Source organism: Mesoplodon bidens (genome assembly GCF_964165515.1).
Source record: "Mesoplodon bidens genome assembly, chromosome: 3".
In the NCBI taxonomy this organism is placed as follows: Eukaryota; Metazoa; Chordata; class Mammalia; order Artiodactyla; family Ziphiidae; genus Mesoplodon; species Mesoplodon bidens.
Window position 1 is genome coordinate 84,658,741 of NC_138178.1, and position 65,308 is coordinate 84,724,048.

General features: G+C 42.1%; 1 protein-coding gene across 1 annotated transcript; it reads left to right on the forward strand.

The window, feature by feature from the left end:
- Window positions 1-18,312: 18,312 nt before the first annotated feature.
- CYP19A1 (cytochrome P450 family 19 subfamily A member 1) lies at window positions 18,313-51,543 on the forward strand (the record flags this gene model as incomplete). The annotated part of the gene is made up of 9 exons (XM_081228637.1): window positions 18,313-18,478; window positions 24,532-24,682; window positions 38,144-38,298; window positions 40,834-41,010; window positions 43,417-43,531; window positions 45,657-45,771; window positions 46,490-46,652; window positions 49,839-50,080; window positions 51,295-51,543. Exons 1-9 carry the CDS (start codon window positions 18,334-18,336, stop codon window positions 51,541-51,543), a joined length of 1,512 nt encoding a protein of 503 aa, XP_081084763.1. The 5' UTR covers window positions 18,313-18,333.
- Between the last annotated feature and the right edge of the window lie 13,765 nt (window positions 51,544-65,308).

A 65,308-nucleotide genomic window follows, 5' to 3' on the forward strand; every position in this document is an offset into this window, starting at 1 on the left:
ACATGCTTTAACTCATTTCCTCCTCATAGTTACCCCGTATCATGAAACACTTTTAGGGGCTTCCCTGGTGGCGCAGTGGTTGAGAGTCTGCCTGCTAATGCAGGGGACACGGGTTCGAGCCCTGGTCTGGGAGGATCCCACATGCTGCGGAGCACCTAGGCCCGTGAGCCACAACTACTGAGCCTGTGCGTCTGGAGCTTGTGCTCCACAGCAAGGGAGCCCGCGATAGTGAGAGGCCCGTGCACCGCGATGAAGAGTGGCCCCCGCTTGCCACAACTAGAGAAAGCCCTCGCACAGAAACGAAGACCCAACACAGCCAAAATAAATAAATAAATAAATTAATTAAAAAAAAAAAAAGAAACACTTTTAGTTTCACAATTTTTCTGATGAAGAAACTGAGGCAGAGACGTAGCAGTAAATGCACACAGTGATAGGGAGTCCATCTGAACCCAGGAAAGCAAATGGCATGGGCAAGCATGCAGAAGGGCCTTTGAGTTTCCCCTGTCAATTCTCTTCTCATTCTCTCAACCTCCAATGCCTTTCCCTCAACTTGATGTCTTGTAAAATAATACTCCTCCTTCAAGGCCTGTTCATTAGGCCATACCCAACCTTCCCAGGATAATAAATCAGTTTCTCCTCTGTCCTGTCATTGTTTATGCCTCTGTTTGAACACATGTAATCTGACTTATATTAATAGTAATATAGGTGACTCTGTCTGGTCCAAATTAACTCCTTGAGGGAAAGGGCCTCATTTTGTTCATTGCTATATTCCTAGAGCCTAGAACACTGGCTGGGTCACTGCAGATACTATATTTCGGGAGTGAATACAGTAGTCTGCACATGTACTTGCTCTCCATGAGATGGGCTCCTCCGTGGCAGAAGCCCAGAGATCCCACGAGGCTTGATGCCCACTGAGGCTAGGTGCAGCCATGGATAGTGCCAGTGTGAAGTGGGCCACAGATGGGATTTCAGGGATCAGACGTGTCCCCCATTCTCCCCGTAAATATTTCTCACTGGCTGCATAATCTACCACCATATCATCAAGGCTTCATCTGTAGATTTGGGGTCCAGGTGAAAAGTTAAATGCCCAAAGGAAAGTTCATTCACTTGCAACCTGGAAATCACACTCTACTGGTCAGTAAAGGTGGTTTTGATCTGGAAAGAGCCTCTGGGACATTGGGAACCTGAGGTGGAAGGTGGATGAAGGAACCTGACTTAGGAGTTGTTAATTTGAAGTCTGTGAATGGGCTGCAGTGGGTCCAGAACCCAGTATTGTATTCAAAGCATACTGATTACTGAGTGTGTTTCTCCACAGCTTTCATTAGATTCTCAGAATGGGTCTGGGGCTCTAAAGAGAATGCGAAGAGCTAGAGAAGATGGCCGTTTGCACCTCACGTTCCCTGACATCCCAGATCAGCTCAGGGCACCTGGGCCTACAGATGCCACTGGCTGGCCAAAGGCAGCGGTGCAGAAGGAAGGAACCAAGAAAGGTGAAGAGGGCAAAGGCATTGGGGAGGGCTATGAGAGGAAGCTAAGACAAAGGGTAGGAACATTGGCCATCAGATACACAGCTAGAAGAGGTCATGTGGCCCAATACCCTTGTTTTACAGATAAGGAAAGGAGTTCCAGAGAGGTTAAGTAACCCCAGCATTTGGGGTCAGCCGGTGGCTCCCTTGCCAAAGATTGGCCCTGCTCTAGGCCATCTCTGTGGCCTCACAGTTTGTTCATTAAACAACAGATAAGCTCACAAGGAGAGGCCAGTATTGCTGCTGTTATCTGGCTCTTTGGGTGGCAGCTGCGGGCCTTTTCATTGCTGGAATTTGGCATTTGAAATCAGAGATAGTGTAGGGAAAACATTCCTCTGGGTACATGTGAACAAACGCATTATTCTTTGATGACCTCAGGCCTAAAAAAGCTTAACTTGCCAACCACTCATTCATTCACTTCACCAACATTTACTGAGCACTTACTAGGTACAGGCACTCATGGTAGCCTTCTTGGGGGCCCCAGAGAGGAGTGAGATGTGAGGCTTTGCCTTGGAGGAACTTGTGCTGTGATAACTATGAAAGGACGTCCCAATGCAGAGGCAGCTGGGGCTTCTGTGCAGGAGGCGGGTTTGTTGCTGCCCTTAGAAGGACTTAATCACATCCAGGTAGGTGAGCCAAAGCAAGGACACTTGGGACCTCGGTGTGGTAAATCTTGGACACCAAAGCTCAGGTATGGCTCTGAGTCTCGCCGTAAGAAAGAGGTTCCGTGGCCTCTCTGACTGGTGGCATCAGGGCTGCCCTAAGTAGCCCCACTTGAGAACCTCCCACTGTTGCCCCCAGAGTCATGGAGTCACATAACTCCATGTGCCAGAGAGACTCTGAAGCCTGAAGAACAACTGGTGCCCAGTTCCAGAGGTTTCACTTTCACCCTCATCTCAGTGTCCTGAGGTAGAGAGAATTCACATCCTCAACCAGGGCTCAGGGAGGCTTTGGCAATGAACAAGGTCACAGGGCTGTTTAACCACAGGCCCATGACCCAAAATCCTGTTGCTGTGAAACTGTCACTTCTGCCTTTTCTCACCTAAGGTTAAAAGCCAAAACCGCACTGAAAAATCCCACTACTGATACCCTCTCATGCCAGGCAACATGTTAGATCTTGTACAAATGAGTTGAAAAGTGAAGTGGTAGGAAATCTCTTAGAGAAATGACTGCTGCTGTGGGAACGATACCCAGCCTGGGTGTCATTTCTGCCTCTCCACGAGACAGGCTCAGCCTGCTAGTGAGAAAAAGTATGGTTTGGATGTCAGGCAGCTCCTGTACAATAGGCTCGCTCTGAAGGCCCCATGGTGGGCCTCCGGTCTCTCAACATCCCCTCCCCTTGTCTCATGGCCTGAAAGGGCCATGATCTAGAAGGCTTTTCCAGTGGTCACTGCTGATTATACCTGAAAACAAACTCTCTTGGGACAGGATATCAGATACAGCCCATTGGGAAGACAACAGATTAGGTATCTGAGGGACAAGAGGGCACCCTCAGAGGGGCAAAGGTGAAAGCTGAAGTAAAAGGGCAGCCAAGGCCTGCTGGTGGTTGGCCAGTAAGCAATTGTGAAGAAAAGCTCATTTCCACAGACATGCATTGAAGTCATGGGACCTCAAAAATAAGTAAGAAAGCCCCAGTCCTGCCTGATGCCCAAGAGCTTTGGGCCTGTGTGCTCATGTGAAATGTGGATTTTGGCAGCCTGTGCATTTACCGGAGAGGGAAACTTGCCTTTCATGCACCATTAATAGTCTTCCCTATGTGTTTGGAAAGCTAGTGGCTGAGGTCTCCCACTGGTGCCCTAAAGGGGAGTCCAGGCCAACCACACAAAGTTTACCCCACCAGATTTCCCTTGTTGGTTTCTACAAGCTCTCCTGCTCCAGAATAAGAAATTCCCAGGGACTCACTTGGAAGTGTGATGGGAAAAATGACTAAACCACCAGTGTCATGACCCCAATGCCAGGGCATGGAAATCAGATAGCAGAATGTGCACACCATAAACCTTTCCCACTTTTAAGTGACCACTGGCATGTGACCTTACTTCCCCAGATCTCATGTGGTTGGTTCAGTTTTCAAGTGAGAGAACTGCACTACTGGAAGATCTTGGAGATTTTTTTCCACAATGTAGGAGTTCATGGGCAGTTCAGCCTGTCACCTCAGAGACCTGTGGTCCTCACATGATGTCCTGGCTTCCAGAACCTTCCTCGGAACTTTCCCTTCCAGGGAACTTTCCCTACATTCATGCCTGAATGTAGCACCTTGCTCAGACAGGGTCCTTAATAAATGTTTGTTTAATGAAAGTCTCCACGACTCTGAGTTATAGAGTGACTTGGCAGTCGAAAGCAAGAGTATCCCAGGACCCATGTCAAAGGGAAAGGAGGAGGGGTATTTACGCCAGGGAAGAGAAGGCTCAAGGAAAGCAAGGAAGAAGCAGACCTCTCCTGGGAGGCTTGCGGGGCAGAACCAGCAGAGCTGGGGTGACATGGGGGAGACATGAGAACTCCCAGATACGATACCTGTGGTTCAGTGAGGAGTCAGAGTGTGGGTAAATAGAGCCAAGAAATAAGGCTGACTAAGGATAAATCTGGAAGCCTTGCAGTAACTGGAAGCAAAAAAGGGTTTTTAACAGGGGATTGATGTAATGAAAACTGAGTTGGAAAACAATCTGGCAGCAGTGTGCAGGATGAACTAAAAGGGAAGGTCTGAGAGGAAGAACATCAGAGAGGTTACAATGGGGAATAAAATCTGGACAGAGGTGGAAACAGTACAAACTCAGGCAACAGGTTTGTAGCGAGCATATGCAAAGGCCTGGACACTGTTCTAGGAGCGGGAAACGGTTGTGAAGGAGGTCGACCCAGATCCCCAGCCTTGGGAAACTCATCTTCCAGGAGAGGAAAGAGGAGGAAGGAGATGACTTTTAAGAATTAATGCCTCATTTTATTAGGTAAGGGATTTGAGGAAACATACACATCCAACTCAGAAGGATGAATATAAATGATTTAATCTATTCTCTTTAACATCCCTTTAGATGAAACAATGAATTGTGTAGGGCTGATCCTATAAAGTCACTCATAGTCAGCTTAAGGCCTGGCACCAGAGCATAACTAGGCAAAGGCAGCTGCAGAAAGGACTCCCACACCAGGTCCAAGCGTGCAGCTCCTTGAAGTTTGTGGCACTTGATTCAGATAATTAGTAATGGCTGTGAATGGGCTGGAGTCTGGATTGGGCCCACGGAGAGGTGTTTTGTTTGGCATCATACCTGAAACTTTGAGAGGAGTCCTGGGCTCTATAACGTCTACCCATCTCCACAGCTGTGTCACCCGTGTAGCACTTAAAGTCATTAAACCTTGGGAATGCCAAGAGTGGAATGAGGGTCCACCAGGAATCCCCAATTTGGGGGGAGTTTTCCCAACAGGGGCTTTTGAAAACAATTGGGTATTAGAGATTTCGAGGTAAGTTTTGGAAAAAGTCTAGAAGGCAGATATGGATTTGTCTTCAACTGACCACTGAGAATAGTCTTTGATCATTAATGGAGCAGAGGGTAGGGTTAAGGTCCACTACAAAAATTAAGATATGGGCCTGAAGGCAAAGGAAAATCTTGTGTCAGAGACAAGACATTTTTAGGGAATATCCCTAGAACTTTGTGATGACATTTTTAAAAAATTTATTTATTTTATTTATATTTGGCTGCGTTTAGGTCTTCGTTGCTGTGTGTGGGCTCTTCTCTAGTTGTGAGTGGGGGCCACTCTTTGTTGCAGTGCACGGGCTTCTCATTGCGGTGGCTTCTCTTGTTGTGGAGCACAGGCTCTAGGCGCACGGGGTTTAGTAGTTGTGGCACACGGGCTTTAGGAGTTGTGGCACACGGGCTCAGTAGTTGTGGCGCACAGGCTTTGTTGCTCTGTGGCATGTGGGATCTTCCCGGACCAGGGCTCGAACCCGTGTCCCCTACATTGGCAGGCGGATTCTTAACCACTGCACCACCAGGGAAGTCCTGTGATGACATATTTAGGCTGGGACAGCGGGTGAATATTCTAGGGGGTCGGAAAGTAAGGGGAAGGAGTAAGCAAAACAACAACAACAACAACAACAACAAAAACCCCCAATATTTTGAAGTTGAATGACTGGGAAAATGATGCATGAGAAGGCTGGGGTGGGAGGAGGAGGTTAGGAGGAAGTCAATGGTTTTGGTTTTAACCATAAGTGTGGAGTGATGGTGAGGCATCTAAGTGCTTATCTTCATAGGCACTTGAGGCTTCAGATATGGAGTTAAAGAAAGAGGACTGGGCCAAGAAGGGAATTGGGGGTGGGGCACCCACACAGCAGCAAGAGCTGAAGACAGGAAAAGAAATGAGTTCTCAAAAGGAGTATGAAGCAGAGGGCTAAGCCCTTAGGCTGGGAAATGCTCAGGGTTCAGGGACTGCAGGGGAGCTAGGAACAGGTACAGAGGAATAAGAAGGAGCAATGGGAGAAAAGGAAAAGCCTATCACATCAGCCATGGGCAAACCGATACAAGAAGGAGAAATGGCCAAGTGGGTCCAAAGCCACAGACTGAGATCAGAAGAACAAAGATGGAGCTGGAAAAAGTATGGATTAAGAGGTGGGAAGGTTGTATGTAACCTCTGAGGGATTCGTATCATGAGTGTAGTTAAAGCAGAAGCCAGAAGTTAAGAGGCAATGGATATAAAGGAAATGGTAACAGTAGGCATGGGTTATTTATTTGGAAGAAAAAGAAGTTAACTTGCAAAGAGGAGAGGAGAAAGCCAGAGATACAGAAGGAAAATGAGGAGAGGCCTGTATCATGGCAGCCAGGAAAGGAACCAGGCATGTAGTGAGGGGAAGCAGAAAGTGGTTTGGGTTAAAAGAATGGGCTTTCAGCTCCCACAGATTGGTGCTCACCTCCCACTTTACCACTTGCTTTGAGATGCTGAGGCTCAGTTTCCTCATCTGTAAAATGGAGGTATAATGTATTGAACTCATTCCAGAAGATCGTTGTGATGACTGAGCCCTAATGCATGTAGAGCACTTGGTGAAACGTTCCAGGTGAGAGTGAAACTGATGCTACAGGCATCAGGTCTTGGCCACACTCTTCAAGGGACTGTTGACACCACATCCAGGTTGTTTGTTCCCCTTGTAAAACAGCAGTAACGGTTGTCATAATATTTTTTAAAAAAGAAAAAATTACTTTTTGGAGATTCGTGCCTTTTGGACATTCTCCAGCTTCTACCTTCCTCTCTGTCTCTATTATTGTAGCATCCCAGCCATGCCTCCTTGTTCATTACAGATGCTAGCACTTATCCATGATCAGCCTCTTCTGGTCTCCTGATAGCTCTTGGGCCAACCCTCCCCAGCTTTCTTTATAAACTCACCTTTTCTTACAAGATTTATCCTCCTCTATTCTGCCATCAAATTTTGGTGTCCCTTAAGACATCCTTCTCAGTCTATACAGTCTCCATAGCTCATATGTCAGCTCAGACACCTCCCCTGAGTTATAGACCGTATATCACCACTTGGATGTTCCAACAATTCCTTCAACTCAAAATTTCCAAAATCTAAAAGAATTCTCCACACCTCAAAACTACTCCAGGCTCAGAGAACGGCACACCACCCCTCTAGGTACACAGTCTGGAAACTCAGGAAACATACTTAACACTTTCCTCTCTCCTTATATCATTAGATTTAAATCATGAGAGTCATGCCAACTTAGTGAACCTGTCTATTTGTCTCTATTTCGACCTCCTAAGACCATGATGACTCCCTCTCTTACCTGAAAAACTATGGAAGCCTCCCAGCTGCTCTCCTTCACCCACTCCAATACCCCTCCCTCCATCATATTCTTCCCACTGCAGCCAAAGTGATTCAGATTTTTAAAATGCAGATATGACTTTGCTGATCCCCTGCTTAAAGCCCTTCACTGGCTTCTCATTTCTCTTAAGACAAATTCTAACATTTCTAATGCACCTGCAAAGCTCTGCAGAGGTGTCCCCTGTCGCCACTGCAAGCCCCAATACACCCCATACTGCCCCTGCTCTCTGGGGCCCAGGTCACCAGCTTTCTTCCTGTTCCTTGCTGACCCTTCTTTCTGCTTTGCATCATGCTCACCCTCCCCCTGCTCCCATCCGTCCCACAGCCCCTCCCTGGGACAGGACATTCTGCAGCCACAGGCCTCCCTGCCCCCAACTGGATGTTCTCACTCACTTGGGGAACCATTCAGTAAAGATCTGTAACTCCTCCTCCAAGACCCTGTCTGTTAGCCCCTGGGGGCTGATCACATCTGTCTTGTTCCTTGCGAGAGCCCCAGGAGGCAACCCCCTGTCTGTGGGGACCCAAATCAGAAACTGTGGCAGGGAGAACCAAGGTGGCTGGGTCACGTTCCTCTGGGAGTGGGGGGCAAGAAAGAGAGACGGAACAGGTGTACTGGAGAGAATGAGAAGGAGGGCAGGCTTGGCGCCCGGCCCTCAGACCCTGCTGGACAGGTCGCCTCCATGCTGCAAGGCAGGATTTGGTAGGGTCTGGCCAAGCCGGGCAGCACTTCTGCAAGGTGAGGGCCTGCCTTCCCACCCTGGCAGAGGGTCAGGGCTGTATCAGGGCATTTGGGAGCCCCTTTTGGTACTGCAAGGCCCAGAGTACATCCTGATCCCAAAGCACTGGGATACCCGGGTTCTGCTGTGCCCCCAGCGGACTTTGCCCTGGCTCAGACTGGGGACTCTGGCCTGGCATTTCCTTATCCTGAGGTTGTGGGGCATTAAGGTGTCAGGATATCTGTGGTCCACGTAGCATGGGAGCACAGGCCTGGTTCATCTGGAGGCCAAAGCCCCTGCTTAGGGCCAGGCGCCTAGCGTGGGATGCCCCAGTGAATGAGACCACTTTGCAAACAAATGCCTGGAAAGCCAGGTATTTGAGATGGCTTTTGAAGGCCTGTGGCACTTTAGGGCCACACGTGTGTATATGTGTGTTTGAGGGTGAGGGGAGGGTATTCCTGGCACAGGGGACATATAAGTAACCTCTCTGAAGTTCTAGGACCTTCCTCCATTCTTGTACCACACCTCAAAGGCCTATGTTCAACCTGTCTGTGTGGCCCATTGGAATGTTCTACTGGACAGGAAAACCAATGTGCAAGGAGCAGAGGCTCTTTAAGGATCTTTCCAGCTGTGCATTCAGAGATCTGAAAAGCTAACTCCTTTAAAGGGAGTCATTCTGAATAGCCTAGAAATGAACATAAATGACTGAAAGATCCCTGAATGTTGAGATCAAATGAATCCCATAACAGGCACCAAATGGCATGATTCAGAGCATGGGCTCTGGAGACAGACTCCGTGGATTCCAATCCCATCTCCACGACAAACAAGCTCGGTGCCCAAGGGCAAAATACATACCCACACTCCAGTTTCCTCATTTGTAAAATGGGTACCATCATACTTAGCTCACAGGGTTGTTGTGAGGATGAATGACTTAATATTTGTAAAGTGCTGGGAACAATGTCTGACACGCAGCAAATGCTATGTAAGCGTTAAAAAAAATTTTCTCATTCTTTTGGGTCTTTAAATAGTGCTCTTTTAGGCATCTTTATGACATACTTTTGAGCAACATGAGGAACCAGGCTTCTTTGCCCAATCAAACTTTTAGAAATACAGGCAGTGCTAACTTTGCACAGTAGTGCAGGACAGTAAAAATGACCATGCAAACTGAAACTATGCAAGGTAATCTTAAAAATCAAGAAAAAAAAAATACAACTGTACTGTGACCTTTAAAAATTTTGTTGAAACATGAAAAACTCTCTTAGTATAGGTTTTAAGTGTATGTGGAAGTGAAAAAAAATAGTAAAACCAATATTTTAATACACTGTAATTTAAAACATTAGAAACATTACAATTCTTAGTGTTTTTTTTTTCTTTGTAAAAAACACTCAGCAAGAGTATTTGAACAGTTCTTGCTGCCTTCTTTTTGTAGAACTTAGAACACTGAGGGAACATCTTTTCTATGCCTTGGTGAACTGTCATACTCCTTTATAAAGTTGCATCAGCTTCCAACATTTTATACTTTGTGCTTTCAACATTGTAACATCTCTCTGAGAGTTTGTTAAACGTGAAGTTTTTGCCCGCATCACTTCCTCTAGGACATCTTCCTCCTTTTTGTCACAACCACTTTCTTCACTTAACACTTTTAACACTGGTTTCAGGTTTCATCAATATAAACAGAAACAGTGAGGGTCCTGACTGGCAGAAAGTCACAAGGAGCTTACTCAGAATGACAGAAAATTCCACTCTGGAAATTAAAAACCTAAAAACTCAACCTGTTCAAAGAAGCTGTTCATTAACAAAGGAACCAGATGATAGCAGACACATTGCTGACGTTTCAGTCTCAACTTATATATATTTTAAAAAAGAAAAAAACTGTCCAACATATGTGTAGGCAGTTTTAGTGCCTTGCACTTAACTGTTAATGATTATTTAAATGGTAGAATAATAGGATTAATCAATAGAATGAATCAAGCAACTGAATGAATTCAACTATGTCATGAAATTTCTGTACTTGCCAGAAATGGATCTTTGATTGTGTATCTAAGATCTCATATAAATCAGAAGAGAAATGTAATTATATATTCTTCAGGAACCTGATGAAAGTTATGGCTTCTTTCCCCCATAAAAGTGCAGCTGAGCAGATACAACATTTTACGCAGCATTTCAGGGAGTTCACAGAGCCCCCGAAATCCACTTAGAAGTCCTGGTTAAGAATCTAGAGCTCTATTACTAGGTAAAACCCAGCCAAAGTCTGTTTCAGAGACATTACAAGTCTTGGGAACTTAGAGCACTTTCCAAGAGAAGGTAATTCTTGGAGTGGTCACCTGGCACCAGGAACTGAATGGAATGGCTGCTCTTTCCTTGTTACACAAGGCTATTCGATCTAAGTCTCTTCAACAAACCACCATCCCTGAAACTCTCTTCTGAGAGTATAGGTATTGGAAAACCTTACTGAAAATAAAGACTCAACATTCCGTTGTGGAAAAACACAGCAAAGGGGGGTGGCCAAGACTGATGGAGTAGGAAGACCCTGAGCTCACCTCCTTCCATGGGCACTCCAAAATTGTAAGGATTTACAGAGCAACTATCCATGAAAGTGATCTGAAGGCTAGTAGAAAAGATCTCTACAGCTAAAGATATAAAGAAGGAACTATAACAGGACAGGTAAGAGAGGCATATATGGAGTATAGTCAAGACCCATACCACCAGGTAGGTGACCCACCAACAGGATGATAATTACAATTGCAGAGGTGCCCCCCAATAACCAGTGGTCTGGGGCTCACACTGGACTCCCTAGCCTGGGGTGGGGGTGGGGGTCCTATGCTGGGAAGACAAGCCTCCAGAACATTTGGCTTTGAAGGCAAGTAGGGATTGCTTTCAGGAGACCCAGAGGGCTGTGGGAAATAGAGACTCCACTCTTAAATAGTGCACACAAAGCCTCACATGCTCTAGGACCAAGGGCAGAAGCAGTAATTTGAAAGGAGCTTGGGTCAGACCCAATGGCTGATCTTGGAGAGCCTCCTAGAAAGGCAGGAGGCAACTGAACCTCAACCTGGGGATGAAGACACCAGCAGCAGCCATTTTGGGGAGCGCATTCCACCACAAGGACGCTGGTGCTGGTAAGCACCATTTTGGAATCCTCCCTCTAGCTTATGAGCACCAGGACCTAGCCCATCCCCACTAGCGCATTGGCACTAGTCCTGGAACCTCCCAGGCTAGGAAGCTAGCTGGGTCGGGACACAGCCCCACCTACCAGCAGGCCAGCAGCCCTAGGAACCCCTGAGCCTCTAGCCACCCTGGGATCTGGCCCTACCCACAAATGGGCTGGCACTAGCTCTGGACCCAGCTTCATTCATCAGGGAGGCACCAGCCCTGGGATCCCTTGGGCCCCAGCCCTGCCCATCTACAGGCCAACATCAACTCTGGGACCCCTGAGGCCCTGCAGCTAGAGACCCCAGAACCCATCTCTGCCCACCAGTGAGCTGGCAGTAACTCAGGACCTGGCTTCACCCACCAGTGGGTGGACACCAGCATTAGGGCCCTCTGGGCCACAGCCCTGGGACCACCAAGGCCCTGAAGCCAGCTGTGTCAGGATCCAGTGTACTCACCAAGGGGCCAACACCAGCTATGGGACCCCTGGGCCTACAGCCAGAGAACCCAGGACCTGGCTCTGCCCATCAGTGGGATGGCAGTAGGTCCAGGACCTGGCCTCACTAGTGGGTGGGTACCAGCCCTGGGAAACCTTGTGCCTGAGCCCCACCCACCAGCTGGCAAAACAACAACTCCAGGATCACAGCAGCCCCACAGCCAGCCATGTCAAGACCCAGCCTACCCACCAGCAGGCAGGCACCACCTCAGGATGCCCCGGGCCCTGGCCCTGGCCAACAGGAGACCTACAGCAGCTCCAGGTCACCTTGAGCCCCTCAGCCAGCCATGTCAGGATTTGGCTATAAAATATATGTCAAAAACAATAAATGTTGAGGGGAGGGAGAAAATGCAGAGTTGTTAAAAGGCATTCAAGCCTTTAAAAAATCAGCAACTTAAAATGACCGTATATACATATATATATATATATATATATATATATATATATATATATATATATATATATATATTACCATATACAAACTTTTTCGTAACCACAAACTAAAAATCTATAACAGATACACACAGAAAAGAGAGGAAGGAATCCACACATAACACTAAAAATAGCCATTAAATCATAAGGGAATAGAGCAAAGAAGAAAGGAACCAAAAAAAACCAAAACCAAACCAAAACAAAAACACCTCAAAAAACAAGCCAAAGAGAATTAACAAAATAGCAATAAGTACATACCAATGAACAATTATTTTTTTATCTTTTTTTTGGCTGTGCTGCGCAGTATGTGGGATCTTAGTTCTCCAACCAGGGATCGAACCCTTGCCCCCAGCAGTGGAAGCATGGAGTCTTAACCACTGGACCGCCAGGGAAGTGCCCCCCCCCCCCTTTTTTAAATAATTACTTTAAATGTAAGTGGACTAACTGCTCCAATCAAAAGACACAGAATGGCTGAGTGGATATGAAAACAAGACCCATATATATGCTGCCTACAAGAAACTCATTTCAGATCTAAAGAAACACACAGACTGAAAGGGAGGGGATGGAAAAAGATATTTCATGCAAATGGGAAAGAAAAAGAAAGCGAGTGCTTATATCAGACAAAATAGACTTTAAAATAAAGACTGTTACAAGAGACAAAGAAGGACATTACATAATGATCAAGGAATCAATCCAACAGTAAGTCATAACAATTATAGATGTATATGTAACCAACATGGGAGCACCTAAATACATAAAGTGAAATATTAACAGACATAAAGGGAGAAATTGACAGCAATACAATAATAGTAGTGGACTTTAACACCCCACTTACATCAATGGACAGATCATCGAGACAGAAAATCAATAAGGAAACACTGGCCTTAAATGACACATTACACCAGAATAACTTAACAGATATATAGAACAGTCCATCAAAAAGCAGAACACACATTCTTTTCTAGCTCATGTGAATCATTCTCCAGGATAGATCACATCCTAGGCTACAAAACAAAGTCTCAGTAAATTTAAGAAGATTGAAATCAAATCATGTATCTTTTCCCACCACAAAGCTATGAGAATAGAAATCAACTACAAAGAAAAAACTACAAAAAACACAATATAGGGCTTCCCTGGTGGCGCACTGGTTGAGAGTCCACCTGCCGATGCAGGGGACATGGGTTCATGCCCCAGTCTGGGAGGATCCCACACGCCACGGAGTGGCTGGGCCTGTGAGCCATGGCCGCTGAGCCTGCGCATCTGGAGCCTGTGCTCCGCAACAGGAGAGGTCACAGCAGTGAGAGGCCTGCGTACCGCAAAACAAAACAAAACAAAACACAATATAGAGGCTAAACAATATCTTACTAAACAACCAATGGCTCACTGAAGAAATCAAAGAGGAAATTTTAAAAATACCTGGAAACAAAATGAAACCAGAAAGAAATCATGAAAGAAATAGAGACTAAAAAATAAAATAGAAAATATCAATAAAACTAAGAGCTGGTTCTTTGAAAAGATAAACAAAATTGGAAAACCTTTAGCCAGACTCATCAAGAACAAAGAGGGCCCAAATCAATAAATCATAAAAAGAAGTTACAACCAACACCACAGAAATACATAGGAACATAAGAGATTACTACCAACAATTATATGTCAGTAAGATAGACAACCTAGAAGAAATGAACAAATTCCTAGAAATGTACAATCTCCCAAGAGTGAATCAGGAAGAAATACAAAATATGAGCAGACAAATTACCATTAATGAAATTGAACCAGAAAAAAAAAAAACTCTCAACAAACAAAAGTCCAGGACCAGATGGCTTCATAGGTGAATTCTATCAAAGAGTTAGAAGATAGTTAACACTCATTCTTCTCAAATTATTCCAAAACTTTTCAGAGGAAGAAACACTTCCAAACTCATTCTACAAGGCCAGCATCACCCTGATAACAAAACCAGATAAAGATAATACACAAAAAGAATATTACAGGCCAAAATCACTGATGAACATAGATGTAAAAATCCTCAATAAAATATTGGCAAACCAAATTCAACAATACATTAAAAGGATCATACATCATGATCAATTGGGATTTATCCCAGGGATGTAAACATGGTTCCATATCTGCAGATCAATCCATTTGATTCACCACCTTACCAAACTGAAGAATAAAAATCATAAGATCATCTCCATAGAAGCAAAAAATCTTCTGACAGAATTCAACATCCATTTATAATAAAAACGCTCAACAAAGTGAAAATAGAGGGACCATAACTCAACATCATAGGCCATATATGACAAGCCCACAGCTAACAACATACTCAATGTTGAAAAGCTGAAATATTCTTCTCTAAGATCAGGAACAAGACAAGGATGCCCACTCTTACCACTTTTATTCAATATAGTTTTGGAAGTCCTAGCTACAGCAATCAGAGAAGAAAAAGAAATAAAAGGAATCCACATTAGAATGGGAGAAGTAAGACTGTCACCGTTTGCTGATGACCTGACACTACACATAGAAAATCCTAAAGACACCACCAAAAAACCAAAACAAAACAAAACAAAAAAACTAGGGCTCATCAATGAATTCAGTGAAGTTGCAGGAGACTTCTGCAAGAAATCTGCAGAAATCTGTTGCACATCTATACACTAAAAAGAAACTAACAGAAAGAGAAAATTTAAAAAGCAATCCCATTCACAATCACATAAAAAAGAATAAAATACCTGGGAATAAATCTGACTAAGGAGGTAAAAGACCTATACTTGGAAAAGTATAAGACACCAATGAAAGGAATTGAAGATGACACAAACAGATGGAAAGCTATATTGTGCTCATGGATTGGAAGAACTAATAATGTTAAAAGGATCATACTACCCAAGGCAATCTACAGATTCAATACCAGCTAGAAGGGTGGGATAGGGAGGGTGGGAGGGAGGGAGATGCAAGAGGGAAGAGATATGGGGATGTATGTATATGTATAACTGATTCACTTTGTTATAAAGCAGAAACTAACACACCATTGTAAAGCAATTATACTCCAATAAATTGTTAAAAATAAAATAATAAAAAATAAATTAAAAAACAAAAAAAACACACCCATAACATTCTTCAAAGAACAAGAACAAGTACTTCTAAAATTTGTATGGAAACAAAAAAGACCCAGAATAGCCAAGACTATCTATCTTAAGAAAGAAGAACAAAACAGGAGGTATCCCACTCCCTGATTTGAAACTATACTACAAAGCTATAGTCATAAAAGTAGTATGGTACTGGCACAAAAAACAGACACATAGATCAATGGAACAGAATGGAGAGTGCAGAAATGACTCGCACTCATATGGGCAATTAAGCTACAACAAAGAGCAAAGAATATACAATGGGGGAAAAGACAGCCCCTTCAATAAATGGTATTGAGAAAACCAGACAGCTACATGCAAAAGAATCAAACTGGACTACTTTCTCACACCATATACAAAAATAAATTAAGATGGATTAAAGACTTCAAAGTAAGACCTGAAACCATAAAACTTTTAGAAGAAAACACAGACAATAAACTCTTTGACATCAGTTTTAGCAGTATTTGGAGGGATATGTCTCCTCAGGCAAGGAAAACAAGAGCAAATATAAATAAATGGGACTACGGCAAAAAATCTTTGGTACAGCTAAGGAAACTATCAGCAAAATGACCACCTATTGAATGGGAGAAGATATTTTCAAATGACATATCCAACAAAGGTTAATCTTCAAAATATACAAAGAACACATATAATTCAACATCGAAAACACAAACAACCCAATTTAAAAATGGACAGAGGACCTGAATAGACATTTTTCCAAAGAAAACATACAGATGGCCAACAGGCACATGAAAAGATGCTCAACATCTCTAATCATCCAGGAAATACAAATCAAAATCACAATGAGATATCACCTCACACAAGTCAGAATGGCTATCATCAAAAAGAGAACAAATAAGTATTGGTGGGGATGCGGAGAAAAAGGAACCCTTGTGCACTGTTGGTGGGAATGTAAATTGTTGCAACCACTATGGACAAAAGTATGAGGATTCCTCAAAAAATTAAAAATAGAAATACCTGTGACCCAGCAATTCCACTTCTGGTTATTTATGGAAGAAAATGAAAACACTAATTCAAAAAGATATATGTACCCGTATGTTTATTGCTGAATTACTTACAATAGCCAAGATATGGAAGCAACCTAAGGGCTCATCAACAGATGAATGGATAAAGAAGATGTGGTGTGTGTGTGTGTGTGTGTGTGTGTGTGTGTGTGTCTAAAATGGAATATTACTCATCCATAAAGAAGAATGAACTATTACCATTGGTGACAACATAGATGGACCTAGAGGGTATTATGCTAAGTGAAATAAGTTTGACAGAGAAACACAAATACTATATGATTTCACTTATATGTGGAATTTAAAAACCAAAACAAATATAACTAAACAGAAAGAAAGTCATAGGTACAGAGAAAAAACAGGTGATTGCCAGGGGGGAGAGGTCTGGGGGAGGAAAAATATAGGTGAAGGAGATTAAAAGGTACAAACTTTTAGTCACAAAGTAAGTGAATTATGGGTATGAAATGTACAGTGTGGGAATATAGTCAATAATTATGCAATATCTTTCTATGGTGACAAATAACAACTAGATTTACCATGGTGATTATTTTGAAATGTATAAAAATATCAAATCACTATGTTGTGTACCAGGAACCAACATAGTGTTGTAGGTCAATTATACCTCAAAACCAAACAAACTCATAGAAAAGGAAATCAAACTTGTGGCTACCAGAGGCAGGGGGTGGAGGGATGCGGAATTAAATGAAGGTGGTCAAAAGGTATAAACTTCCGGTTATAAGATAAATAAGTACTAGGGATGATAAAGTACAATATGATAAAGATAACTGGGAGGGAGACGCAAGAGGGAGGAGATATGAGGATATATGTATATGTATAGCTGATTCACTTTGTTATAAAGCAGAAACTAACACACCATTGTAAAGCAATTATACGCCAATAAAGATGTTTAAAAAAAGATAATTAACACTGCTGCATCTTATATATGATAATTGTTAAGAGAGTAAATCCTAAGTGTTCTCATCACAAGAAAAAAATATTTTTTTTCTATTTCTTTAATGTTATATCTGTATGAGATGATGGATGCTCACTAAATCTATTTTGATAATCATTTCAGGATGTATGTAAGTCAAATCATTATGTTGTACACCTTAAACTTATACACTGCTGTATGTCAATTACATCTAAATAAAGCAGAAAAAAATATGCTTTCCAAGAAAAAAAGAAAGAAGAGAAAACCACATCAGAATCAGCAAATCAAACTGAAAATTGTCCTGCACAGGAGACCAGCTGCTGTGGGGAGCTCGGTTGCTGAGTGGCACCTGAGCCTACTGCTGGTGGCATCAACTATGTCCTCCCTTTTCCTCCTGCTTCCCCACTTCTTTTATCCTCCTCTCCTTTTATTCTTCCTCTCCTATTCTTCTTTCCTACTACCTCTGTCATAGGCCCATGTGTACTGCCTCATCAAGTCCATGGTGCAAGAGATTTTAAGCTTCGTCAAAGCCAATAGGAAAAGATTGTCCTGAGTGAATCATGTTGAATTCAATAGACAGCCTGAGAATGCCTCAGTGATGCCCATGAAACACCTTCTTACTGAAGAAGCTTACCCTTTGGGGGAAGTAATTTTGAGCAAGGAAGAATATTGGGGAATGCTTTTTTAAAAAATTTATTTGGCTTGAAGGGAAAAAGATTGCCTAAACAAAATCTGCTGATGAAGTCATGGAATGACTCCATCTCTGAAATGAGCTTCATTTTCATGTATTTTGGTAAGAAATTTGGCTCTCAATTGGGAATTCAGTCACTCTACCCACTCAAGGGCAAGAAGATAAGGTTCTATCAGACCAAGCGTCTAAACGAACCTGAGAGTCTACCAAGGTCAGAAATGCTGCACTTCAAGCCAAAAGATCTCTCTTGGGCTTGCTTGTTTTGACTTGTAACTACAAATTTGTCTTGTCTAAGTGTCCAATCACATTATAAAACAGAACGCCCATCTCTACAGTACAGCATCCTCTGAAGCAACAGGAGTCGTAAATGTACATTTTGGGGGATTCTCTAATTTTTCTGACCCTCTGATTTCCACAGGACTTTAAGTTGCTTCCCCTGAGTTCAAGCAACGCAAGATGCTTTTGGAAGTGCTGAACCCAAGGCATTATAACATCACCAGCATGGTGACCGAAGTTGCGCCTGTTGCCAGCATTGCAATCCTGCTGCTCACTGGCTTTCTTCTCTTGGTTTGGAATTATGAGGACACATCCTTAATACCAGGTAAGTCAGTCATGTATTTCTGTACCTAAGAAGATTGTTTTCTTGGGCTTTTGATCCATGAGGGTAAAGGAAATTTTGCAAAACGATGAAGAGCAAACCTGGGAAGATGGCTGAAGGCCGCGGCACACAAGCAAATGAGGACTCAGGTGAAAAACTTTTAGCTAATTATCTGCACATGTTTATTAAAAACATTCAAACAATATCTTACATAATCCCTTCCAGTCTCCACTTTGCTTTGGTAGAATAGACTTGGCACTAGTATCCTTTAAAGTAAGTTCAAGATGGAGTAGAGCAAGGTACAATTCCAGGATTGGTTTTTTTTTTCTTTTGATTCAAATTCATTCCAGTTTTGCTCTAAAGGTGAAAATGTCTCTGGAATGCCTTCTGTACTCCTTTCTGTCTCCCTCTAACTTTACCTCATCCATGTCCTCTGCCCTCTCTCCTTTTTGAACTTATTCCTTCTCTTTATCCCATTCTTCACTTTTCTTTTCTTTTTGGGCATGGTGGTGATGTTGGTGCCACCATAAGGGCTGGATGGGACCTGGACAGTGGGAGAAAATTGGGGAGCACTATAGTTCCCTTGAAAACCTAAAAAAAACTTCCACAAGCTCTGTGGATCAATCAAAAGTAGAGTATAATATAATTACCCAGATAATTCCAGTAGAAACCCCATCACTCCACACTACCAGATTAACTCAGAATTCTCAGAAATATCAGACGGTTTTTTAGTTTTCAGGGAAAACTCCTCATAGCAGGCATCTGTCCCCAGTTCCATAGATATACATAAGATATCCGATAAGGCTTTATTTCAAGAGCAGAGTCATTACACGCTTTCAAGCATCGTGGGCCTCTTCACAGAGTGATGTCGAGTGGGAGTGTGGTGCTGCTGCAAAGTGCCCTGGGTCTGGATTCTCTATCGTTTTCCAGAGAACTGTCTGTCTCTCTGCTCAATTCAGCCTGGTATTTTAGTTTACTTTAAGGCCCAATGGAATGGAATGTTTAGTTTGTTTTGTTCTCTACTCCTGATGGGGGTCTGAAGGAAGACTGTTCCACAGTCTTTTAACTTGAACCTCTTCCCCACCACTGCTCCTTCCTCACTGGATTTCTCCTCCCCCAGTGGGCACCCAAGTCAGGGTCCGTGAAAGGTGGAGGTGAGGGAGGAGGTATTTTTTAACAACTCCCCCCAGATGTTTATGTTGCAGGTGATGGTAGAACTCCCTTGGACCTTTGGGGAGGGGCAAACACAAGAACTGGCATCCTTGAAGCCCTGGACCAGGAGCCTAGGTGGTAGCTCACTCTGTCTACCACCTCTGGGCTGGGGACATCATGCTGTCATACACTGAGAGTCTATGACACTATCACATAGTCCTGTGGTTCTTAGCCCTGCCTGAGGACGGTCCCCATGTGGGTTTTTGGTTTTTTTTTTTTTTTTTTTTTTTTTTTTGCGGTAGGCGGGCCTCTCACTGTTGTGGCCTCTCCCCTTGCAGAGCACAGGCTCCGGACGCGCAGGCTCAGCAGCCATGGCTCACGGGCCCAGCCGCTCCGCGGCATGTGGGATCTTCCCAGACCGGGGCACGAACCCGTGTCCCCTGCATCGGCAGGCGGACTCTCAACCACTGCGCCACCAGGGAAGCCCAGGTTTTTGGTTTTTTAACATCTTCCCAGGTGGCTTTCCTGAGCAGTCTGGGTTGAGAGCCACGGAATGGAGCCAAACCCGTTCATTTGACACAAGGGGAAACTGAGCCTCAGAGAAGGGCTCTGCCTTGTCCAGGCAAACCGTTGTGACAAGTATGAGTAACTGTGGAGTTCAAACTCCTCATTTCACGGGGGAGGGGTTAAAGCCACAGAAGGGAGACGGCTTGCCAGCATCTCAACTGGAAGGAAAGTGGCAATAGGGGGAGCAGGGGGACCACCAGGAAGACCTAAATCCCAGGTAGATGATCATTTTGCTACCAGGGAGCTTCTAGCTCCATGCTTTCCTTGGGAAAATGTGAGATCTGGTCAGAACCTTCTAGTTCTAGAAACCTCTGGCCCAGGCTGACATCCCGCGACTCCTGGTTGGGGAAGGGAAGGTGAGGACACTGGCCTTGTTGGATGGGTCTTGCTGACCAATACTTCTGAACTCCTTTGGCCAGATCCCTCCAATCACTGGCTCTCTGGGTTCTTAACTTTATACATATGGGGAATCTCAGGGTCAGTGAAGCCAAAGAGTTGAGAGGGTACAATGAGCCAAAGCCCTCTAGTAAGTTACAGTTTTCAAAGCAGTTTCACACCCACTTTCTCTTGTGAACCTCTGGGCACTCTGGTGAGTTGAGTGTGTTGATGCCTATTTTACAGATGAAGAAACTGAGACTTAAAGAGGCTAGGTGTCCATAACTAGTAAGTGATGAAACTGGGACTCAAATCTAAGTTTCTTAAACCCACACTTACTGAGAGGCCCTGCATTATCAGGTGATGGGGACAGGGGGGTCGAGGAGTGTGCAAAGGTGACACACATAGGCAGAGGACTTAGTGCCAGCGAGGGCCGTGAGGGTTCGGAGAGGAAAGAATCGTTCCTATTTGGGGGGTTTGTAAGCTTCAATTTGGGGAAACTGCCGCAGTTCACTGATCTCTGCCAGGACTACAGTTACCTGGCACCTGGCAGCTCTCCCTCCCCCAAGGATACAGGGCGATGCCCAACCTTGCACATGGGTCCTCTACCCCAGAGGCCCTCTCTGCCCTGGGCACCACATTCTTTATGGGAGCACTGGAAAAAAAAGGACATGGCAATAGTCTCCTTTTGCCCATTAAAAATACAGACAATGCACAAATAAACACGTCATCACAGACCAGCGCAAGAAGTAGGATGTTAGCAGCATCCTAGAAACTCCTCTTGTGCCTTTTCAATCATACCCTCTCTCATCCCCAGAAGTAAACAACCTTCTATTTCTTAACGATCGCTCCCCTGCTTTTCTTATAGATTTTTCACCTAATTTCATATTCCAAACAACATACTTTAGTTTTGCCTGGTTTTACATGCTTTAGCAATAGAATCCTACATTATTCTTGTCTTGCCTTTTTGCTCTCTTTTTTGCCTGTGGGTTTCATCCAGGTTGTGGCATGCAGCTGCAGTTCATATGGTATGCAGTTATATGAACACCCCATGCTTTAATCTCCCATTCTACTGTTGATGGACATTTAGGGTGTCTCCAGCTTGGGGCTATTGTGAACAGTGCTGCTATGAACATTCGTGTGCACAGGATTCTCTAGGGTGTACACCCAGCATGGAACGCAACAGCTTCTTGATTAGGACAGAGGGTGGGAGGCCCCAGCTGTTGGCTTAATGGAGGCCATCTCTGCACAAAAATGCAGTGAAGTATTTACTGCTCCTCTGAGGGTGTGCAAGAGACTCCTGCACTCACACATGCCTAGATGAGCATTCCCAAATCTGAGAAGCAGAGAGCAGTGTAATGTGGACACAACCAGAGTATTTCCCTAATATTCTACCAAAATTTCTCCCCCCCAGAGCATTCTTCTCTCCAACCGGAAAGTATAAGATATACATGCTAACTGAAAGGATCATATTGTGTGATAATTATTTGATTTTGTGCTTTTTTTTCACATTCCTTTTCCCTGCCCAGGATCTGATGGGGACCTAGTTATACTTACCATACCATCACGGGTCCCTAACTTGGAGCTAGTGTCTATACCTAGTAGGGTTTCAGGGTGTGTTGGATGAATTAAGTTGAAATACAATTGACTGCTGAAGACTCAAACTCTGATTCTCATGGTTAAAACACTCCGGTTCTCAGCCTTAGCAGAGTTCATCACAATCTCCCTTTTTCAACAGATACAGCTCTTCACTGTCATATTTTAAATTTGATTGCGGTTTCCAAATACTAAGACTTTCCACACAGCAACAAACATTTAGATAAAACATGGAAAGTGCACCCTTTCATTTGTATGTCTTTGTGCCTCATGGCCATAGTATATGAAGTAAATGTTTGTTGAAAAAGTCTATTCCCAAATAGACTGGTGTTTGACTTCACATGGATTAAACGTATGAGATATAAGATATTTTTCCATTTTTATCAAAATGTAAATACACCTAAAATATTCTAAATAAGGATGACATTTAAAACTTCATTCTTTACACATGTCTAATAAATTGTAAAAATTCATTCAGGAAACATTTATTGAGGATCTACAATGTTTCAAGCTGTAAATACAAAGTGTTTTGTTATTATGCATATTTGTATTGATAAAAGGTCAGTATGTCTGATTAAAGTTTAAGGAAATATGTATACAATCAAATCAGCTTAATTCTTTTTGAGAATTCAATGAAATTAGTTTAATATAAAGTCAGTCATCTGACTATATAACTGTATAATGTAGTGTTATGAGAACAATCTTAAGATTGAGAACCCTTGATCCAAAGAACTCAAATTCTTATATTGGTTCTATAGACATTAACAAAGACCTTTAAAGACAAAAGAACCTGGTAGTATTTGCTACATTAATCCTGCTAATGCAAAGTTAAGGAGTAAACCCTGTTTGCCAAATTTGGGACTGAACTTCCACTTTAGATGAGTCATGTAAAAAGTTAGATTATCTAAGGAGTTCACTGGTGGCCTAATGGTTAGGATCCCTAGCTTTCACTGCCATGGCCCACGTTCAGTCAGGGAACTGAGATCCTGCAAGCCATGCTGCACAGCCAAAGAAAACAAAACAAAACAAAACAAAAACTTAGATTATCTAAATTATTATAGCACTGTACTGTCTCAGACAGTTGTGTGAGTTTTGGCTCCAGGACTATTTCACTGACAGAATGGAATTAAAGGAGTAAGATACAGAAATGGTATAACTTTACAATGAAACTCCTAAAACCATTCCAACAAGCTTTTGATGAACTTTTCACCACCACCACCACTAAAATCAAGCTACCAAGTTTGTTCTCTGATACAAGCAACAGCAACTCCCCTGGCTGCTCACCAGATTCACAGTCTTCACAATTCTGTCATTGCCTACGTCAGCAAGGGTGTAAGGGCCATGGCTTTTCACTAAAACCATATCACTGGACTCAGACTCTGGTCTAGACATAGATCAGACACACTGCCTCATTCCTCAGTGCTTAGCTTTATTTCGTCTAATGAGATTTAGCTTAAGGTTCTCTTCTTAAACCAAATCCTTTTTGAAGGAAATAAAAAAGGAATGCATGCTTTTTATTTTATAAACATTGTTTTTAAAACCCCACAATTGTTTACTTATTTATTTTTGGCTGTGTTGGGTCTTCGTTTCTGTGCGAGGGCTTTCTCTAGTTGTGGCAAGCAAGGGGCCACTCTTCATCGCGATGTGCGGGCCTCTCACTATCATGGCCTCTCTTGTTGCGGAGCACGGGCTCCAGACGCGCAGGCTCAGTAGTTGTGGCTCACGGGCCTAGTTGCTCCGCGGCATGTGGGATCCTCCCAGACCAGGGCTTGAACCCGTGTCCCCTTCATTAGCAGGCAGATTCTCAACCACTGTGCCACCAGGGAAGCCCCAGGAACGCATGCTTTTTGTTTGGACATTGTCTTTGCAGGCCATGTTTCTCACAGTTAAAAAGATGACACCAAAACCACAAATTAATTCAAATCCACCCACTCCGTTGACTGGTGATTTCAAACCCGGTTTTCAGACAAAACTAGCAGCCAGACAGATCTGTCAACTTGTCACTTGTCCTGGTTTTCGTGCCTGTTACCAGAGGGACTGACTGACTTGTATTTGAAACCCATAGACACCGTTTAACACAGCAAGAATAGACTAGACACCTATTCCAGTTTGTTCAGACAGAAGTGATTGAGACCAAATGGAACTGGTGTGGTGTCAACTGGACAACTTTTTACTCATAGAGCTGTGAAGAGCCTCATGTTAACTTGTGTTGTTGTTTTAATCATTTTGTGTATGTGATTCACCTATATACATCAGAAGATGTAAAAGGACATGTAGATATAAAGGAATAAGAACAACAGTAATTTAAAGTACTTTGTCTTTTTGGTGTTACGGAAATACTGATTGCAATCTGATAACCTTCCTAGGTCCTGGCTATTTTCTGGGACTTGGGCCCCTCATTTCCCACTGCAGGTTCCTCTGGATGGGGATCGGCAGTGCCTGCAATTACTACAACAAGATGTATGGAGAATTCATGAGAGTCTGGATATGTGGAGAGGAAACCCTCATTATTAGCAAGTAAGTCTGTTAATAATCAGTGACATACTTTAAAAATCAAGGCTGGGATATTTCCTATTAAAAAACAAACTTATTTTGATATTTTGCCATCTTTGTTTCCAAAGTTATGTTTTCATTACTTAAATAAAGATGAGTGATTCCCAGGTAAAAATCTAACATTTGAGACAAGTAGAATAATTGAGTCTTGCTTGAAGCCAGAGGTACATATAAAGAACTCTGGGAAGACTGAAAATTATTCAAAATCTCTCTGAGCAGTGAATGTGGAAACTTAGACTACAGGTGATTTGGTTTTTTTTTTTTTTTTTTTTTTTTTTTTTGTGGTACGCGGGCCTCTCACTGTTGTGGCCTCTCCCGCTGTGGAGCACAGGCTCCGGACGCGCAGGCTCAGCGGCCATGGCTCACGAGCCCAACCGCTCCGCGGCATGTGGTATCCTCCCGGACCGGGGCACAAACCCGTGTCCCCTGCATCGGCAGGCGGACTCCCAACCACTGTGCCGCCAGGGAAGCCCGGTGATTTGGTTTTGACAAAACACACTTGAGGGAGAGGTATTATCTTTTATGCTTTCCTATTTCCTAATATTTTGGTCTTAGCTGTACAAGTAAGCATCAAAACAAACAAACAAGCAATCATAGCAACAACAAAAAACACCTGAAGAAAAAAATTCTGACTGTATCAATTCGCTGATGTATTTCTAATGCCAGGCTACTGAGAAACTCTGGGAGGATAGACAGCAGATGAGGAAGCCATTCATACTCTGCTCTCCTATTGGTGACTGTGTGCCAGTGTCCTTGCTGAGTGATTTTATATAAATTAGGAACAATATTGCCTATTAAAAGAAATGGTATTCTCCTGTTCCCCATACACTTAATATTTTCCAGATAACTTTAGCAGACTGAATTTACTCCAGGGTTAACAAAATATGCATTGACTAAGGAACTAGCTTTGTGAAATATTAGTTTTCTTAATGATTGATCATGGAAAATGAAGAGCTTAAAAGAGAGTACATATCATAGATGTTCAGCTATCTTTGCTAGATTTTTAGCAAAGCTATCTGCCAAAATGTCTCATTAATGAGTTTTTATATTTATAATCCCTGACAGAGATTTACCCACAAACTAAGACTGACCAGGGTGTTTTACTGATTTATTAGAATTGTTTCTTCAGATACACAGACTACTGCCTAGAAGTAAGTGAAGCATTTCTGGAAACTGCATTGATTTTTTTTTTAGGCCATGATGATATACATCATTTCTGAAAATACCATGGTGAACTCAAAGCCCAATTCTTTGAACCAAATACTTGAAGGAAGGGAGCAGGAGAGAAAAAACATGTTATCCTTCCAAATATTTCTACCTATCCAAGAATGTTATTTTCAACCAAACTAATATCTCGGGTTTTGCCTGTTTTTTTTTCTTTTTTTCTTTTTTCATTTCACTCAGTTGGGTGGTGTAAAAGTTTGAAGAGTAGCTAAGGCAGACCGTGTTACACATCTAACCATAAATAGCTTCAGGTGGAAATGTCATTTCATTGGGTTCACAGTGAAACACCCCAGTGCAGTAGTTCTCAGACGGTGGCCCCCAACCAGCAGCATCCACATATCTGGGAACTTGTGAGAAATGCCCATCCTTGGGTCCCACCCTGACCCACTAAATAAGAAAATCTGGGGGCGGGGCCCAGCGATCTGTTTCCACGAGCCCTCCAGGTGATTCTGAGGCACACTCCAGTTTCAGATCCACTGCTCTAATGGCGAGGCCAGAGTTACTCTTGGATTTTACTTCTCTTGGTCTATGGAGCTCTGCCTAGCCAAATTTAAGTGAATTTGATATGCTCTCATTTTCAAAATCAACACTTTACTCACTTGTTTAACTGACTAGAGCCTCAAAAATGTCCTGGAACAGATGGCGATTGGGCTTGGAGGACTGGGACACTGCCTTCTGCTCTTTGATCCCCCAGCACAGCAAGTTGCCTTCCAGCCCTCCTCAAGTCAGTGTCTGCCTTCCCTGTCACCCCTTTCCCTCAGATACAAGCAAAGGGACCTGCAGGATATTCATCCAAAAGGATAACGCCTGCAGCTCAGGATCTAGAGCAGTGCTTCTCACCCGGGCTGCATATTAAAGTCACCCAGGGAGCTGTTTAAAACCCCAATGCCCAGGCCACAACCCAACTGTTACAGTCTCTTGATGGTGTGGACCCAGGCACTGGTAGTGTTTAGAGCCCCAGGTGATTCCAATGTGCTGCAGAGTTTAAGGGAGGAGAGAAGGTAAGAAGCTTCTGGGGCAGGAGGCCTTTCCCTGGGGTTGGGGAAACACCTAAGCAGGTTGGAGGGGTTCTGTCTAATTTTCTTACCCTTAAGTGTAGTTCAGGTGGTGGGAGTGCAAGACTAGACCTGGAGGGAAGAATGAAGCACGTGAGAAAGGACCAGAGGACCAGGACAGAAATTGCTCTTAGACACTAGATACTTAGATCACCAGATAAATTCCCAGGAACCCCAAAGGCAATTCCTGAAACAGGACCCTCGTTACAGCACAGGTGGCATCTGATCACTCTGCTGTCTTAGTTAGGAAAGTGACCTTAGCCACCCTGACAGGGTCAGGTGCTGATTAACCCTGAGGACCTGGACAACAACCCACTCTGCCCTTCCCCCAGCTCTCCCAGTTCTTTCCCTGTTCTGTCCTCATAGGTTTTTCTCTGGTTGGAGTCTCTGTGTTCTCTATAATTGCCTCTGAGCCGCTCAATTTTGTTGTTAAGGGCTGAGCTCCCCGCAGGAATAGGACATGTTTGTCCCCATCTCCTTCCCTTGTCTGCTCTTCAGGTCCTTCCAGAACTACCGGTACCTCTTGAAAAGACCCCATTGGACCTCAGAAAGCTTTTTCTTTGAATAGTTCGCCAGACTTTTTCTCTTTTGAAAAGTTTGACATCTGTAGTCATTACAACTGTGCTGAGATTATGCCCCAACTTTCAAGTCAGCCGAGTTCTGAAGTCGGGGGAGCTGCAGAATTTCAGGGGGCGGGACGTCAGGCACGAGTGCTGCCGGGATTCTGCCTGAGCAACTGGGGGCTCTGGGGGGAGCTCCATCTGATCATCTTAAAGTGCGTAAAGTGTGCACGATTCCCAGGTGGGGATGCTCTAAATTACTGAGGGTCCACAGACGTTACGCATGACACTTTATGTCGTGTGTATGTATTAGTGTTTGTAATAGTATCAAAAAGGAGAATGTGGGTAGCATCCATAAAGGGGAGATAGAACTTAACATGCTAATTGGGGTCAAATTTGCACATCAGTTACCCATTTAAATACTAATTATTGTTATAGTATTTGTATACCTGTTTTAATCATGTATAGATTTACAGGGAATTCATTCATTTATTTTGTAAGCATCCACTATTGAGAATTTATACTAAGCACTGGATGATCCTAATCTATCATAGTCATTATTGGCTCTCCATTCATTCATTAAATAAATATTTATTAAGAACTTATTATGTACAACAGGTTATCATGAACAAATCAGCCCCAAATCCCTGCCCTTGTAGAGGAATATATTGTTACACTGTTAATACACCGACAATAAAAGGGTAAAACATAATATAGCAGTAAGGTGAATGACTGTCTTGGTTTACTTGGGACCAGAGGATTTCCCATGTTGTGGGATTTTTAAGCTAAAACTCAGATAGACCAGGATGGTTGTCCACACTATTAGCATGTAGATATGGGCTATACAGAAGATAAGGTGGGTGGAGCAACTTTGGGATGGGGAGAAATCAGGATTCTATTTCAGATATTTTGACTTGACTTGCCTAGTACCCCTGAATGGGAAGTTAAGAAGGAAGGTCAGAAACTAGCAAAGGAGGCTGAGAAGGACAGCCACACAGAGAAGGGAAAACCAGGAGAGTGTGGTGGTTTGAAAGCCAGGCAAGAATGCATGTCAGGGAGGATGGAATAGTCAACTCTCCAGATAGTGCAACATGACTAGACAGAGATGTGAGCATTGCATTTAGCACCAGGGAGGTCATGGGTGACCTTGACAAGGGCAGTTTCAATGGAGTGCTGGGGGCAAAAGTCTGACCACTGTAGAGAATGGGGAGAGAAGAATTGGAGGCAGCAGGTATAGACACTCTTTCCAGGAGTTTGCCATAAAGGAGGCAGAGAAATAGAACAGAGCTGAAAGGGATGTTTGGTCCAAGGAGTTTTTATTTGTTAAGATACAAGATATTAGGACATGTGTGTTTTGATGGAAATGATGAGTTACAGAGGAAACTGGTGATGCAGCAGACAGGAGGAGTGTGCCAGGTGAGATGACAAGGGGGTCCAGGTAACAAGTGGATGTGGCCTTGAAAAGGGACCTGGAAGTTCATCCACAGTAACAGGAGGGAAGGTTGAATATATGGGCACTGATGCTGGTGGTTGGACTTGCAGAGGTTCCAGTTGCTTCTGTTTTCTCAATAAAATAGGAAATGAAGTCTGTAGTTGAAATAAAGGTGAGAAGTACAACACTGGGGGACAGAGGAGACAGAATATAACAGTCATCCAGGAAAGCAAGGGAGTGATTGGACTTGAGAAATGTAGTAGAATTGCCAGCTGCACTAAGGGCCCACTTGAATTTAACTGAGACCTGCTTGTGTGTGTGTGTGTATGTGTGTGTGTGTGTGTGTGTGTCCATGAGCATGTATGGTTTTTTCCCCGGGCCCATTCAGCTGCCAGGTGCAAGCACAGAGTAAGCTAAACTGAGAGTTGGATTTAGCCAGGGTTGAAGTTTTACCAGGCAATTAGGACAAAGTAAGCAGAGGGTCAAGGGACTTGAGGATGCATGGAAGGGAGAGACTCTAATCATCAACAAGAAAATATTTTTCCAACTTTCTAGTAAGAAAAGTTCAAATGAACAGGAAAGTTAGAAGAGCAGTCCTCCGCCCTTTTTCCCCATGACCTTGACCTTCTGAAAAGACCACATCAGTTGTCTTACAGGATGGCCCACATTCCAAATCTCTCTTACTGTCTCATTATGGTGTCATTGAACATATTCTTCTATTCCTGGTATTGCTTGTAAACTGAACACTAGGTCTATAGGCTCTATTCGATTCAGGTTAATTGTTGTGTAATAATACTTCCCTGTTAGTCCTAGGCACTTCCCATTGCATTACATCAAGAGACCAGGGAAGGTGGTCCCATATTAGTGATACTAAATTTGGTCAGCTTAGGGTGGTTACAGTCAGATCTCTTTGTTACAGAGATTCTTTTTCTTTTGAGGAGACCTCAATATCAAACCTGGGTAAGGATAGAGGGCAAAGGACAGGGAAAACATGGTAGGATTGAGGGAGTATAAGTCACAGGCACAGAACAGGTCTACACAAGGCACGTGTTTATAAAATTTTAGTACCAAATATTCCATTGTCTCCTTTGTATTCCTAGTACTCATCAATCTTGAACCTGACCACAGGTGTGTGAGTTCTTTAAACTCAGAACGGGAGGGTGGCTTCTTCTTTACCACCTAAGGACTTATTTCCTGGCTACTTTTCATTTTGAAGAGACAATAGGTTTGCCATCGTTGGAGATGTCTTTTGACCTCAGTCACATTTCAAGAAGAATAATGACCCCAGGGATCAGGCATCTTACACTACCCACTGTCCCTTCTGAGCTTGGGGACTCACTCTGTCTCTCCTCAGCGGTAAGAAGTCCTCACTCACCCAGCCAGTCAGTCAGTCAGTCAGTCAATGTAACATCTCCCTCACCTGGTGTTACAGGCCGGCCCACATTGTGGGAAGGAGGTCTCTACTGTTCTCCTTTATGTCAGGAGTGCTCTGGGCTGGCATCCCTAGTTCATCACCAACCTTCCCTACTTCACTTTCCTGATTTACTCCAGTGAGATAAAGCCTACTTTTCATAAGTGATCTTGTTTTAAATTGCTTGTCCTTAGTCACACTTGGCTTGCTGTGTATATCACTTCTGTCTTGCCTATTTTGTTCTTTGCCAAGTCAGAGCCTCTATCTCAGGATAACTGAGATGTTGGCGCCCCCTAAAGAACACATTGATTTTAAATGGCAGCTCTTTATTAACTAACATTTAACTGAGTTTAAATTTGGGTTCAAGTTTTTAATTGACCAGTAATTCCTCAAAACATATGGACAGACCAATGTGTTTTATGATATACACAAAAGCTCTAACAGTCAGAGCAGAAAAATAGTATTCTGCTTGTCCTCCAAGCACTTAAAATTTGTAGATCCGAGTTTGTGAATAAAGAGTATACAAATTACTTACTTTCTGCTTTAATTATAGAATGAGGTAGTGGAAGGTACGAAAGCTAGAGGCCTGAAATCTATTAATTAATAAGAATTTCAGTCCTTTGTATAGCATGACGTTTCCATACAGGACAAAATTTTGGCTAGTTGGTCAAATTAATTCCCTGGAATACAAATAGAAGCATCTGGATTTTTGTTTTTTGCTTTTATAGTTGATAGGAAGATAAAAACTTGTCCAAAACTTAGGGTAATTTGAATATTATCTGGAATTATATCAAAAGTATATTTGACTTAGTAGAAAGTATTTTGATTTGAAAATAAGATTTTCTTCCTGAAATATACATGAAGTAAATAATTTATTCATATAATAATTCTGTCTTCATTTCACAGAATTGCCATTATTTCAGGGCCTTTCTTTTAAAGTTTAAATGGGACCTTGGAATCCATCACAAATGTGTGGGTTTGGCTAGTACTTAGCCCACAGCTTTATCTACTCAGCCAGAGCTGAGGTCTTTTAGCCCAGGGTCTCCTATGGCAATATGTCCTCACAGGCATTTACTGAACAACCTCATTAAGGCAAAATCATCCGTTTAGGAGCCAGTTGCAACTTGGATAGAGAGGAGCTAGTGAGAAGATGGCCACCCTAGCCCAGTGCAAGAACAGTTATGTAGCTTATGGTAGCCATTCTCCATCTTTGAGGGTTATGTGTTCAGAAGACACCCAAAGTAGGAGAATTTGCAGTTGAGAAACAGAATTTTAGTACAGAAGTGGCGAGGAAGAACCAAAGTTGTAGTGAACACATGAAAACGTGTACAATATTTACTTCACCAAAAAAGGGAAAAAATAACAACTAAAATGAAGCTAACACCAGAAATATGTTATGCATCTTGAATTTGCACAGTTGAGCACTGTGCAATTCCTTCCATCTTCTATCCCCTGCACACCAGATTCTCCCTCATTTGAAGTTATCAAAAAGATGTTCATAAATACATTTTACTTTCCTGCTATAATGTACATATTTTCTGTTTATTCCTCTGCCCAAATGTTTGGTTCCTTTCTGATGTTATCATCTGTGTCTCTGAACTCCACTCTGGCCTTGGAGACATGGGATAATGGGTAATCCTCATGTGGGAAAGTTCTGGAAGATCTATTTTAACTTCCCTAGCAGACCTCAGCAGGTTAGCTCTCGAGCCCCGAAGTTAAAGGTTCTATCACGTTAGCTCTGCCTATGGCAGTTCCTCACCAGAGCACACAGGATGGGCAACTTTTATATACGTTCTGGCTCCTGCCCTGTAAGCATGGCCAAAACACAGACTAATGCATTGGCTTTCTTCATGTCTCCTGTAGCTGCACTGCAGAAAACCTCTATTCCTTCTCTGCTCTCCACTCTTTTTAATTCCCAAACTCCATTTCCTTTTTCTGATTATCTCCAAGAGAAATGCCTATCAATTTAAAGATACTTGAGTGGAAATTTTTTGAAGTTGCAGAACTGCCATGCTTACATGTTACTAAGGGGAATTTGCACTTGGCCGTGTGGTCCATGTATAAACACTGTGACATAAAACCTGTAATCTGAAGAGCCTATCGTCCTTCCCCACAGAGGAGTCTGGATAACATGCTTGGAACAGCTTTGCCAGCATGAGGAGGTGGAGGGTGATACATGAGACCCTGTCTGTGCCTGAGCACAAACCCTGTGGTCTTATTGTCTACTCAGCAGCAGAGTCAGTCGAGGGCCCCATACCTCAGAGGTGGCATTACCAGGGTCATAGGTAAAAAGGCTGGAACTTGGAGGGAGGTGGCTGAGACATGACTTCTCTTTCCTCCCTCCCTCACCATATCTAGGTGCCCCTGTGGGTAAGGATTTTGGGGTGGCTGTCTGCACCTCCTTCTGCCCTGGTCTGTCTGCCGTGTATCCTCACTGAACTGACTTTCCTCATTACCTGTAGATAATCTCGTTTGATTTCTCCAAGGGGTGTTTGGTGTTCAGTCTTCGCCTATAATACAAACAACTGGCACTTATGAAAACAATGGACATACAAACACCACATGTCCTGCTTATACCTTCCTATGCTCTGATAAACTCCATCCCGTCTCTGTTCATACCCCCTCCATCTCACTCCTCATAAGGAGGATCAACCACATAGCTTATTAACGAGGACATTTTGGACTTCCAGCTTCCTGAGCCGTGCTCATCATGGTCACAGACACCACTTAGCCCTCACCCAGGTAGCCTGCTTCTGTCTAGGCCCTGCATGAACCTTTTCCAACCTCAGCCCCTTTCCACAGGAAATGCAGTCACCTGCAGAATTTCTTAACTTTTCTCTTGGTAGATGAAAATTAGTTCATACCACCCACACCTGATTCTTAACTTCATGAGTTCCCAACAGACATTCTCTTCTTCTAAAGCCCCTCTTTTACTGAGCAGTGAACGAGGAGTCTCTCTCCTCCCCAAATCCTCATAAACATAGGCTCATCTCAGCTCTTTACTCTCAAGCTTTCCCTGTGCTGCTTGCATCCACTATCTAATAAACCCACGCCACCTTTTATCCTGAAGAGAATAACTATCCATTTATGCTTTCAATTATTTTTAAATATTATTCATTAATTTTATTCAAGGCATATTTATCACATATATACATTGGCAGATCTAATAAAAGTAAGCAAAATAAAATATGTGAAATCACGGGCTTTTATAATTATTAGCATTTTTACATTTTATAATAGCTTATAGTATAGGTGTTATTATTTGTGTCAGTATTGAAAATAAAGGGAATAAATGTTTTCCCCAATGTCATATATATGGTAACTATTGAGGCCAGGATGCAGACCCATACCTTTTGGGGGTTTTTTTGAGTTTAGTCTTTTTAAAAATTTTTATTGAAGTAGAGTTGATTTACAATGTTTTGTTAGTTTCAGGTGTACAGCACAGTGATTCAGTTATATACATATATATATATAGGCAGACCCATATGTTTTGTTTTGGTTTTTTTTTACTTTAGTCTTTTTAAAATTTTTTATTGAAGTAGAGTTGATTTACAATGTTTTGTTAGCTTCAGGTGTACAGCACAGTGATTCAGTTATATATATATATATATATATATATATATATATATATATATATATATATACACACATTTTCAGATTCTTTTTCCTTATAGGTTATTACAGAATATTGAGAATATTGAGTATAGTTCCCCTTGCTGGCTATCTATCTCATATACAGTAGTGTGTATATGTTAGTCTCAACCCCCTTTCGCCTTTGGTAACTGTATGTTTGTTTTCTATGTCTGTGAGTATCTTTCTGTTTTGTAAATAAGTTCATTTGTATCTTTTTTTTTTAGATTCCACATATAAGCGATATCATATGTTTTTGTCTGACTTACTTCACTTACTATGATAATCTCTAGCTCCATCCATGTTGCTGCAAATGGCATTATTTCATTCTTTTTAATGGCTGAGTAATATTCCATTGCATATATGTATCACATCTTCTTTAACCATTCATCTGACGATGGACATTTAGGTTGCTTCCATGTCTTGGCTATTGTAAATAGTGCTTCTGTGAAAACTGGGGTGCATGTATCTTTTCAAATTATAGTTTTCTCTGGACATATGTCCAGGAGTGGGATTGCTGGATCATATGGTAACTCGATTTTTAGGTTTTAAAGGAAACTCCATACTGTTTTCCATAGTGGTTGCACCAATTTACATTCCCACCAACAGTGTAGGAGGGTTCCTTTTCCTCCACACCTTCTCCAGCATTTGTTATTTGCAGACTTTTTCATGATGGCCATTCTGACTGGTGTGAGGTGATACCTCATTGCAGTTTTGATTTGCAGTTCTCTAATAATTAGCAATGTTGAGCATTTTTTCATGTGCCTGTTGGCCGTCTGTATGTCTTCTTTGGAGAAATGTCTATTTAGCTCACCTGCCCATTTTTTGATTGGGTTTTTTAAATTGAATTGTATGAGCTGTTTGTATATTTTGTAAATTAATCCCTTGTCAGTCACATCATTTGCAAATATTATCTCCCATTCTGTAGGTTGTCTTTTTGTTTTGTTTATGGTTTCCTTTCCTGTGCAAAAGCTTTTAAGTTCAATTAGGTCCCGTTTATTTTTAATTTTTTTAAATTTATTTCCTTTTTTAAATTTTTGGCTGCTTTGGGTCTTTCTTGCTGTGTGCGGGCTTTCTCTAGTTGGGGCGAGCAGGGGCTACTCTTCATTGCTGTGTGCGGGCTTCTCATTGCGGTGGTTTCTCTTGTTGCGGAGCATGGGCTCTAAGCGCGTGGGCTTCCGTATTTGCAGCACGCGAGCTCAGTAGTTGTCGCTTGCAGGCTCTAGGCGCGCAAGCTCAGTAGTTGCGGCACATGGGCTTAGTTGCTCCGTGGCATGTGGTATCTTCCTGGACCAGGGCTCGAACCCGTGTCCCTTGCATTGGCAGGTGGATTCTTAACCAATGTGCCACCAGGGAAGTCCAGTCCCGTTTATTTTTGTTTTTATTTCCATTAATCTAGGAGACATATCTAAAAAGATATTGCTGCAATTTATGTCAAAGAGTGACCTCCCTGTGTTTCCCTCTAGGAGTTTTATAGTATCCGTTCATACATTTAGGTATTTAATCCATTTTGAGTTTATTTTTGTATATGGTGTTAGAGAATGTTTTAATTTCATTCTTCTACATATAGCTGTCCAGTTTTCCCAGCACCAGTTGTTGAAGAGACTGTCTTTTCTCCATTGTATACTCTTGCCTCCTTTCTCATAGATTAATTGACCATAGGTGCGTGGGTTTATTTCTGGGCTTTCTATCCTGTTCCATTGATCTATATTATTGTTTTTGTGCCAGTACCATACTATTTTGATTACTGTTAACTCTGTAATATAAACTGAAGTCAGGGAGCCTGATTCCTCCAGCTCCGTTTTTCTTTCTTAAGATTGCTTTGGCTATTTAGGGTCTTTTGTGTTTCCACACAAAGTTAAATTGTTCTTGTTCTAGTTCTGTGGAAAATGCCATTGATAATTTGCCATTGCAATGAATCTGTAGATTGCCTTGGGTAGTACAGTCATTTTAACAATATTGATTCTTCCAGTCCAAGAACACATTATATCTTTCCATCCATTTGTGTCGTCTTCAATTTCTTTCATCAGTGTCAGTGTCTTAATAGTTTTAAGAGTACAGATCTTCTGCCTCCTTAGGTAGGTGTATTCCAAGGTGTTTTATTCTTATTGATGTGATGGTAAATGTTTTTTTTCCTTAATTTCTTTTTCTGATCTTTCCTTGTTTGTGTATTTTTGCAATACCTACAAATCAATCAGTGTGACACACCACATTAACAAACTGAAGAATAAAAATCATATGATGGGCTTCCCTGGTGGTGCAGTGGTTAAGAATCCACCTGCCAATGCAGGGGACATGGGTTCAAGCCCTGGTCTGGGAAGATCCCACATGCCACGGAGCAACCAAGCCCACATGCCACAACTAATGAGCCTGCGCTCTATAGCCCGAGAGCCACAACTCCTGAAGCCCTCACAACTAGACCCTGTGCTCCATGACAAGGGAAGCCACCTCACTGAGAAGCCCGCGCACAGCAATGAAGACCCAACACAGCCAAAAATAAATAAAAATAAAATAAAATGAATAAAACATTAAAAAAATATTTAAAAAATCATATGATCATCTCAATAGATGCAGAAAAAGTTTTTGATAAAAATTAACATCCATTTATGAAAAAACTCATCAGAAAGTGGGCATTTATGAAAAAACTCATCAGAAAGTGGGCATAGAGGGAATCTACCTCAACATAATAAAGGCCATATATGACAAACACAAAGCTAACATCATACTCAATAGTGAAAAGCTGAAAGCATTTCCTCTAAGATCAGGAACAAGACAAGGATGCCCACTCACCACTTTTATTCCACAAAGTTGTGGAAATCCTAGCCACAGCAATCGAAGAAGGAAAAGAAATAAAAGGAATACAAACTGGAAAGAAGTAAAACCATTACTGTTTGCAGATGACATGATACTATACATAGAAAACCCTATCCTTTCAATTATTCAAATTATCCACTCTTCCTTCAAATGCCATAGCCTTACTTATAAGCAGTCTTAATAAAATATCTTCACACCAAAGTGAGCTCCTCTGCAGAAGAATTCTGTACCACTGTCCTAAGAAGACAATATTCTCTTCATACATGGAGGCCCCATGACATCTTCAGCTAGGATTTTACAACATGTTATAATAATGCTCATTGCCTTATCATGCCCCAGTTAGAGTAGGATTTGGGGCAGGAAGCAAGTCCTGAAGGAGGACATGGGTGGGGAGGGGCTGCCTGCTCCTTCCTAGTTGCTCTGAAGACCCAGCTCAGGCCTTAAGAGCTGGGCCTGGGGGTGGGAATAGAGGGCAGAGCAGTGGAAGAGGAACCAGGAAGTTCAAGGAAGCCTGGGTTCCTGGCAAGGTCCCAGGGTTGCCACAGCAAGGGCTATCTAATGGCTCAGCATGTCCTATGTCCTGGGAGAACTCTGTGACCCTGGAGACCTTGATGAATCATGATGGATGCAGAGCCCCAAGACAGCTGCTGTCACCACCACAGAGAGCCTTCCAGGCCCAGCCCAGCCAGCCAAGCCCAGGGCCAGAGGTGCCCAGGAGGTGTCCTTCAGTCCTAGAATGATACTCCCCTGGAGGGGCCAGGCCTGATTAGGGCCTCTGGGGGATGTGTGGTACAAGGCAGGACTGCTGCTTCCAAAACTAAAGAGGTAAGACTTCAGTTATTCCAGCAACTTCCGATTATGAGGCTCACTTCTGCCTGGGGAGCCTTGTCTGGAGTGGGGCTGCTTGGAGGCTGGAGGCTGTCAGGAATATGGTGGTGTGGAGGAGGGTTCAGTTTCTTACAGCCTTGCAGCTCTGACCACAGTAGTGGGTAATATTTTAGAGACTAGGAGTTAAAAAGAAGGGGAAATAACGAATAACTGTGCGTGTGTGTGTGCGTGCGTGTGTGTGTGTATTGATCTTCAGTGATGCTCAAACAGGGAGCTAGTAGGTAGAAATGTTTCAACTGCCGAAGGAGGTTCTTGTGCTAACACAAGTGCTTATTTAATCTGAACACTAGAATTTATGCATTTTGTCAAGATCAACATGCATTTGCTATGAGAGCCAACTGGTAGTCAAACTCATTACCGTGAATTCTCTGGACCCTTAAAAGTCAACCCCAAGGTTTGCTTTCTCTGCAGGTCTTCGAGTATGTTCCACATAATGAAGCACAGTCACTACACATCCCGATTCGGCAGCAAACTTGGGTTGCAGTGCATCGGCATGCATGAGAAAGGCATCATATTTAACAATAATCCAGCACTCTGGAAAGCCGTTCGACCTTTCTTTACAAAAGGTATTCAGGTGCTGGGTATAGTCTGCTCTTCTGTCTATGAATATGCCTGTCTTAAAATCATTTTTAACTTCTGCTCCTTCACAGTTTTGAAATAATAAGAGCTAACTAACATTCATTATACATGTACTACATAGATAGTAGGCACTGTTTTAAACACTTGATACTTTAATCCCACAGCAACCCCGCATGGTGAATACTCTTATCACTTACATTTTACAAATGAGAAAACTGAGGGATAAAGAGGTTAAGTACCTTACCCAATTTCCACCATTAGTAAATGGTAGCAAAGAAGACAACCCCAGAGCCCACATATTTAACCACTTCAATTTTGTTCTTTCTGTTTTTACATCCATGAAATGGATGTAAAAAAGAATTAGCACTCTATATACTTAAGGTCACTTCAATTAGTGTGTTATGTCAATTAATGTGTCAGCCATATCCTTGATTTAACATAGCCAACATGTTTGCTGAATCATTGGCTGACTTCCCAGATGTTTTAACAGAAAGCAACTTGCAAATAAATTAGAGAATTTTAGAACTAGAAGGGCTGTATATGTCATCTCTTCCAGCCTCTGAGTTTTATACTTAAGGAAGTACATTTCTAGAGAGCTTATGATTTTCCCCCAGGCAACATAGCCAGATATGGATGAACAGAAACTGGACCCCAAACCTCCTTATCTAGTGATTTCCCTCTTTACTATATGCTGCTGGAATGGAAGCCTTTGGGAAGTAATCATGACCAACCTTTGACATTAACATCAGAGAAGATGGTCATGTACTAGAAACCTTATCATTGATGGAATCTGGCGCTAGATGGGTTGTAGGTCTGACCAGGGACCATGGATATTCTTCCCTCCAGCCAGCCTCTGCAGTGAACCTAGATGCCTCCTGTGTGGCTGCCGAGACAGGGAAAAACTATGCCTGTCCCAGTCTAGTGGTGATCCCCCTCCACAGAGCTGCCCATCACCAAGATTCAGCACAACTCTAGCACAGATTCCACTACCTTAGTTTCCTATTGCTGCTTAACAAATTGACACAGACTTGGTGGCTTCAAACCACACATTCATTACCTTACAGTCTGATGGGTCAAAAGTCTGACATGGGTCTCATGGGGTGAAAATCAAGGCACTGATAAGGCTGTGTTCCTTTCTGGAGACTCTAGGGAGAAAGTGTTTCCTTGGCTTTTCCAGCTTCTAGAGGCTGCCCACATTCCTTGGCCTGTGACCCTTTCAGGGATATTACATTCTGTTTATATGTTTGAAATGTGGCTTCAAGCTCTTGAACGTAGAGGCAAATCATACAGCAGCCTGGGAGTGATAATCGAAGCCATCCCTTCCATGCAAAGGATTGATTCATGAAGGAATCATTTGTCCCACTTCTGGATGTAACAGTCACCCAGGAAAACAGCATCCCCACATTTCATATCTACAAGTCCTTCCTAAAGTGAGAAAGTATGCTGCCAACCCAAACTTCTTTTTTATACGTGTGGAAATGCTTAGACTCTAGGACCACTCACCAGGTCTCCTTTCTTATTTGCAAAGTGTGACATCAGGGGCTTCTGCAGCACAGTTGATTTGTTTTGTTGGAGGACTCTTAACAGCAGGTCTGAATAATAAAAGACATAAAAAAACCAATTACTCCTAAAGAAAACTTAAACTTAGAACAAGGAGAGAAAGGATTTTAAGAGTTAACACTCATGTTAGACCACCTACCATCATGACTCACTAGTGCTAAGACGGTCAGGAGCAGAGCAAAGTAAGAGATCAGAGCCAGTTCACTCTACCGGGTTTTATTCATTCATTCCTCTATTTGACAAATACATAATATATCGAGAGCCACCACGTACTACAGACTCGAAGTACAACGCTAACAGGTTGTCACTGCCCTAAAAGAGTTCCCAGTCCTGTGAGGAAGACTTCTCAAACAACAAAGATTTGTTTTGCTGTTATGACATTGACTGAGTACAGTAAATCTGGATGTAGATTGAAGAGCAACTGATATTAAGAGAAGGATATGTTTGGTAATTTAGAAGACTAGCATTTTACACATATGACCTATAATTAAACAGGAAGCACCTTAAATCAAAAAGGTAAGATCCAATTTGAAATGTTCTATAGCAATATTCTGCCACCCACTGAAACATAAAATATTATCCTGACCAAATCCAAACTTTCTTTAGAGGGAAAGGTATATAATAAATATGGAAAATCGCTGATTTGTGATTTATGATCATAAGTACTATATATTTCATTTGCAATCTCACAAATGATATGTCATCATATGAAGAAAAGTTCAGTCTTGAATAGTTTTAAAAATATTTATTTATTCATTCATTCATTCATTTTTAACCATAAATGTGATAACCTGCTATGGAGAAAATTAAGAGAATACAGAAAAAGTATAAAGAAGAATATGAAAATCTCCACCCATAATAAAAATGTGGACAATTAAGCTTCAAACACAAAACGCCAAAATTGCCTGATAGTTTGTGTGCCCTGGAGTTGGAGGCGGCTCACTCTGACGTGTACCCTTCAGCTTTGTCTGGCCCCGGCCTGGTGCGCATGGTGACTGTCTGTGCTGATTCCATCACCAAGCATCTGGACAGGCTGGAGGAGGTCTGCAATGAGTTGGGCTATGTGGATGTGTTGACCCTCATGCGGCGCATCATGCTGGACACCTCTAACAAGCTCTTCCTTGGGATCCCCTTGGACGGTACTGAAATTTTCATTCTTGTGCCTTGACATTGGGCCCTTTATTAAACAGGGCATGAGAAGGATAACAGACTCAAGTAAAGATAGGCTCTTTCATAAACTGCTCTTCTTTAAACCTTTCTAAGTATTCCTAAATATTGTTCCCATCCGGTATGTCTGCATTGTTCACTTATATGATCATAAATATCTGTAGCAGGGGCCATCTTCTATTTCATTTGTATCTATCTTGCCTCATTGTTCTAGGAAACAGGATTCTACCCACAGCTGAAACTTAACAGATGTGATCATTTGATTTGGTCATAAATATATCCTACCACCAAACCTATGTATTTAACCATTACCAACCATTCTTTTGGGCATGATATATACATGTATATATGTATGTATGTGTGTGTGTGTGTATATATATATATATATACACACACACACACACACAAACACATATACACATTCTATCTATCTATCTATCTATCTACACATACATATAAGTGCACATACATACCTCTCCCTCAAAGCCACTAGGTATTAAAACTTTGACTCTATCTATACGGTGATAAGGGTACTGAGGCTGCTGGAAATGATGATAACTAACATTAATTTAGGGTCTACTATGTGCCAAGTAGTATAAAAAGTTGCTTCACATAAACTTTGTCACTTAGCACTTATAACAATCCTGGCAAGTTGTCTCACTCGAGAAACTGCTTTCCTCACTATATTACAGAAACAAATATTAAACACATACATGCAACTCTACCGCCAACAAGAGAACAAACATTAATCATATGGATCCATTAAATTCTGCTGCTGTCAGCTTAATGTAATTTCTCCTGACTTGATTTCTAGCAGTGTTCATTGATTCATACATTCATTCAACTAATATTTATTGATTGCCTATTTCATGCCAGGCTTAGGTTCTGAGGATAGACCAGTGGACAAGACGAAGTCCTTGCCTTCAAAGAGTTTACATCCTAGTGGGCATATGGACAGTAAAAAACTATCTATCTAATAATATATTAGGCTATAATAAGTGCCTTAAAAAAAACAAAGCAGGGCAAAGGGCTAGAAAGTGAAGGGGGAGGTCAGTGGGAGGCTGAAGCTCTTGTGGAGAGAAAGGGTGGTCAGGAAGGCCTCTGTGGAGAGGATGTCTGAAAATAGCCCTAAATGAAGTGTGACCATGAGCCACGTGCAGATCTGAGGGAAGAACATCACAGGCATAAGAACAAGGCATGAGTTTCACACTTGCCCAGACCAACTGAGCTATCACACCTGCTCCCTGATTGACCACGTCTGGACAAGCAGACAAGCGACAAGCCCTCCCTTTCTCTGCTCCACTCTCCTCGCCTCATCTCCCCGGCTCTTTAATGATTCCTTACCAGAGTCATAGGAACCCCATCTGATTGACATTAGGATGGGAGCCCCATTCACTCTGAAAGTCACAGCCTCTTGCCTCATCCCCTTTCACACAGGGACTCTGAAAGTCCTGTTTGCCTGTTCCACGCACATCTCTCCTAAGATATGACAGGTACCTATTTTAGACGTCCCTGCTCTTTGTCCCTGGCCTTGATTCTTAGGAGGGATCAAGTAAAGGGAATTGTACAGCTCTCTGTTAACTCATGGACTGCAGTCTAAGAACCTGCATAACCCATACAGACTTATGTGTATTTCCCTCTGCTCACCAGGTCCTTGTTAAACTCTCATTTGGCCTGAGGGACCCAGTGCACCAAAGAGGAAAGGACATGGCCCTGAGGTCAGATAGAACCAGGCTCCAGCCTAGGGACTTCTTGCCACTCTGGTTCTACTTTGTTGGGCAAGCTTCTTCATTTCTATGAACTGCAGTTTCTGCATCTTCATGTCTCTTCCCTTCTCTTGTGTATAATTTGTAAAAAAGCAGGGGTTTTCTTTTCTCTAGTATTCAATTTAATTCAAGAACATCCGTTAAGATCTGACTGTGCACAAGACTCAGGACAAGGCATTGAAGATTCCAAGATGAATTCCACACTCTGAACCGAAATATAAACAAGAGTGGGGAGGCTTTTTGCCTTTCCAGGTGCCAGAATTGAGGCCATAACAGCATTAATTACTTCTCATTTCAAACGGTCAGGTAAACAGAAGGTGCTGGTGGCTCAGCCAAGGAGAAGGATGTGAGATTCTAGGCTGTGTCTCTAACGCAAACATGAAAACTGGCAAATCTCTGGTTAACGTGGCCAATTTAGATGTCAAGCAGAATAAATTAGTGTTGATTTGTTTAGTGGCATTCTTCTGGCTGAAACACCCAGTGAAGGTGGAACCTTGCCCTGCTTAGAGTCCCAGATGGTAGGAGAGTCTACAGGGGATTTTCTCTGAGCAGTGTACCATTCTTGGGCTCGCATTTTTGCTCATCTGTTCTGATCTTTTTCTGTTTTTCCAGAAAGGGCTATCGTGGTTAAAATCCAGGGTTATTTTGATGCATGGCAAGCTCTCCTTCTCAAACCAGACATCTTCTTTAAGATTTCTTGGCTCTGCAGAAAGTATGAAAAGTCTGTGTAAGTAACATATTTTGGAATTTTTATTGCTGAGATTGGATTGATCTGTGTTGTGTCTTAGTTATTGCTGGCCTCTTCGGCAAGCTTTCTCCTCTCCAGAACCGCACGGGAGCTGTTAAGTTGCTGGTGAAACACTTCTTACAGCAATTTGGCAGCATGTGGCCAGACCACAGAGGAAAGGAAGACTTCGGCCCAGGGCAGTTTTCCCCTAGGAGGCTGAGAGCTCCATCTCTGGAATTAGGACACTGCCGTGTATTTTGAGTTGAAGAGGGGTTGGCTGAACCTATCCTTATTATTAGTCAAAATTCTCTTTGCATGTCTGGAAAAATCAATCATTTTATTGTTGTGTTGCTTCTGAATGAACTTAATTCAATTTGTCAGAATTGACAGTAGTTGCAAGAGAATTTTTTCATGATGAACTTTTGTAAGACATGTTGTTTAGTTATGCATCTTATATCTTGGGGGATCCTAAAACTGTCATTAAATGGCTTTGCTTTGGTGTCAGACTAGTCTAGCAGAAGACTAGACAAATGCCCAATGGCCTATTGAATAATCAGTGGGTTTTTAGAGTGTAAGTTTCCAGCCACTATACATGCCACCTCTAACCACCAGTCGAAAGCACAGGGGATCTAAAGGTAGACAGACCTGGTTTGTATCCTATCTCTACCACTTAGTAACCAAATGTCCTTGGGAAGTTCTTTGAAATAAAATATAACATATCCTCCGTGGTGGCAATATAGGTTAATGAGATCCTCTGTGTAGGGCAATCAGCACAAAGCATGACACATAGTAGGCAGTAAACATGTTAGCTTTCCCCATCCCTCTGTTCATATCTTTCCCAGATGTCCCTGACTATCTTAAATTCTCCCCAAAAGTTCCCAAACTTGTTTGAAGAGCTAACTTCATCCTGTTTGTGTGTTTTGAAATTCAGTAATCTTAGTCTCCAGGAAGTCAGCTTGATGTTGCTTTATATATTCTCAAGTGGATGATGAGTATCAGGTGTATGATTCCGACACTTGGTCCCTTTAAACATTTCTCTGTTTCTACCAGAGCTTACTGTGACTTGAATTGGTAAGATAAATGGTTCATCTCTTCACTGCTGTCAGAATTTGTGGTCGTCTAAAGAGTCTTATTGGTCCGCAGTTAAACTTGGTCATTAGTTTAGCTTCAGTATGGTCAGCAGGCCCATAGAAACTTATTGCATGAGACTGTATAACAGTTTCTCTTTGGTTTCTTTAAAATTAGCTTAGCAACTTTCCTCTCTCTGTAACATTTGCCAATGGTTAGTGAACTAGGTAATATCTCCTATGACCTAGAGCAGTAAAGACCTAGAGAAATTCTTTTGCAATACCCTTGCAATGTGCCAATACTTGTTTTTTGTTAAGGTATGAAAGGCATTTAAAATTATACTAGTTTTGGTTGTACAACATAATGACTAAATATTTGTATCAATATATTCTGCAAAATGATCATCACAAAAGTCTAGTTAACATGTTACCATACATAGTTACAAATTTTTTTCTTGTGATGAGAACTTCTAAGATCTGTCTTAGCAACCTTAAAATATGCAACACAATATTATGAACTAGTCACCATACTGTACATTACATCCCCATGACTTATTATTAGAACCAGAAGTTTGTACCTTTTGATAATCCCCATCACCAATTTTGCTCCCACCCCCAACTTCTTGCCTTGGTAAATAACAATCTGTTCCATTTATTTATGATCTTGCACTTTTTTAAAGATTCCACATGTAAGTGAGAAGGATTCCACATACAAGTGAGAAAGACAGTATGCATCTTTCTCTATCATGTCAATACTTTAAAAACTATATTGGATTTATCCTTTCAGTAGCAGTTTTTAACCTTTAACTATAGGTTACAGCCTTGATTTTGCTACCAGTGTCTAGACATCTTGGCTAACTCCGGTTCCTTAACATCAAGTGTAACGTATATGTAATTTATGGATATTTGCAAAGAATTAAGTATAAATTCAGTTATTCATGAGAACTAATGGCTGCAACTTAAACAGATTGTTTTATTTAAACAAATGGCAAATGAATCCATTTTTTTAGGTGTCTTAACTGAGTACAAGTAGATTATATTTTTACTTTTATTTCCAGCAAGGATTTGAAAGATGCCATGGAAATTCTGATAGAAGAAAAAAGACAGAGGATTTCAACAGCAGAGAAACTGGAAGACTGTATGGATTTTGCCACTGAGTTGATTTTTGCCGAGGTACAGACCTGCACTAACCATAATTCCCACACAACATATATGTATGACTGTGTATAGGTGTCTTAAAATTTCCTCATTAATTGTTGCATGTTTCTGTTTTTAAATATTTGGTTTAGCATTTCTTTTTTTTTATGGCTATGTTGGGTCTTCGTTTCTGTGCAAGGGCTTTCTCTAGTTGTGGCAAGCAGGGGCCACTCTTCATCACAGTGCGTGGGCCTCTCACTATCGTGGCCTCTCTTGTTGTGGAGCACAGGCTCCAAATGCACAGGCTCAGTAACTGTGCCTCACGGGCCCAGTTGCTCTGCGGCATGTGGGATCTTCCCAGACCAGGGCTCAAACCCGTGTCCCCTGCATTGGCAGGCAGATTCTCAACCACTGCACCACCAGGGAAGCCCTTGGTTTAGTATTTCTACAATGCCCAACCCAAACTGCCCACTATTAGACGATCAGATTAGACTGAACTTTAAGATTTAAACTTCTCTGTGTCTGCACAAACTATGAAAACCGGGGAGTGCAAAGACACCAAATACATAGAAAAGTGTCTAAATTGTTCAGCTTTGAGCTGAAGATTATTAATGAAAATGTCCATTGTCAATTCCAGAGACTTATAATTTCTGTAATTTCATTTTGTTGAGGTCTGTTGATCCTTGAGTGCCATCCTCCCTCCTGTCTTGAACCTTTCACTTTTCCAATGTTCCTTCTCATTTCAATTGTTCAGAAACGTGGTGACCTGACAAGAGAGAATGTGAACCAGTGCATACTGGAAATGCTGATTGCAGCACCGGACACCATGTCTGTCTCTGTGTTCTTCATGCTGTTTCTCATTGCAAAGCACCACCAGGTTGAAGAGGCAATAATGAAGGAAATCCAGACTGTTGTTGGTAAGACTTTATCAAGCAAACAATAGAGATTAGAAAACAATTACTTCTGAATATCAGCTTCTAGGTCCTAAGAATCTTAGGTCAAAATCTTTATTAGAATCCACCCAGAGAACAATAGAGCAAGTCACTGTGTCATATTTTCATTATGCCAAACAGGATTCTGTGTTTTTCTGATATAAAAAAATACACGCTCATTGGAAAAAATTCAAATAATAGATGTATAAGGCAGAAAGTAGTATCTCCTGATCCCTTCCACTCTCCTTCCCATTCCCCAGGGGGAATCACTGTTAATATTTTGATGTGTATTTTTCAAGGTCTTTTTTGATGGGCACATAAACACATATATGCAGTTTGTTTTTTTAACATCTTTATTGGAGTATAATTGCTTTACAATGGTGTGTTAGTTTCTGCTTTATAACAAAGAGAATCAGTTATACATATACATATGTTCCCATATCTCTTCCCTCTGCATCTCCCTCCCTCCCACCCTCCCTATTCCACCCCTCTAAGTGGTCACAAACCACTGAGCTGATCTCCCTGTGCTATGTGGCTGCTTCCCACTAGCTATCTATTTTACGTTTGGTAGTGTATATATGTCCATGCCACTCTCTCACTTTGTCACAGCTTACCCCTCCCCCTCCCCATATCCTCAAGTCCATTCTCTAGTAGGTCTGTGTCTTTATTCCCATCTTACCCCTAGGTTCTTCATGACCTTTTTTTTTTCTCTTTGATTCCATATATATGTGTTAGCATACGGTATTTGTTTTTCTCTTTCTGACTTACTTCACTCTGTAGGACAGACTCTAGGTACATCTACCTCACTACAAATAACTCAATTTCATTTCTTTTTATGGCTGAGTAATATTCTATTGTATATATGTGCCACATCTTCTTTATCCATTCATCTGTTGATGGACACTTAGGTTGCTTCCGTGTACTGGCTACTGTAAATAGAGCGGCAATGAACATTTTGGTACATGACTCTTCAGTGGGAATGTAAATTGATACAGCCACTATGGAGAACAGTATGGAGGTTCCTTAAAAAACTAAAAATAGAATTACCATACGACCTAGCAATCCCACTACTGGGCAAATACCCTGAGAAAACCATAATTCAAAAAGAGTTATATGCGGTTTTATTTGTCTGTGTTTAAAAAAACATGGGATCATCCACAAAGATTTACTACCTTATCAGTGACAAAAGGCTTTTGAGGGTCCACCCAGGGAAATGGCTATCATTTTTTGCAGTGTTTCTGGGTTTCAAGCAGCCCGTTCTTCCAGGTGGTGGCAGAGGGAGGAGGAAAGGGTGATGATAGCAGAGGCAGGGGAGCGATCAGTTTCCCTCCCCCACCCTCCCCTCCTCCTCTGCAGGAGAGCCTCCAGGTCCCTGCTCAGCTCTTCCCCACTCTTTCCCCTCCCTGCTCTGCCTCTGCTTCAGCATCACTCTGCCACTGCTTCGGATATCCCCACCCTTCCCTGGAGACACTGCCACGTTGAGAAGAAGTCAGAATTGCTTTCCGGAGAAAACAGAATCCCTTATTTGGAATGTGCTTCACATAAGTAATCTCTTTAGGACACATTTCAGACACATGCGAAAGGGTATCAGTAATGATACAGATTTTTCTTTCTTGACTTTACAGGTCTCTGTGAAACAACCTATTTTGTTGTTTAAAGGCACTATGCATTTTTTAAACTTTTTATCTTATTTATCTTTAAAACCATTTGAGTGCTGCTTGAAATAGATGACAAGGGGAAATTTCATACAAGGATTAAATATGTGAAAGGGTTCTGCAGACGCATTGCCATAGGAGGGCCACTGCCTGGGAAGGTAGATAGCAAGGAGCCAGAATAACATCTGGGTTTCAAATTCTGAAATGTTTTCTCAAGCACCCTTTTCAGGTTATGGGTCCTGTGCCAGGTGCAGGGGCACCGCGGTGAACAAGCCAGTGCCATCCCTGCAGTCCTGGGCTCTCAGTCTCGTGAGAAAAACAGAATTCAAGAAACAAGCTCAGTGGAGTGAGAGAGAGAGTCACAGACTGATGGGGGTACAGGCAACACAGGGGAAATTGCTCTTGAGATCATAAACCTTTGACACAATTTCCCTGAGAGGTGAAAAGTGCTTGTGCCCCATGATGTTCCCTTGATGCTTCAACAGACCTCTGCACAGATGGAAAGCCCAAACAACCACTAGCACATGTGTACATGTTCCCTCTAGACCTGCATGCCTGGTAATTACTTCCAAGGGTACACCTTTGGTTACCTACTCCATCATCTACCCTCTACCTCCCCCGACCCGAGATAAACACAGCCCATTAAACTCTTAAGTGTACACAGAGCAGTATGTGAGGGGCTGGGTGGTTAGAGTTCTCTAAGTAAGACCACTCCTGAATAACATAGTTGCACAGGAGACAGAGCTGCCTCAGAACCCTGGGTTGATTTTGATTCTGCAGAAGTGGTACCCCATTTGAGGATGCTTTGAAGTTTTGCCAATTCTGAGAGTAATCTGAACCTCTCTGACGAGTGTGAGGCCAAGCTGAGACATCGGGGGATCCGTCAATCCCCAGTTCACCCAGGGCTGATCTGAGGCACCCCTTTTGTTGTGGTGGGGAGAGGGGGTTCTTGCCACACTACCACACCAGGTTGTTCTTGATGAGATGAGGAGGAGAGACTATCAGTGATATTTTCTGACAAATGACTGCACAGGATACCAGAAGAGAAAATTTCTTTGAACCTGATTAAAGTCACCATCTCACTTTGACTAGAGAAGGAATGAATGTCTTCTAGAATTTAGAGTAGGGGACAAAACTCAAGAACCACAGAGGTGGCAGATAAATAAATGTTTGAAGCAGAAATAAATGTTTGAAGCAGTTTGTGTAGGTCTACATGATACTGCAGAGCCATGTGGGAATGTGGGTCCCATTTTACCTTTTTTATTTTTCTAGAAATTTAGACTTTTATATGAAAAGCCCAGGTGTTAAGATGATTGACTTCAAATCTGAATTTTCATGAGACACCCTGTGGACCAAACATAACATATTTTATGCAGGTTGCTGGTTTATATTAGAATTATAGATATAATTTTTTTTTCAACCAAGAGCAAACTGTTCTATGGAAAGTGCAGGATTTTTAATACAAGTTGTATATTGAAACTAACATGAGCTTTGTCGTTTTTATCTTCTTCTACAGGTGAAAGAGACATAAGGATTGATGATATGCAAAAACTAAAAGTGGTAGAAAACTTTATTTATGAGAGCATGCGGTACCAGCCTGTCGTGGACCTGGTCATGCGCAAAGCCTTAGAGGATGATGTCATCGATGGCTACCCAGTGAAAAAGGGGACTAACATTATCCTGAATATTGGAAGAATGCATAGACTCGAGTTTTTCCCCAAGCCCAATGAATTTACTCTTGAAAACTTTGCCAGGAATGTAAGAGCCCTTCCTTAAAACTGACTGTGCCACTCTTGAAAATGTCAACTGTTAAATCCTGTTTCTGTGTTTGCACCGTGTATATTTCATTCTATTTACTCATTCTCTTCACACCTCACCAGGAAAACACATTTCCCCTAGCTTGGAACACGTCCACCATGTCTGTCCTCAAGTCAAGGAGGCTGGCTCTCCAGCTCTCAGAAATGTCATCATGGAGGCCACACAATAGGTCAAAAGATGAATAATTCAGGCACTTAATTTGCTTAAAATGAGGCAAATTTTAACTAACCCATTTAAACTTAACTTTTCCATTTAAACTTATCACCTTGTCATCATGTGGATTCAGCCGTAGCATAATCTAAGTCAAGGAAATCCACTTCTGCTTCAGATGGAAATCAAATGAGAAGAAAAGATTTGGATTTTGCAGTGGGCCTTTGGTTTCCCAAATGGCTCCACAAGCACTAGGCCTCATTCTATATAAGACTTTGTAATTAGAAGAGCCTCAGCTTGTTCTTTTTCTGTAATTGAGGTGTACTGGAGATTCTGCCTCCATTATGTCAATTCTAGGCAAAGATTTTTTTAACCTGAATTATCCAGATAGTTCCCTCTGTGCCCCCTTTTACCATTTGCATATGGAAATATGATCTTAGTTAAACCAGTTGTCTAATTCATTCCATTTCTATATAAGCAAGCCACACCATGTTGGCAATTGGTCAAAAATAACTTACTGAGCGTGTATTAAGTGTCAAGCACTATGTGAGTCCAAATGGGGACAAGACAGGCAGAGGTGTCCCATTAAATATTTGTATATCTAAAAATATTTAGATCCTTGGCACTAATAGACAGGGAATCCACAAGTTTGCCTACATTAGTCCTTGTCATCATGTTATATAGCCTGGCACAAAAACAATCTTTGCCTCAATGACTGGCAGAACAGCAGTAAAGCCATGGCCTTCCCACAGAGCTAGTTGAGTATTTACATGAAAAGCAACACTGGTGATTATTTGAAGTTGTGTCTGTATCACAAAGGGTGAATCAAACTGGAGGGAGAAAGAGGCTTATCTGAGTTACAGTCATTCCTCTCCGTGAAGGAGCAGTATGGCCAAGTCGCCGAAACCGAGCATTCTGACTCACAGTGTTTTCAGGGTGAATCAAACAGATATGCATGACTCTAGCCTTTACTTCTCTGGCTAACTGTCTGATCATTTTCCTAGGTTCCTTACAGGTACTTTCAGCCATTTGGCTTTGGGCCCCGGGCCTGTGCGGGAAAATACATTGCCATGGTGATGATGAAGGTCACCCTGGTCACACTTCTGAGACGCTTCCACGTGCAGACATTGCAAGGTCGATGTGTTGAAAAGATGCAGAAGAAACATGACTTATCCTTGCACCCGGATGAGACCAGCGACCTGCTGGGAATGATTTTCATCCCAAGAAATTCAGACAAGTGCCTCGACCACTAAAAAAGTTTGGTCAGTCCCTGCCCTGGAGCACTTCTCAACAGTATTCCACATGGAAACCACCCACCTTTGCCACGTAGTCCTCCTCCCATGAACAACCATGGCCTCTGGCCTTTTATACACTTACCTCCTGTGGGTTGTCAGCGAGCCAGGAGACACCGGTCATCTGAGCACATCCAAACCAGAAAGCAGACTGCAGGAGAAAATACGGAGGCCAAGATTTGTGCAGGAAACGGCAGCCCTAAAGGCCCAGTTCCACAAAACATGCTTTGGAAAAGATAAGCCATCAGCAAGACTCATGCCTGACTCCTCACTGTCCTGCCCTGAGGTGGGAGCTCTGTAATGACTGGGGCAGAAGCACTTAATTCGATTACAAAGGCCAGGCCAACATCTGGGTACCTAGGTTCAAAAGGCGCTTTCACTTGGTTTTCAGTGGGTTGGGGACTACAATATCCATACCCTTGGAGAAATGCTTACAAATTTAGCATTTGACTTTTCCTATGAATTACATTCAATTAACTCTTGTTTATCCACATGTGATTTGTCTGTGGCAAAAGTTAAATTGAAGACTACCCTTTCCCAGTCTCTCAATTTATTCCTCAGCCACTCACCTCTGATACAATAGGTGTAGATTCAGGTAATACAAAGTAACTTATTAATAGCCTGAGTAAAATATATAATTAGTACCATTTATCTGCTGTAGGAAAAAAATTTCACACAATGCATTTCAAATTAAAATAAAATTCCTTTTTTCATGTTTGCATTGTTACTTAGGTCCAGGAGTACAGTAACCAAGAAATAACTTCAGGTAATGGCATCTATTAATTCTTACCACAGCTTCAGTGATTTGGGGGAGGGGAAGTCTCTGAATCTATACCTAATTCTATAACCCAGTGAGTTCAAACTTCTAAGGAGTGCTCCTCATATACCATTATCCTTCTCCCTCAACATTTCTCCCCCTCTCTTTCTTTCCATGACCCCAAAAGCCAAAAGCAACAGATCAGTAGAGAACATGGCTAGGGTAGAACCCCTGCAATCACATTTTATCCTACCTCAGATTTAACAGTTACCTTAGAGATCTAACATTTATCTAGTTTATTGGATCATTATATAGCCTTGGAAAAATGCACACCTTGGAATTTTCTCTCCAGGGCAAATCAAGTAGATGAGTGAAATTTCCAAATACTACTTTCCTTGTGTTATATTGATATCGCTATAAGAGTGTATCTGCTGAATGCCACTTAAAAACTAAAAAACTAAACTCATTTACAAACATGTAAATGTTTTTCATTGAGTCAACCTCAATATTCTTCTTATCCTGCTGCTTTGCAATAGGGCAATAGCTGAGTTTAAAATGAGAGTGTAAACTCCTGAGAGTGGGAGGTCTTTTCTTTCTTTTGGAATCCACGCCCATCCCCCATTCTTTCTCCCCATATTTACTTTCAAGATCAACACTGAATTGACACTCTGGCTCAGAGATATTCTAACTGACCCAGAAACTAAGTAAAGGGGAAGCAGGTATCCTAAGAATTCAAGGATGGGTATTAGTAAAGAAGCAAATATTTGAAATTGGAATTATCTGGATCATCTATATGATGTAAACATATGTGGAAATATATCTGCGTATCTGGATATGTCTGTAGTCAGGTCTAGATGAGTATCCAAACAATTCAGATCCCTGAAAGAAAAGCAAGGATTTTAGACTTAGTGTGTCTTCATTAATTCACTTGTTGATTATTAAAAAACAGTTTACTTTGTCCTTGGCTGGAGCTGCACAGTAGAGAAAAACAGACTTTGGACCAGTGTACATCATCCATCTAATTCCCTTGAACATCTACTGCATTTAATGTGCATATATGTAGCCAAGGCCATAGTCTGTCTATACAGTCAAAGTGAAATGCAAGGTGGATATAGTTGTATATAGATAAATGCAGATACAAAAATATGCTAGGGGGTCTTCCCTGGTGGCGCAGTGGTTGAGAGTCTGCCTGCCGATGCAGGGGACATGGGTTCGTGCCCCAGTCCGGGAAGATCCCACATGCTGCGGAGCAGCTGGGCCCGTGAGCCATGGCCGCTGAGCCTGCGCGTCCAGAGCCTGTGCTCCACAACGGGAGAGGCCACAACAGTGAGAGGCCCGCGTACTGCAAAAAAAAAAAAAATATATATATATATATATGCTAGGGGAAAACAGGGGTGGGGGGGGGTAAGGGGAGAGGGAAAGTACTAGTTTGCATGATCTAAGCAAACTCTCCCAGAAACAAATTATCTGGGCAATTGTTCAACTTGTCACTCTGTTTGTCCTGTATTGACAAACCTCGTATGTTTGTACAGGCTTAAGGAATTTGGAATATCATTGACTTTTCAGTGGGCTGATGAACATATATTTGAAAATTCTGTTTTCTCTTCAGAATTTTGCCTCATTGTTAAATACGTAATTATCACTCTGAATGTGCTGTGTATTCTGTATTCACCAGCTCTCAAAGAACTAGGATGTATAAATTATTAGTGAAATGAATGCATATGAGGGCTCTATCATTTTCAAATTGTGAGAACAATTGCAGTCTCCTGTCTTTGGATGTTCTATAAACTCCCTTCTGCCTTCATTGACATCTTACTCCTCACTCCCACAAGTGGAAAATCATCTCATTCAGAAAGATCCCACATAATGGGAAATGCCAGTTGGAAGTTGTCACTTTTTATTTCTAAGCAGCACCCCTCACCATTCATGGTGCTAATATTCCATAGAAGTGTGTGGCATTGACCCATTGGAAAGAATGTTAGCTGGACCCTCCTCAATCTCCTGTATCAGTTGGTCTCTGGGACTGAATCTCTCACCTGTATTTGCAAAAAGACTTGCTAAATTAAACTTTGTCAAAGTAAGGAGTTGAATGTAATTTGCAGTACTTTCAGTTGGACTTCGCTCAAAAAGCAAAGTCAAGAGCTGAACCCTCCATGGCTCAACTCAAACAAGGTATCACTCATTCCCTTACTGCAGCTTTTAGCAGGTTTTGGCCTACATTTAGGGAGTCGCTGCCATACCCTGTTTCCACCAGGTCAACAGACAAAAGGAGTACATTTAGATAAGACAACTTGGTCATCAAGCCCCACCCATTAGGTATACCTGCCTCTTTCTCTTCCACCAAGAAAGCATTTCAAAGTACAAGTCAAAATTATTATAAGAATATAAGTATAAGAATTACTGCAAAAATAACCTTAAATCTACTCTAATTATAAGCCAAAGCGAATGTTTCACAAACCTTAGTATTTTAATTTATTAATAAAACATTTCTTGTAACAAAGTTCTTAAGTTATGAGACATGGAAGTTCAGCCTGTGGCCCAGGTGATTTTTAAAGTTCCTTTCAGCTCAATGACTCTGTAAATAAGGAGGTGGTGAAGACCTGAATCTGGGCTTAGCCTTTTCTTAAATGCATGCTTTGGTCAAACTGTTTAATCTTCTCATACCTTAGTTTTCTCATCAATCCAGTGAGGCTAATAAATTCTTCATAAGTTTGATGTGGCGATTACACAGGATAATTTATGTGAAGTTGTCAGCACAGTGTCTGGTATAGGGCAACCTTTCAGTAAGCCTTAGGCCGGATAATGATGATGCTCAGTAATTAGGCTGATCATGACACCCTGAAACTTCTTTTCGTGCAGTGGAAGATGCGCCAGATGCTTCAACATTACAAACCCATTTTAAGCTTCATGACAGCTCTCACGTTAGTATGATTGCCCCAGGAAGCCCCACATTATTGATGACAAGACAGAGGCCCAGGGATTTGGGGAGACTTGCCCTCAAGGACCCAGCCAGTAAAGGAGCTGGATTCTAGTCCATTTCTCATCCCAAAGTTTTGGCCCCTCCATCATGCCACCTCTTTGCAGCAGGACTCACTGCTGGAAGGCTGAGGAGTGTAGTCCCAGGTTCCTGGCTCTCCCCCATGTGGCGTTGGGTAAACCCCTTTCAAGTCTTGCTCATTCCCTGCCTCATTGCCCAAGGAATCTAAGTCAGGAAGTACTTTAGTTTCTTCATCCAGAAAATCTGGATGATTCTACCTGTCTTACCCACTTCCATGAGTGCTTGGAGGCTCTTTCTCAAGAGAGGTAGTGCATGGGAAAGTGCTGTAAAACTTCACTTAGTGTAAGGTGGTAGTATTAACGTGTGGATTCCATCAGCTGCCTCAACTGGAAATTATCAGATTCCATTAAGCTATTACCTAACCACTAGGAACACTTCTAGTTTTGCACAATTTCAATTCATTTCAGATGTGGTACTGCATGAAAAAATTAGACAGTGGAGAAAAAAGTAGTAATTTACTATAAACACACAGGGGGCAAACCAGACCTTATGGTGGCCATAAAATTCTCTCCATTTACGCCAAACTGACAAGTTCTAAGAAGCCCATTATGATGGAGACAGCTGTTAGGCAATCTCTTCTTTTGGCAAGGATGTCAGCTATGAAAGAAATAGTCAGTCCCTCATCTAGTTATTTCCAAATGGCCAGGTGTTTGGCATGGAGGAGACCCAGCCAGACACAGGCACGGAGGCTTCCTCTTCTAGCCTAGTGCAGCCTGGATGGATGAGGAGGTGAGAACACTTCACTCTTCTGCCTCTTTCCCATTCCAGTTTATTGTGACATGTGTTCATTCTTTCAGACCAAGAAAAACAATAGAAACTGTACTTACTTTCTTATTATATTAAGTCCTTTACATAATCATTTCATTTAATTCTCCCAACAATACTGTGAGGCAGGTACACCCCCATTTTACAGATAAATTCTGACCTTCCATCCATTTATATTCCTTTGCTACCTGCTTCATAGAGTTTCTCAAACCTACCCACAGAAACCCCAACACACAGGCTCAGTGTCTCAAGTTCTCTTATCAAAACCTGCCCCCACCAATTTTTTCTTGATCTGCTAAACTTATCTACCCATGTTATAAAGCACAGCTAATATTCAAAATGTTTTCCTCCCTTCCAACATAGGTTTTTGTTTTTCCAAGGCATTGCCTGAAAGAATTATAAGCACCAGCAAGCAGGGCTTGTGGATGGAGAGGAGGGAGGAAAGGAGGTGTTGCCTTCCACATACCCCTAAAATAATAGCACCTACTTCACCCACACATGAAGCTGGTGCTACCTATACAGTGGTGTCTAGAGGAGTGAGGCACCTATGATCAGGCCAACTGTAAGCAGAGCTTGTGGGAGAAAAGGAGCATGTCTCACCCAAAGGCCTTGAAGTTCAATGTTCTAAAATACAGTGTCACCCAAACCAAAGTCATCCATGAGCTAGACTGTGCTCACTAGTACCTCCCTTCCCAGTGGAAATTAACACTTTCCCTAGACACCAACACTTTCCCTTAGGCAAGCTTACCACCTTCCCCAAACAGAGCTTGCTGCTTTTACTACTCATAGTGCTCTAGAAACAACCAAAAACAGGCAAATAGAAATCAACTGTCACTTTGGAGAAATCTCTGCCCATGATGACGCAGGTGTGGGTGATATTTCTTTGTGTGTTGTCTTTGAGGCAAGTGTGAAGGGGAAAGAATTGTTATAAATGGTTAATGTGCCACAACTAATAGTTTCCATCTCCAAGGGCTTACCATGGACCATGACATTTACAGTCTCTAACATTAATCCCTTTCACATCCATCATTTCATTTGTACCCCTATGCACCCAGTCACCTGAACACTAAGTAAGAAGGCAGAGAAGTCGCCATTTTTCTGATGAGGAAACTGAACCACATGGAGGTTGCATGGTTTGCCCAATGTCACACCATAAGTGCCACATCTAGGATTGCCCCCCAGGGATTCCAGCTCCAAATCCAGCAGCTGTTTGACATCACCTGGCCAAACTTCCCTTCATAGCTGTGCATATTCTGAAAATTATTTGGGTGTCTTCTCAGCAATATGAACCTCAGTAGATCTATCTGTAAATATGGGTTAACCAAGGTAATCCAAGATGATCTCATCTCAAGATCCTTAATTACATATGAAAAAACTCTTTTTCCAAATAAGGTAAGATTCACAGGTTCCAGAGATTTGGATGTGAATGTATTTTGGGTGTCATTTTTCAACCCACTACGCTCCACTCCCCAGCACATGACTGGCACTTCTCAGTTTCTAGAGAAATGTTTCCTAAACTTGAACATCTGAGTCACCTGGGGATTTTGTTACTAAGTACGTGTGTGGGATCCTGACTCAGTAGATGTGGGTGGAGCTGAGATTCTGCAGCTCCAACAGGCTCCCAGGTCATGCCGATGCAGACCTAGGTGGTCCAAGGTGAGCAAAGAGTATAGTAGTGAGGTTCATGGAGAAGCAGTAGCAGCACCTGGAAGCCTGTTAGGATGGAGACTCTCAGGCCCAACCCAGACCTGCCGAGCCTGAATCTTCATTGCAACGTGATCCCCAAGCAGTTTGGTTGCAAGTTAAAATTCCAGAAGCACTGATCAGGTAAGGTTTTTATATTCCTACTTCACATCCAAGACCTCACTCACCATACTCTGCACCTGTGCTTATAGAGTCTTCATTCCTGTTTGGTCAGGTCTTCAGTTCCCTGCATGGCTGTAACTCCCCTCGGACCCTGAGGGGAAGGCCTTGGAAGAAAATGCACCCCGTCCTCCCCTGTACTCGTTCTGTTGCACAAACAGTCCACTGAAGCCCCAAGCCAAGCAGCCACTTGCCCCAAGGCTGTGAATACCACGCTGTATGATTCCAAAGAGCCACAGCACTTGTGACGCTCACAGAAGCTACCAAAGGGCACCTTGTCCTTCTCAGAGAAAGTGCTACAAAACTCTCCTGGGAATCCTGGACTTTCTTCCTGATATAGGGATCAATTCCATGTGCTTTCTCCACCCTTCTGATGCTCACAGCAAACTCTTACAAGGAGTCAGACAATGCAGATATGTCCCTTCGTGCCTCCCAATATCTTAAGAAGAAGGATCCCATGACAAAACTCTTCTCTCAGGCATCTTCCATCATCACTTCTATGGTTTCTTTGCTCAGAGAGTTTTCCCTGAAAAAGAGCCTGCTCCCTCCACTGGACGTGCACAGTCAGGCAAAGGCTGAACCTAGACTAAAATCCTAGCTCTGCTATTTACCAGCTATGTGTCAGGGGACATGTGGCTTAACTTCCCAGAGCCTAGTTTGACCCATTTGTAAAAGTGAGTATAACATTTGCCCCCCAGGATCCTTTGATTAGACAGAGACTCGAGTACTGGATAGAACCACACATGGAAGGGGCAGCGAAGGGTCTCAGAGAGTGTCCATGATCTTTCTTTGCTCTTCCTTTGGTCCTCTCTTCCCACGGCCCTTAGGAAAATGGATGGCCCGGTGCATCTTTCCTTCTTCTTCCTCCACTTCTCTCTTATTGGCTCAGTGGTCTTTCAGATAGTTCATTTTGAAGAAAAGACGGTCCTAATCTTGTCCTAAGAGGTCTATCTACACTCATTTCCACATCAAAATTAAACTATGTCAACTAAAAACAAAACCGCTGAAACCAATTTTATAGATGTCCAGAACTGAATTAAGTTTTTCCTAATGCTTAAGTAACTACCGTCTTGCAACAAAAATAATTTATTCTTGCCCTATTACTCGTTTCTTTCTTTGATAAACTTATACTGAGCACACGCTAGGTAGCCAGTTCCTGTTCTAAGTGCCTATTTCCTTTTACCTATATGTTGAACAGAAAATAAGTTAACAGATAATGAGTAAGACCATTTCAGATAGTGGTAAGAGCTGAGAAAGAAATAAACCAGGTGATGAGATATAATGGGTTTGGGGGCTCTATTTTAGTGTTAGATGGTCGGGTAAATCATCTGAGATATTTAAGTTAAGATCAGATTGACAGAGTAACCAGTCAAGATCAGGAGAAGAAAATTCTAGATAGAGGGAATGGCAAGTAAGAAGGCCTTGGGTGGGATCAAGCTTGGAGTAGTTGAGGGCTCACAGGTGGTATGACTGCATTCTCATGATCAGAGAGGAGCATGAAACAGGTGAAACAGCATGAAAATGATGAGGAATGAAGATGTTATGGACAGGATTGTGTCCCTCCAAAACTCATGTGTGGAAGCCCTAAACACCCGTGTGACTATATGTGACAACAGGATATTTACCAAAGTAATTAAGGTTAAGTGAGGTCATAACTGTCATTATAAGAAGAGATACCAGAGAGCTCGTTCCACCACGTGAGGACACAGTGAGAAGGCAGCCGTCTGCAAGCCACGAAGGGGTTCCTCACCAAGAACTGAATTGACCAGACACTGATCTGGGACTTTGAGCCTCCATAACCATAAGAAAATTAATTTCTGATTTTTAAGCTACCCAGGCTGTAGTATTTGGCTATGGCACATTGAGCCAAGACAGCAGACCATGCTGGGCCACGAGGGCCACAGTAAGAAGCTGGGTTTTAAGCAGGGGGTATGTTGAGTCCAGCTCATTTCAGCTCATAAAAGTGAATTGTTCTGGTTTCAGGAATTTAGTGAGCTATTAACCATCAAGTTGGTATCTTTATATTGGCCATAATGGGAGTATTTACACCATGGAAACTGGCAAATGCTACAAATCAAGGCTCTTATCTTTCCTCCCAAAACCCCCTTCCAAGAAAACCAGTTATCAAACACTAATGAAGTTATGTGCAATTTAGGTGCAACAGGAAGTCAATAGAGGGTTTAGGCAGGAAGATAAGTTGATCTAATTTACTTTTTGAAATAATCACTCTGGCTGCTGTGTGGAGAATGGTTTCTGGGGGAATGAGAGTGGAAGCCAGGGACCCAGCAATTTCACTCCTGGGTATATATCCAAAAATCCCCCAAAACACTAAGTCAAAACGATACATGCACCACCCCCCCCCTCCAATGTTCATAGAAGCATTATTTACAATTGCCAGGATACAGAAGCAACCTAAGTGTCCATCAACAGATGAATGGATAAAGAAGATGTGGTACGTGTACATACAACAGAATACTACTCAGCCATAAATAAAGGATGAAATTTTGCCACTTGCAGCAACACGGATGGACTTAGAGGGCATTATGCTAAGTGAAATAAGCCAGACAGAGAAAGACAAATACTGTTTATCACTTATATGTGAGACCTAAAAAATACAACAAACTAGTGAATACAACAGAAAGAAACATACAGATATAGAGAACAAACTAGAGGTTACCAGTGGGGAGGGGTGGGGGCAGTGGGAGGTACAAACTATTGGGTATAAGATAGGCTCAAGGATGTACTGTACAACATGGAGAATATAGCCAATATTTTGTAATAACTGCAAATAGAAATTAACCTCTAAAAATTATATAAAAAGTTTAAAACATTTAAAAAAGAATGAAGAAAAAGAGTGGAAACCAGGGGACCCAATGAGAAGGACTCGAATCCAGATTTTCTGACCCTAAGTCCAGTGCTCATTTTATTGTCACAACTGAGGTATGTACTTAGTATTCTCTTCCAGAGCCTATAGAAACTCTGCTCCTTTTGCCTTTTGTTAATTCCCTAAACCTTCAATCAGCAAAAAGCTCTCCTCTTCACCAAAAAATTACCATTGGGCATTATCAAGATGGCAGAGTACGAGGATGTAGAACTCACCTCCCTCCACAAACATATCAAAACCACATCTACATGTAGAACAATTCTCATGGAAGACTAACTGGAACCTGGCAGAAGCACTCCTATCAACCAAAGCTGTAAGAAAGATCTCCACGTGACCGAGTAGGATGGAATAAAAAGGCTTTGGATTGGGACTTGTGCTCCTGGGAGGGATCTGTAAGGAATGGAAGGTCCACACAGGTGGACTGGCACCCAGGGGAGTGAGCAGGTTGAGCCACAATCTGGGCATCTGAGTTCTGGGATCCCACATGGAGGAGACAAGCCCCCTTGCCTGCTGGGACATCCACTGAGACAGATAAAAAGGCTGGAGAAGCCTAGACACTACTCATGAAGAGTGTGCACATTCTGGCTTGCTAACAATCAGGGTAGAGAGAGCCTTGCACTGGTGTCTGAAGCCTCACTGTACTTCCCAATCTGAAAAGGCAAAAACCCTGGCCCCTACTCACTCCACAACACAACCTGATGTGAGATTTGAGCAAAGATTAGGTTCAGCTATGCAGAGACAGCCTGGAGGGCCTGGGGTGTGATCCAGGTGGAGCTGCAAAGCCACTGTCAGCACATGTATGGGGCAGTGGGTGGGTATGCAGTGGACAGCATCAGTGCACATGGAGTAGCACTACAACAATGTGCAGCAGCTAAGTGCTAAAGCTCCAGCAGACAGGCACTGGGAAGGAGTATGCAGTGGTTATTTTCCAGGCAGAGTGCCTGTCCACTCCACAACATGGCTCTTAGTGTTAGATCTGGAGCAGACAGGTCATGGGAGAAGTCTTCCACAGAGGCAACCCAGATCTCAAGTGGCAGCACAGCCATCTCAATTCCTGCAGCCACAATGGCCTGACCCCCCACCCCAGCTTACTCCACACCACAGCCTTGTACTAGATCTGGGATGAACATAACAGGAAGGGGCGTGACCTTGGGCAGCTTCTGAGTGGAACCACAGAAGCCTACACAGGTGGCACATAAGTCCTCTGTGACCACGTGGGCCTCACTTGCTTCAGCAATCATCTCCTTTGGGGCAGGGCAAATGGTGCACTCAAGGGCAATGGAGCCTGATCAAACCCAACCCTCAGGGCTTCTACTCCAACAACTATTGAGCAGACCCTGCCCCTGACATGGTGGTGACAACCATGGAGCAAAGAGGAATACCCACCTCACATCCCATATAGCCTCTCCATACTACAATATCAACCACATACCCTATCAAGGGGCTAACAGCCAGCACACTCTGAGGAAAGACATGGCTGGCATCTGAACCAAAAACAGCCCTCACACCAAAAATATCAGATACACGCAGTCTACACAGGTATCCTCCCATATAAAAACACCACTTCAAGACCACAATAGATAACTGTTTCTCCTAAATTCACAGAGACAGAGAAAGTTAAGTAAAATGAAAAGACAGAGGAACTACTCCTAATTAAAAGAAAAAGAGAAATCACCTGGAAGAACAAATAATCAGATCTCACCATTCTACTAAACCCTGAGTTCAAAAAAGAGGTAATTAAATTGCTAAAGTAATTAAGAAAGATTATCAATAGAAAAGCAGATCACTGTAACAAGGAACTAAAAACTATAAAGATGAACCAATCAAAATTAGGCAATTCAATTGCCAAGATTAAAAATCAATCTAGGAGCAATGAATAGCAGACTAAATGACACAGAAGAACAAACAAGTGATCTGAAAGATAGGATGATGAAAATCACACAAATGTAACATCAGACAGAAAGACAGATGAAAGAAAATGAGTGTCAACTAAAAAAAAAAGCACAACCTAAAAGTTGAGACTTGTGTTTTATTTGGCAGACAAAACTGAGGACTTAGGCCCAGGACGCAGCCTCTCAGATAGCTCTAAGGGACTGCTCCAAAGAAGTAAGGGATGAGCCAGGATATATAGGAGTTCTTGAAATAAAGACCAGGTAGTTGGAACTTCAAAAGATTAGTATTAATTTTTAAAAAACCAGATACCTTAAGTTAATAAACTCAGGAATTTTCCATGTATGGGAAGATGCAAGAGTCTGGGCTCATTGAAACTATTTCTTTGATATGCTCCTTAGCTATCTAGGACAAGTATCCTGTTCTTTCCAGTCCTGAGTCTCCTCAGGGTGCACTGATGGAGGTCGCTGCAGTGGCTGAGGGCTTGTCAGTGGGCATCCCTTTTGTCTCCATCCTGAGTTCCCTCAGGGCTCACTGTCAGGGGTGGGGGTGTGGGGGGGCTTGATAGCTGCAACATCCTTTGTTTACTGATATGGCAGAAAACATTTTTTCATTCACAGAAGCAACATAAGAGATGTAAGAGATAATACAAAGCATGCTGACCTACACATAATAGGGGTTCCAAAAGGAGAAGACAGAGAAAAGGGGATCAAAAATGTATTTGAAGAAATTATGGGTGAAAACTTCACAAACCTAAAGGAGGAAACATATCCAGGTACAGGAAAAACAGAGGGTCCCAAACAAGATGGACTCAAACAGATCCACACTAAGACATATCACAATTAAAATGGCAAAAGTTAACGAGAGGATTCTAAAGGCAGCAAGAGAAAAACAAAGTCAGGTACAAGGGAACCTCCATAAGGCTATCAGCTGATTTCTTTCCAGAAACTTTGCAGGCCAGAAGGGAGTGGCATGATATATTCAAAACTCCTGAAAGGGAAATACCTGAAACTAGAACACACTACCCAGTAAGATTAACATCTAGAATAGAAAAAGAGAGAAATAATTTCTCAGACAAGTAAACACTGAAAGAATTCAGCAATATTAAACCTATGCTAAAAGAAACATTTAAAGGTCTTCTCTAAATAGAAAAGAAGCAAGTAACTATGGAAAAGGGAAAATCACAATAGGAAAGGTAAATATATAAAAAGATTGAAGATCACTTAAATAAGCCAATACATATACTAAAGAACAATACAAAAATTGTAAAAGCGATTATACCTACAATTAGTAGTAAAAGGATAAGCATAAAGGTGTAAAATAGGACATAATATCACAAAATATGGGAGGGGAAGTATAAAAATGTACCTCTTTTAGAATGGGTTTGAACTTGAATGACTACCAACTTAAAGCAAACAGATACAGCTATGGGTCAACATACTTGAACTCCATGGTAACCACAAATAAAAAACATAAAAAAGACTCACAAAAATAAAAAAGAAGGGAACTCAAGCATACTACAAAAGAAAATCATCAAACCACAAAAGGAAAAACAAAAAGAAATGAACAAGGAAGAACTACAAAATCAAATGGAAAACAAGATTTAAAATGGCTGAAAGTACATACCTATCAATAATTACTTTAAAGATCAAGGACTAAAGGTTCTGATCAAAAGACTTAAAGTGTCAGACTGGATTAAACAAACAAACAAACCAAGAACCTATAATATGCTGCCTACAAGAGACTGACGTGAGGGAGAAAGACACACACAGACTGAAAGTGAAGGGATAGAAAAAGATATTTCATTCAAAGAGAAATGACAAGAAAGCAGGGGGAAGCAATACACTTATCTGACAAAATAGACTTTAAAACAAAGACCATAAAGAAAGACAAAGCAGGGCATTATAGGATGACAAAGGGATCAATATAAGTAGAGAATATTACACTCATTAATATATATGCACCCAGTATAGGAGCACCTAAATATGTAAAACAAATACTAACAGAGACAAAGGGAGAAACTGACAGGAATACAATAATAGTAGGAGACACTAACACCCATCGACATCAAGGGACAGATCATCCAGAGAGAATATTAATAAGGCAACAGAGGTCCTAAATGACATTACAGACCAGTTGGACTGAGTTGTTATCTAGGACACTACATCCAAAAAAATACATATTCTTTTCAAGTGCACATGGAACATTCCCTAGGATAGACAACATACTAGATCATAAAACAAGCGTAAACAAATTTAAAGGATAAAAATTATTTCAAGCATCTTTTCTGACCACAACAGTCTGAAACTAGAAATAAATCACAAAAAGGAAAATGGGAAAAGAACAAACACAAGGAAACTAAACATGACAGTGAAAAACCAGTGGGTCAATGGTGAAATCAAAGAAGAACTCAGAAAATACCTCAAGACAAATGAAAATGAAAACCCAAACTTACAAAATCTATGGTACACATCAAAAGCAGTTCTAAGAGGGAAGTTCATAGCAATAC